Raw genomic sequence first — 72,089 nt, forward strand, 5'->3', positions numbered from 1 at the left:
AAAGACTGTAAATAGCACACTCCAGTGGAAATAGAGCCAAGGGCTGCATTATCCTGTACCATTCAGTTGTTTCGTATTCTAGGACTTGTCATACAGCTGTTTCGTCCTTCTAGGACTCGTCAGTGATGCTACATCATACAGCTGTTTCGTCCTTCTAGGACTCGTCAGTGATGCTACATCATACAGCTGTTAATGCTGATAAAGGGCATGAAAATACAAATTGTAAGAAGCTAATTCACAAAGACGGTTTCGTTGGCTCACTAACCACAGGGCAATATCTTCCTTCTTTAATTGATACCATAGCATTTCGTTCTAACATTGAGTTTCCTTCATCTCCTGAAAGTCTTAAAGTTTAGGTTATTATCATCATTCACGAGTTTTAGAACAACAGCTTTATGAAACAGTTTCATTCATTATATAGCCCTACTGTCTCCAATTTTAGATTTGTTTTAAAATGTGATAATCACTTATTGTGTTTTGTACAATCTGTTGAGTTGTCGGTGTTGATATCGATATCAATGATATTCTTTTCATTACAAGGATCGTACAAAACACACACACATGAATATCGCATTAAGATACTTATTAAAACTTATAAACAGTGGAGCCGCCTAGTAATGTATTGACCTGCCTCATATAGATGGCCTTCTCTTCTGGGAACTCTATAAAAATACTAAAGGGACTAAAGTGTTGATACGATAGAAGAAATAAGTTTTGGTTGAAATAAAATTTTAACGGAAAAGCGGACTTGCCCATGATGAAATTAATTCTTTTCAAAATTCGAATGATTCAAAACGATGGCGATTCATATGTATTTTCAGAAGCATACCATTATTCATACAAAGTAAATATAATGTTATTCTATTCCGATTTTGATTTGGTTTATTTTCTATTGAAGTTTAGTTTAGCTTGCAGCACGTTAATTCATGAGTTAAGTCGTTTCGTCTGGAGTAGATAACGAGCAATCTTTTATATTTAATCACATTCAACGTGAGTAAATAATTCTTCTCGCAGTAGGGTTGTTTTCAATACCAATGATATATAAGCCACAGACGTGCTGCCGCAAGCAGCATCATTCATCACACCAAACTCCCACTCACACTAGATATACCACCGAGCCGGTTATTGCGTGTCGCTAACATATTTGTTAGCTTGCTTAAAAATTGATAACATTAACAAGGTAACGATTTGACATAAATGTCGGATATTTTATGTTTTACACGCACATATAACATTCGAATTAAAAATGAAATGTGAAGACGAAGAATTTTATTACCGAAAAATTATTCAGTAGAAAACAAAAAAATCATACGGAAAACACATGTCGTTTTCATCATCATGCTGTGTGCAAAATGCCTTTTGTTAATTTGTATTAGCCGTATTAGTTCGCTCAAGGTTAGGGTTGTTCTGGAGTTGATGATGGTAGGTCGAGGCAAAAGGTCGATTCCTGTCAAAAGGGTTCGGACGGCCATAAGTTGAGAATGGCAAAAGGTCAAATTGGTCAAAATATAAACCGAACAGATGCTTTTAAAGGTTAAAGGTCATATCTATCAAACGAGGGAATCGATCAATAGCTGTTGATGACCGCATAATTTGTCAAGGTTTTGGTCAAAATGTGTTTAAAATTCAGATTACCGTTTTATTTTGGAAATGACTGTACTGAAACACACAACGAAGCACATGCAATACAAAAGAGTTAGATTTAGTTAAATAGTACAATAGTGGTGTAAGCGGCCTTGTCTTCTGTACATATATGTATACACTTGTTGTAACGATATATGCCCCTTCTCTCCTAGACATTTTTTTCATTCAACAAACAATCATGATTTAAACGCAATACATATTTGTAAATCAAGCAAGCAGTGTTTCATACATTTCAAAAATACCTAATATGAGGTCATAATGATTTTTCCATTTAGGGGACACAAATGAGTCATCTGAAATTGGTAACTCAAAAAATCATGCTTTTGACTTGGCATTGGTTTAATAGATAAACATACGACAATTTGTTGCCAATATTAACATACAATGGCTTCAGCAATATCTAATATGCACAAAATTGCATAGAATATTAGACATATACTGAAAAAAAATTTTGGTAATGTGATGTGCAGTTGTTATACAACAAAACAATGGAACCTAGTTCCTATAGCAGATATGACAGTATTAAGATAGCCTCTATCAAAAACAGAATTTACATTTCACTTTTTCAAAAGGAACGTTAAGCACATTTTTGTCCATGCAAGATATAGTTGTGGTATGTTGAAATGTTGGTATTTGTTTTCTTATGTAAATAACTCATTGATTGTATGTTGGAATTTATTTCTTTGGCTACTCTCTATCTGATTGTAATTTTGTTCTCTCGAAAAGTGCTGCTGGCTTGTCTGTCTTTTGTAGAAAATATAACATAATATTTCAAACGGATGATAGATGACACGGCAGCCAATTGAAAACAATGCATGTAGTGTTGAGAAAGTAAGAGAATAGATATGACCTTTCTAATGCTCTTATACAGGGTGTGTCAGGTTGACCTGTCTATGTCACTAACCCATGTTTAATTATTGTTACTTCACACCGTCAATTCTCATTGCAAAAACAACAAAGAAAATACTTTTTCATTCGTCAATTTGTGAAATTTCTTTGTTCACAGGTTGCTCTATTTCCATGAATTTTTAATTTGAATTATTTTTGTATACCAGAAAATATAACATAATATTATTTCTGGATAGTGTATTCTTATGTTAGTTTGATAAGAATGCCTGTATAATACAGATTCCTGAATCTGAGAGGTCTTGAACATAATTATAAAGAATTGTGTAAAATACTTCATTGAATGATAAGTTAAGGGCACATCCCCTTTAAGATTTTGATCACTTTAGATTTTCCTCACTCACGTCCTAGGTTTGAAAATGTAGATCCTTATCATCACCGACGAGACCTAGAAGGACGTAACAACTATTTTATTTAGTTATAATTCCAAAGAACCTGCTATATATAGGTTATATAGGTTATTTGGCCCACACCGCTTTTTTATTATATATGTTTGATATATCAAATGTGATAATAGTTAAAGACATTTAGTATTTTTCTTCCTTATTTGGCGTAACGGTGACTCATCGGTTACAATCATATTCCAAATGAGTAATCCATAGATGTCAGCAGATATCTTGTATAAATGAACAAGAATGCTGCGAATACTACCACGTTTAAGAAGCCTGATTGTGTGCACTTTAGAAAACTTACCAACTACTTCAAAAATGTATTTCATTTTTACTCGAGAATAAATTCAAATAAAAATTGACAGAACCATTTGTAAATAAAATGATAATTTGTTCAACAATGGTATTAATGATTACAAGCAGATTTTTAGATAAAAAAGTTTTACTCAATTTAAAAACAAATGGGAACATTTTGCATACCTGACCAGCAAGACCTTTTTTAGAGCAAAGATGCATTACCACCTATTGTTTGGGAATATTAGAGTACCGAAGTAACTGGAAAGGCTTACCGGATCAATGTCTTTAATATAATTGATAAAGAACCTCTGAATAAACGTTTTACTGATTTAGGAACTCTTCTGTAAAATGTATATACAACCGTTAGCATTCAAATACAATCAACTAGATGCTACATGTTTTCGAACATATCCCGCTTATCTTTACTAACATCAGCATACCTTTATACTATAAGGTCGTATAATGAATGTTATTTTAATTTCATGACAAGTGTTGCAAGGGATTTTGATTTTAAAGGGAAAAGACACAGGATTCCTCTTCTTAGACTCGAATGCATTCGAACTTTCTGACATGGAATCGGATCTGGGCGCTTAATTTTGATATATCTGATAATAATTAGGACAATTCTTTGTCTCCAAAACACCATTTTCGCAATGAATCCAACAATTTTGCGGTCATTCTTGATTGTTTCGGGGATATTTTCTACCACCAATCGAATGCTTATTTTTGAAAGTGTTGCATTTGTCTACACTATTTATTACGGAATTATATATTTGCTGTTGTATGCAGGCTGTATTAACTCTTAAACATATATTGCATTGCTCTTTTCATTGTTTCAAGCAATAGTTTGTGTTCGTCAGGGGTTCGTCAACACATTATTCGTTTCTTCTTTTGTAAGTCTTTCCTTTTGTTTACTGATATAAAAACTACTATTCAAAATACAACAGTTCTTTTGTATAAAATCAGGCAAAACCATTTATCGGAAATAAGAATATGTTTAACAAACTTACAGTCTATAGTTTAAACAGTGTAAACGTTTATTTGATAACATTAGAATGTAGGATTCATTGAAACTTTGACTCAATATCGTCAAGGGACATCAATCAAGTTTCATTAAACTATAAAAATTTGTAATTTGCCTATCACACCCAAGGAACAAAGTCAAAAATTGATAACGCGATGAGTATTTTGACAATATAAATTTAAAATGTTGTTTGTCACGAAAAGTGCTGTATAAAAGAACGGTTACACTTTCAAACGGTGTTCCGGTTCAAAGAGTTAAAATGCAAACAGATATGGTCAGTCCTATACTTTGTTCATGTTTTCAATTATATGTCAAAATGTTAATAAAAGATATTTTAAGGCTTAACGGTACATTAATTGTTTTACATTTTTTTTTTAATTTTTAAGATCAAGATATCTTAAAAATGTATCCCTGTCTGCCACCCTTTCCATGAATAACATAAAATTAGCAAAACTAGTTCATGATTTTGACATATTTTATTCCAAACTAGTTTGCTTTACTTACAATAACTTTAAGCATGCGATAGTAGGAAATGTATGGCTATTATGGTAATGACTTAAGTAGGAGAGATAAACGTGATATCACTGGTCAGGCACCTACTATCTTGTATTTTCAAAATGTTTCACAAGGATACCAAATATGGTTTTGAAACGCTTTCGCTGTTTGTACTTCTGGTTTTAGATACACTTGTTGACTTTTTCTGGGTCATTTAAATCAAATTGATGAAAAAACCTTGTCTGCCGTCTTTTTCACGTAAATGAATTAGGAAAATTATGCAAAATCATCACTTCACAAGTCAGTGGTTTGCTATTTAAAGTCATTTTCAGTCTAAATCGGTAATAAGTGGCGCTGTTATGATGCACAAATAAAAGGCCAAATTAGTTCGCATTTCCACGTGAATTTAGACATGTTACCAAAATTAAATTTTTCCGGGAAAAACCCTTCGTGAACCATCCTGTAGCTGTCCCTCGTACTAAAAGCTGTTTCTTTTGTGCAATCTTAATTAGAAATATTGCAATTTATTGTCACAGCCTACCGGGGGTGTCTGGTGAGAATAAACACATTACCGATGGCGAATCCCATAATTGGTGCATTCAATTGTATGGAACAGTAAAAAATTGACAGAATCGTTGGATTTGGCATCAATAGTGTTATGGCTAACTACCAGATATATCCTAACTTTCATAACAGTTTAGTTAACATTAACTGCATTTATTCCGGTTAAAGACATTTACATTTGGAAGCTTGCATACCAAAGGCCTTCTCATCAGATACGAAATCTGCTGACACGGTATGTAACTTGTACATTGATTACGCTGAAAGTAATACGCAGTAAACAATTAAAAAGTATACATATATTATGAAGGATGAATACTAGTGTCATTTATTGGATCTGCAAAACAATTTTATGTAAAATATCATAATATGTTGTTAACGCGGTCATTCCGAATTTAAGGCTTTTTAAAAATGAATTCTACTATAAAGGACAATCAATATTGAAAACTGTTAACTGGAGTATTTGGTATAAAGCTCGATGTATGCCAGACATAGTTACTTATAACATGTGTTATCAACAACATCACAGGAAATCTTTAGCGAAAATGAGAGAGTACTTTTAAATACGAAATAAAATAACACACAGAAAACAAAATCGGTCAAAGGTAATGTAGAGGCGCCGTATAGAGAATTAATGTTAATAGTATCAGTCCCAAGGATTACAGCAAATTAATGTCTCTGAGTACATTCACCGCAGAGTAATTTCCTCGTTATCGATCGATGCATGGTGTCTTTGTAATTCCCTTCTGTAATTGCTTCACTCCAGCTCGCTACAGTTACTGATGAAACAGGCAAATATTACCAAGGTTTTGTAAGCTAAACGATTTGGGTTACACTATTATTTCCTGTAATATTCTCAAATTGAAAGCATTCGTGAACCAAAACTTTACACCTAGCAGTGCTGCACGAAAAACACATGCAAATTCCTTAACAATTAAAGATATATAAAGTTTTAACTTATCTGATAGATGAGTGGTACAGCTAATGTATCTTGACCAAAGCTGTTAAACTTATTTTTTCGTTCCGTTAGTTTTACGTTGTCGTCACCGGTCATCGGCGTTGACCTGAATTTGACAAGCGTGTTGTTTTTACAGATTATTACAACGTCATTGCGTAGTTGAAATAACATTACTTGTATAAATATACAACCATGAGCATTAATTTATGTCATCAATGATATAATATTAGTAGGTGATTGTTTTACATGTATTATTCAACGAACCTGTAACAATTACATAATATTTACATTTGTACCTAATGCCACATATTAAATGTCATTTACAGTGTTATAAATGAAATTGAGCCTGTGACCATTACTACATAAGTCGTTATTGTGAATTTACCAACGGCAGCAGTTCAGTAGAAATGACTGTTCCCTAGAACGGATCAAGTATCGTTCTACTTAATAAAACCATAGTACGAAGAACGACATCATGGATTTTACTACCGTATGGAGCAGTGGAAGTTATCACCAAGTAAAATGCTTGTTTCTGAGGAGAGATTAAAATATTTCATCCACGTGTTTTTTTTTTTTTTTTTGTAATAAATTGCCTGTGTATACATACGTGTTTTTTTTGCTGGTTTCCAAATCGAATTCTTTCCATCCTTCCTGATTGTGTTGATTGTTCAAGTTTTTTCTTCCCTAACTGCTTTAACATTATCACGGTATACTTTTCTTAGCTAAATTGTCTTTATTTTCGTACGAGGATTGCTCTACTTACTATTTCATTATTTACTTATTGCGAGCGCAACGAGCGCTTTATGGTATTGTGTGTGATAATTCAACTACAACAACCTGCCTGTACGATCAACTTTAAACGGAAGTATGGATGGAACTTCATTACCCATAATACACTTGTCGCAGCACGCAACGAAAACTGCCGACCCGTTGAATGGATTAAAATTATTTTGACCAACAAATATCTTTTTAAGGTTCAGTGTTGAAGTGAAATCATACTAAGTCTTAAATAATTCAAATTAATTTAACAGACATATACTTTAATGGTTTGAAAAACATATAACAAACATCTCGTTGAAAAATTACAATTTTGTCCATTCAAGATGAGAGCACGTTTGTTCTCCGATGTACCTGATTTCCGAATTAACCTTCGGGAACTTTCGTCACTTTCCGTTAGACATCGTCTCTTACGAGGAAGCAGTCGAAAGGTCCCAATTTGGCGAAAAACCTGCCCCGTCTCTTAACTATACAAATTCTGCAAGATGTGGATGTTCTTTTGATAACTGTTTGAAATTTATTATGATCAAGTATTTGAATGTTTAGAAATTTTCCAGCAAGCACTTATAAGGAACAATGATAGGATAACTATTACTGGTGAGGGTTTTTTTGTTTTTTGTTTTTGTTTTAATTTGTTTTTGTTTGGGGGGGGGGGGTCCAGAAAAATGATGATAGATATCTGTAACTCTAAAAAGGACACTCTTGTGCATTTATTTTGAAGATCTTTTTTATCAATTTTTATAGTCTAGATATGGTGTCAAAGACTTTATTAATACATTTATTGTTACCATTGAAACCGATAACCATCACAAATTTCAGCTTTTCTGAGCCAATACTCTGACAAGGTAATTGCTCAAAACTTTTTACACATATTAAGCCAGTAGTATCATTTGCTATGGGGAAGTTCTCCATTTAAATACTTACCATGGCAACAGACAGGCCTAATCACAAAGTTCAGTTTTTTTTCAGACCAGTCCTCTTAAACCATTCAAGGTAGTTACCTGTTACTCAAAGCTTTGTACAGGCATTAAGCTAGTATTATAGCAGAAGATCTCAATTTCAATACTTTGTATGGAAGAATTAGAAATAAATAACAAATAGAAATTAACTTGTAATATTAACACACACACACACACACACACACACATATATGATTGTGTGACTTTCTTTTAAACAACTTGGCAAAGGGAAAATGCCACGTTTTGCGTTATCTTGTCATCTTTTATTTTGTTCTTCTTTGTCTGCCTTCATGGTGTATGATTGTATGTGCATGACTTACTTACATATGGAAACATTATTATTATGTCAACTTATTAAAATCACACTTGTTGTAAGCATGAGAAGGTTCTAACTTTAGGAGGAAATCTGTATCCCTTCAGGAAATCGAACCCCCAAAGCCTAGGTGAAAGACAGGTGTGTTACAACTGTGCCACCAAACCACCGCCTGATCACGATCATACATTGTTTTCTAAAAGAAGACGTGTTGCTGCTGCTGCTGATATATTGATACATTTGTATGTGCCAATGTTATGTTAAAATCATGCGAAATATACAACAAATTAAAAAAAAAAGACAAAAAAACACGCTTCAGTGCAGACATCGATCAGGCTGTTCAAAATATGCATCTTTTTGGACAAATTGCGCTCGCTTTTAGGCAGTGCCTATTTCATATTAGGGCTAGTGTTCCTCCCCATCTTGATCTTATAATTTCCTTTGATTATTTTTTTTTTAATTTTCTTCGTCCGCCTCCAAGGTATCAAGAACTTAGCCCTTAGGACCACTGACGAATCAAAGAACGACGAAAAAGCTGTATGATGAAGTTGTATTCTTTATCTGGCTCTATTGTATTTCGTGGGTGGAATTTACTTGAACATATTGAAACCCAATAATATCAACAAGTGATCATAATCCTGATCCAAACCCAACTTCGATAGAACTAGGCCAAACTATGAAGAGAAGAGCGATTTGCACGGAGACTCACAAAAACATACAGGGAGCATTAGTCCAGGTATTCCGTAAAAAAGTGACGTCCTTCTTATAGTTGGTGTTTTTTCTAAATTTTTAAAACATGCTTCCTGGTCTGAAACAACAAGTTGTGGTAGTGATTTTGTTGTTTTACGTTCTTCAGCTTAAACCTTCTTTATCGACAATAAATTTCAATATTACGATTTTCGTTTTGTATAGATCAGATTCGTCTGCAAGAACGAATTTGTATGCAATGAAAAACAAGTAAAAACAACTGAAGTCCCGGATGTTTTGAAACGATTCTTTATTGTTGATGATACAAGATGAGACTGTAAGTGTCTAAAATTTCTCGCTGATTTCAAATACTAGCAGATATTATCTTTTTTTTTTTGTATTTACATATAAAAATAATAACATTTTTGTAGTGCATTAATATCTATGTACATCATCACATAATTGTCGTAGAGTGTGTATCAAATTTCAAACAACGTTTTGATCTAACATCTGCAATAACGTTCAATACCTTGCCCAACATCTTTAGTTATCATTAAAAAGGACATAGGCACGATTTTAAACATTGGGATAACACTAAACAAAGTATATTTTATTTGAACATATAATCGAATTAAACATTCTTTAAAATGTCTCGCCGTTTAATAATTTCTCATTTAATAGATAGTTAAATAAATCAAACTATTATTTTTTATATAAGATTATATGATTTTCCACAGTAATATTGGTATTTTCCTGATATTCCTATGTCTAGTCACACATAGCATTTATGTCCATACTTTAGCAAATAGTTGCCAATGTTTAATAAAAAAAGAGAGAAAAAAAACTGTTGTTTTTACCAGATTATCCGATTTCATTTGACAAGATAGAATGTGTTTGGTTTATTTTGCCAAAAATGCAAACTTCAAGTCCTCTGATAAAAAATGACGTTTCCAAATCATTTACACATACCCTGCCTGTGTTATCTAGAAATGAAATTTGTTAGGAAATGAGAGATGCATATCATATATATATTGTGATAAAATTAAAGCTAAAATGTTAATTCTGAATCATCATATCAGAAGAATAGAGGAAAATAAAACAAATGAAAACCTGATTCGTAAAGAAATAGAATTTATTTTGAAGTATGTAAAATCATAGATATACTCTTTGGTAAATTTCAAATGAAAAGGTAATAAAAATGGTAGATATATTCATATGATTTCATATAACTTTTCAATTCGTGAAGAATATATCTTCACGATTTAAATATAACTTGTTTTCAGTGAATCAATATTTCTCTAAAGTTTCCTTATCGGTATCTCTTTTAAAATATATATTGAGCTTGTTCTGTTTGAGCGTATGAAGATTATAGTTCATCTTTAGATGATACAAATGAAGAAGATATGAACGACCATTGTTAGATACGGTCATACACATAGCATGCTGAGATACAATTAGAAACAATGACCGTTATACATCAAGTCATATTTATAGCCAAGCACTTTCTTTACACATAGAATGATATTTGATCAACCTGCCAAAGGAGACGATTTTATTTTAACAACGTCAAATATAACATACAACCGCATGACACCATTTATTGATTTGTTTTGATGACGTCAATTACTACCAGAATATATTACACGCAATATTGATTGTGTTTTGGGCGTTATTTAAGGAATGTAATCAACTTCATAACCGTATAAAGGGTAGGTATTGGTATTTTCGATACTTTTATGGATATCGAACTCACAAAAATATAGAATAAAGTTATTATTGTGGGTAAAGATATGCACAGAAAACTTCTTTTGAATGATTCCTTTAACATAATAGCATTGAAAATCACAACGAAATATTTGATGTAATTATAACAGACTTGGTGAAATAGGAAACTATTTCTCCCCGAACTTCGCCATATATTCCAACTGCACATTTTACCAATAAAGATGTTTGCATGCACTTCTTCGAATGAACCTGATGATATACAACTATCATGATATTTGTATTTACATAAAAGTGTGTTGTTTATTTATTTCTTTGTACTTTTTATTTAAAAAAATCAGTCTTTACGGTAACACTTGTCTATGACTTCGAGGGGGGGCTTCATAAATTGTATCTAGCTATATATCACAGATTTCTCGCCTCCTCACTGTGTTAGACGTAACTATTTAAAAGACGATTATCATTTGTTGAAAATCTTTCAGTAAAAAGCAGACACACCATATTGAAATTGCGGATCATGTAAGTTCTGAATGAGACTATTCTTTTACAAATGACAGGTATATACACAATATACAATGCGTACTCCTGTTCTTAACGTCTTCCTCTGCTGCAGTTCATCATATTGCCGTTACGTAACGAAGAAAAAATACAGACAAACGTTTGTTTTATACTCGTATTTTCCCTAATATTATTTTCTCAGTATTTGTGATATTATCACAATATATTTACTAGGTACGCTTCAGTATGTTTTGTCCATATATGAACTTTCATTTCAATACATTGTTCATATTCACTTATCTTAGATGTACACATTACACGATCTATAACTTAGTACAGGACGTCATACATGTTTACCAATGACTATTTTTACAAACAGATATATTGTTTACACAAACATGATTTCCGACAAATTTTACGTTTTCTTAAAATATTTTCTCAAAAACTTTTGAAAGTGATTACCAGCGTTCCACAATGAGTAATTCCAGATAAAATGAATGTCATTGCAAGGTGTATCAGAAAGTGACAATTATGTCGGGCAATTCTTGCATCATGTTTTCCTTTGTTTAGAGAATCGCTGGATTTTGATGTCGCTGTTTTAGGAGTTCTGTGTTGACATGTTTACATCTTGAGTTTTTCCATTTCTTCTTTTGATGGTTCTGTTAATATAAACAGGAAAGAAAATCTTAGTGTAATCGTTTGTGTCGATAAATGACGTAATGATCAACTAAAACATTATAACGTTATTTACAAATATTCGACGTTTTAGCAAAAGTTTAAACTATTCAAAGTAAATCATATAATCGGCATAGACATGAGCAATGTAGAGCTGGAAAAGTTACAAAAATGTTAACTTATCTTTTGTTTCCTAATTGACGCCCAAAATATGATTTTTGTAATACAATAATCATTGTTCTGAAAAATAAGGTTCTGAATTTTCATTTGTTTTAATTGCGTAAGCAAGAACTAATATGGCTATTTTATTGCGATTATTCCATAAGATTTGTTTTTTAATTTCGTTAAGAATACTAAAGCCTATGTTTACAACGTGAATAAAATCACGCTTATCATTACCCTTACTACACCGTTATAAAATATACAAATAAAAATCGCCTTTTATTTATAATTTCAGAGAATAGCCCGAAAAAGACGTACTCGCAATGTAAATAGGTCAGTGCCTACCTGGCTCTTCTGCTGATTTTTCTTTTTCTTGGTTTTTTTCATCTGACTCAGGCGCCGTTTCATCCTCTGTCTCGGTGCTTTTCTTTTCCTGTGGCGACTGGACTGCTTCCTGAGACTCATCTGCGCTGTCCATTATTTCTGGGATATCGTTGACAATTGGTTGTTGAATAGATGGAAGGAACTGAGTTTCAAGCATGTCTTCATATCCCATTGGTATTTCCTGTCTAGGTTGCAGTCCTTGGAGAACTTCATCAGCAACAAGGTCAGCTGCGAAAAGGTAAATAACGTGAATACAAGCTCATGATTAAGATGCATATCATCAGAACAATCGACGAGAAACAATGGTTTAATGTTTCGGGGATACGGAAATATCGCAAATAAACGAGGAAGCATTCAAGAAAGAATTAACATGGTTTAGAAATATTTTCACGGAAAGGAAAGAAGTGAAAGTAGGTTGATGAAATAGTGGGAGAGCCAAGGTTTCGCTGTTATAATGTATACTAGAAAATGATCGTCACCAGTTTAAAATTTTGTATTCTTTTATATCATCCTAAGTGATGAAATGCATATGAATCGGATTCTTCTATAATGGTAGATGGGCGAAAACTTCCTTGAGCGAAGGTATCGCGGTATCTTGGTTAAAATGTAGATAACACCTATAGATACAATATATGTCAGCTGATTCAGTGACCTGAAGTTTCTTCTTTCTAGGACTCATAAGTAGTGTTAGTAGCCTCGTATAATATTAAAAAAAAATCGATTTACTAAAATCGATATGGACCGAAACACATTTTCATATATAAATAGAGCACAGGCATTTACCTTCCGGATTTTGTTTAAAATGTAAAGCATTTTAAAGTTGTTTTGGTTATTCACAGGAAAAGGAAAGCATGTATTTATAAGCTTACCGAGAATCTGACGAACTTGTCTGAAATCATCAGGATCCTGATCTTTGGACACGACAGACATAATGTTGTTAAGCATGGCCCCGGCCTTCTGGTCGCCTGTAAAGTAGAAAGTGTTAACATTATCAAAAACTCCTGCATGCATATCATTATTGAAATATCATTAATTACACACATATCCAAAGACAAATTGGCACACAGTGAAATGAATAATTTCTGAAAACAATATGACTAGAAGACATTGTTATATAGCACGATTTGAAACCATGCCATTAACGACGATTCGATGAAGGAAAGTTGCTATATTTCAGTTGAAAATCTTCTTCAGCATTAGCTAAGAATTGATTATTATGCCTGTCGCCAAAAATGTCGGATGCTTAAACGTGCTTACTTTTTAGAGGTTAATTCATTGTTTGCTAACATTCTAATCAGACAGACAAATTGATGATATTTTGGACAACTTCATTGTAATATTCTCACAGAGAAATGCCAATTTCGAGGTGATGTCATTGTGTTTCTGATAACATAAATCATGTAACTAATCAACTACCATGTATAGGTCGTTACCTGTGACAACTGCACGTGATAACCATTCATCCATCAAATCTTCAATGAGTGTATTAAGAGTTTCTTTCTCTGAAATGACATCAGGAATGGCAACCTCATTCTGTAGTTCCTCCATATCGAGGCTTGGAATTCGGCTGTCGTCATTGTACATGTTATAGAAACTGGCTGGTATCGCGTCGTATGATGCCGGAATCTCTTCCAATGTTTCCGGGAAAAATGTCTAAGAAAAAAAATTGATGTAATAATACAGACAAAAAAAAATCAATTTGATACACATTTCCATACAATATTTTAAACGATTTATTATGATAAATATATCGTTATAACACTACTTGTACATAGAGACAATATTCATTGTTAAATTTGGATCAATAGTTCGTATTACGGATCAATTCAGAGTAGAATAATTCAACGATAAAAACATCCTTCATTAATTATTTTGATATTATATGAAGCATAATTCACAAACAATAACTAGCGTTGCGGTTTGTGGGCACAAATTACCAAACACATATTTTACACTATGAAAAAAATATGCATGAAACCTACTTCTTCAAAGGCTGACTCGGACTGTGCTTGCGCTTCGGCCTCTTCGTACAATTTGTTGTAAGCTTCTCTAACGCTATCCTTGTATTGTTCAGCCTGTTCATGTGTCATCTAAAAAGAAGAAAAGATAAGACATAATTATCTTTTTATGTAAAAACAGTCCAAATATGAACGATGACATCATACACATGACGCATAGGATGATGCTTGTGTGTTTGGGGAACATTCCAGATCGCAAGAGAGGTAAGGTCAAATGGAGATATGAAAACGGTATCAGATGATGGACCCATGATACTATAATGTCATACTATCCGGTAACATTAAACTGATATAGTGTCAACACACTGGAATGTCATCTCACCCGGTCACATTATACAGATGTAGTTATCACACTGGAATGTCACCTCACCCGGTCACATTATACTGATATATTGTCATCACACTGAAATATCATCTCAACCGGTCAAATTATACTGATATAGTGTCATCACACAGACATGTCATCTTACCCGGTCACATAATACTGATATATTGTCAACACACTGAAATACCATCTCACCCGGTCATATTATACTGATATAGTGTCATCACACTGGAATATCACCTCACCCGGTCACATTATACTGATATATTGTCATCACACAGAAATGTCTTCCTGATAAGAAATTCTGCCTTCCCATAATCAAATATATTACAGATTTAGTGCCTTATCAAACAGTGTTTGTGATAATATGGATGTATTCTAAAGACATACACATCATGAAAGCGTAAGAATGCTAAAAACAATAAAATAAAACAAACGTGGAGATTACACCAATTACATGCTAATGTTTATATCAAATTAAATCTTACAATTGCCAAGGGTTCAATGTGATACATGAACGGAAAAAATGTGCGAGGATGTGTTTTGAAGAACAACAGCATATCCAGCTGAGCTAGCAAAATCATGAATGACTAACTACAAATCCGCCCACCGGAAATAGAAAAATCAATATTGCCGAACGTGTTTGACGTCACAGCATCTTGAACAAGTCATTCTCATAATGATAATGGACAGCAAATCTATTCCTCATACACCAGCTCCGGAAATGTCGATCCTTATTTAGAATAACACTTTACTATCTTTGAGTCCATTGCCTTAAGGAGTGCGCTATTATAGTCCATTTGAGGTTACATACAAAAACTGCGGTATACCCATAACGACGGGCTTATCTTTAGAACACGTGAATAAAGACCTAGAATTACTGGCAGCTGACCTGGCCTCCGATTCATCAACACAGACAAGGATGGGCTGCTTATGTCTCATGTAGAAAGTATTGTTAGATTTGAAAGATTATCGTAAATAAACATATCATCACTTAACCAATAAGGTTTTGAAACATTCTGGAATTATTTTCTACCCGAATTTTTTATCCTCCTGAAATATTTTGTGGTATGATGTATATCTATTTGGATGATATTGTCGTTATTACTATGTGCAAATTCCTTGGTATTTTATTTGTTTACATATTTTATATATATTTGGCATCGATGATAACAGGCACAAATAACCGGACGATTTTACAAGATTCGAATATTTTCAGTTTTTACAGCGATCATTACCATTAAGCTCTATCATTCCATTTTGTTTTACATAATAGACTGTACAACGCACTATCACTTTATACTTGTTCATCCTAGAAATAATATTGTTGTTTAACTGAAAACACACAACTAAGTGCATTGAAGTTACTCACTTTGATTTTTATTTTTGATTAAATATTTTATCTCATTCTGTTCAGTTATTTTCAATAAGAGTACAATTGTTACAAAATGAATTATTTGTTCTATACAACGATATCTGAATGGTTGTCACCGCGACGAGTGCGTTGTGATAAAAGTGATCCGAAAGCGAATACTGCCGAGGGATAATTATGATCCAAAACGGGAGGACTTTGTCACGAGCGGCAGCCAATCTGCGCTAGATTAAACATTATCCTGTGATCTATTTGGTAAACGGCTCTAAATAATCTAATACGGCGAGAAATTTGAGTTGCAATCAAGATTGCAGTCATCAAATCTTGGTAGAATGTTTCCTTCACGGAGAGATAATTTCCTACGTGACGAAAATATGACACTTTTATCAAGGGTTTTTTTTTATTCATAACGTATGGAGTTTAAACGAATCCTATATCGTTTATGAAGAGTTCCAAGCAAGGGAAATAAACCATTAATCAAATTAAATGTGTTTGTTCCGCCGATGCTATCTTATAATACTTGAGCTTGTATTGGTCAGACACCTCGTACTTACGTACATTCATCGATAGATGAACTTCTATTGACTTCTGCAGTGAAGAGGTGTTTTACGTTCACAATACTATATCAGATTGCCATTCGGTTTGTTCTTTTATCTCAACGATATGTGACTAGTTCTTTTGATGCCAAACATGTTTTCAATTTGTAAAATCAATACGGTTTGTGAATGGCAGTAATTTGAAGGCTAGCGTGGGCGGCAGAATGGTAAAATGTCAATCGATTTGGATATTGTTTACATTTCCTTAACAATGTTAAACACGCTCGAATTGCGTGACCACATATGTGTGTAAATTAGATTTATTCTTAAATTCGCTTTAAGTGTACGCTCCAAAACAAATCTATCTATTTTAGTTCTTGTTTTCACCCGAATCTGACAATAGTATAAGTGGAGATATAGCTAGATTCAATACTGGTCATATAGGCTTCATTCCACAAGATTTTCTGTGAACATTATTGATGTGTTTCGCGATTCTCATAGTGGACACAAATAGGTTTGAAAAAAGTTTCTTCTTACTTGCAAACTTAATATGTGTTTGAATTATATAATCTATGACTAATCATTATATCACAACATCTAAATGATTTACTCATTCATGCGTTGTGTTTTAAAAGCATATTTCATGTTTTGTTAAAAGTACTACCGGATATTAGAGTAAGACAATTAAATATTTAATAGTTAAATATTTCTATCTCTTTTAATTTCATTTAACAAGTTGATGTTTATCTTATTAATGAAAAAAATAACAAAGAACTTTTGAAAAAAAAATCCAAACATTATCATTTCGTTTTAACCAAAATATATGGAATACCAAACAGGTCGTGACATATATAATACAAGGAAGACCTTCAAAAAGACAGTACCTCTGTTTGATACCTTTTTTAATTGCGATACGTCATTTGCGGGGGCGTTCAACCTAATCAAACTAAGCTGAATCTATGTACATGCGCTGTAGTGTGAGATATCAGTAAAGAGAAAGTTTTTTTTCACACTAGTCCCTGTTTTGTAATTATTTTATTTCAATAACCAATTGTTATTGGCACCTATAGAAACCGCCCACCTACTATATATATCGATTTTACTTCATTTATTCACTAGACCACTTAATAACATATTCTAATGTTTTATGGCTCATTAAAGATAATTGGGTCATCGTTTAACAATTCTGAACTTCAATATCTTAGACATCAAATATCCAAAATAGAACTCTAGTAGAGCATAATGGGTTTCCAATTAGTTTGTTTTTCTTTAACGAGAATTCGGTCTTATAGATTTCTGATAAATTGTAACAGACCACCGGTGTTACAGGGAGCAGTGCCGTCTTTATACTGTTCGGCTTGTAGAAGCAATCGATGACTCCATAAAGCTTTTCATAGAAGCAATAAATTGTCTGTAAAAGTATCTCTGTTCAAGGGGAATAATTACTTCCGAAGTGAGTTTGAGATCACTGGTTAACCATTTGAAAAATTCCTTTGCGATTAAATCGTCTGGTGTGGAATTAAAATAGAACACAAATGAAGCAAAGTGGCCAAAGACAACAATAGCAAAATCAGAGAATTAATTGAAAACATGTCTAGAAGCAAGGGATGAATATTTCTCGTTTTATCAGAACCCGTGGTTGTCTTTTTAAACAAGTCTTTTAATGGTGTTGTTATATGATGCTAATGAACATTAATGCAAATTTGTGGACAACTGCACATTTTCAAGTTGATGTTTTATAGATATTTATTACAACCAGGCTGTGAAGAAGTGTAAAGCAAGAGATATTGATGCAAATAAAGGTTTTCGCAGAATTATTTATTTATTTATTATCATTATTTTGTAGAATTAGTTTCAATATCGTATATTCAGAGTTTATACAGTTGTAACTAATACACACTATTGTGAAATTGGTAGAAACTGAAACAAACAAATACAACCTGGTAAGTATTTAATTTATACCAGACGATAACAACATTATTAGCATGAAATGTCAACGTAGACACCTCACACATTCATATATGTTGAAAGAAGATAATCCTCGGTACAAAGGATGTGATGAGTCATTCACCGTTAAACATTGTTTATTGGACTACATTGACCTACTGTCTACTCAAGACTGTTTTATCGTAACGCATTTTTGAAATTGTTGAGATTTGTAAAATTCTATGTTGCCTGAACTATGTTGGTCTATATAATAAACCTTGACGTACCATTTTAATCTTTTGTGATGGTATACACACTTGAGACATTTAGCATTTGTCTTTTACCTTTTAGTTTGTTTAATGTTATTTCTTTTTGGATCGCTGTGTGTTTTACCGTTTGATGGCGCTAATGAACTTTTAAGTGTTGACAGGCCGTTAAGAATGTCTTAATAATAACAATAATAACCATGGAAGATTTCCGCTGATGATGTTATCGTTCAGTTAGAGTTTATATTATGAAACATCTACCTTTTCATAAAGTCGTGATTCAAATGCGAAGCGAATAAAAAAAAATTCTATTCAGGCAATTTTTCAAGGCTTTCCGTGTTAATGATTAAGTTAAGTTCTCAGGTTCTGTTGACATGTAGATATTTTTGTTAGTTAATAAAAGTTACAACAAAACCGAAAATTAACCAGAAAAAAATACAACAATCCAGGCATAATTAAAGAAAGATTCATCATAAAAGTACCGCTTTGTTAGGTACAATGATTACCCAATTAGTTATATAGGGGGATGCAATTTGTCCAGGGTAAAGTAAAAGCTGACAACAAAATGGAAAAGGACCAGGAGAACTGAACAGTACAATGAAAGGCAACAAGCTGTGGAGTAGTACAAAGAGGTAAAAACATCTTGTATCTAGTTGCGTGTCTTTCTTACCCCTGATGAATTCTCCAGCTCCTTTAAAGCTTGGTCAAATTCCTCAAATTCCCCCGTTTCCAATAGAAACTCAGCAACTGCTTCCGGAGTAAACTTGATGATATCACTCGCTTTTGATGATATTTGCTGAAATTGAAGTACAGTGATATGATTGGTCGTAAATCATTCTATATATAGGAAGCTTAGGGTATTCCTAGGGGACAGATTTCAATTTTCATTTCACGGTACATCAGGCGGCGGAAATGAAGCGGCGTTTATTCATATAAGATAATGCTGAAGTGATATTTAAGCGGTTAAGCGACTTGCATCTTAAAGCCGCAATCATGGAAATCGTGCTGATTTTACATTTTTGCTTCCAGAAAAAAATAAGCGGATTTTGTTTTTAACAGAAGTTTTCCATTTATTTCTGTTTTGCTGAAAAGAGCAATAGATATAAGTAAAGTAAGAAAAAAAAATGGGTCATGTTTGTATTTTGACCTTGTTCCGTCGATGTTGAATTTGAATCATATTGACATATCGTTATTTGCTTGTTCTTAACGTACATCCTACGTCAGCTAAAAAGTATAACATCTTAAAACTATCAGTTAAGACAGAAGTGAGTAATGCGGTTAAGCTCATTACAATGACAATGCATTCGCTATATTTAAGTGATTAATATGTATTAGTATGAAAATGCTTAATCAACATCTGGTGACTATTGAAAGCCAATATCATTCTTCTTCACCGGAATCTAGCATTTACGAAAAATGTTTTCATTCTTGTTGTTTCAAGAATTAATAAGGATTATAAAAAACTTATATTGTTATTTGGATCGATAGCATCTTAATTATTTATTAGAAGGTATACAAGTTATCACCAGACGTTAAACAAATAATCTGCGGGCATTCATTTACACCATCATAACATGTTCAGGATATGTTCTTTAAAATTCAAACCATACCGATTTGTTAAGCAATAAAAGCATGAGTGCTTAGGTAAATTTCTGACAAGAAAACAAAAGCAAGGTGAAAAATGTAACTATTGGCAAAATAAAATAATCTCTTTCTTTGATGATATTTTTTATTACAACATATCTAATTTATTGACAAAGCTACTGTAGACTTCCCTTTATATTTTGTAATTATTTTTTAATTTGCTGTACAGCTAACCCGATCTTCCTTGCCCTTTTCACAGTCATTTGCTATATAAGTATTTACTATATTTCGATATTGTATTGGTTTTGACAGAAATACAACTGTTAAAGTGTATTGGCTTTGAATTAGGAATCTGTCTACAAAAAACTAGAAGAACAAAATAAATGATAACAAAAATAGCATCGTTGGCATGTCTTTTGCTATTTATCTCTTAAAATCACAAGCGATATATTGTTCTCTTTCATTGTCTCCTGAGGGGTGTAAAAATTGTGTATTGCATTATATAGCGTAATTGAATGTTTACAAAAGTCATCATACAGAGGAACAGAAAACAGTTCGTATTTCCCCCTAAGGATTTGTCTCGTGACTATTGTCCAATGTTATATTTAAAAAGCTTGACCAATATTCGGCTATGCAAATGTCGGAATGATGAAAAAGTATAGAGATCACCGGTCGATAGTGTATTCTTTAATCATATTGATTACGGCTGGTTCTTCGATCAGCAATGGCGCGGAATAAATCCCACGTGGGAGTAAGCGCGCGTTTGTGACGTCAGCATGTGTGCCATTTTAGAGAAATATATTGCTGAAATATGGCAAATGGCTTTTTATGTTTAAGTGAGTTCCTAAATTCTTTGTCAGTGTCACGGAATGTTGCGACATTTTTAGACATGAGTCAGACAGATTGGATTCTGAAAATGGAAATTTCTGTAATTTTTCAGCATAACTAATGAAGTTAAGTCAGAAATAGCATGTCAGGTCAATATCATAGTGGTCGGATTTACGTGGTTCCTGCTTGATGTTTTTAAAATCGAGCTTGTATTACGATCAGCGCATTTAGGCATTATTTCAAAATGCATTAATATTTTTCAATCCTAGAAGATATTCTGGTAAAAATGGCATTAATTTCTTTCCGGTTAATATGACTATTTTATCAATACGCTCTCCATGTAAACCTTTGTCAATACTGGTCTTTGGTCTAGATACCTTCTCATCAATATACCAGGGTATAATATGTCGTTTGTTTATCCTAGAAACATTATTAAACACTTTTTGAAAAAATACAAAACATTAGTACTGAAGCGTAAAGAGGCGAAGTTCTGTTGTATTAATTACAACACACTGAAACCTTACCAGTATTTTATTTGAGAAACATTTTGAAATTTAGACTTATAAATAACGGACTCTGAGACGTGTAGAGCCACCCTTGTATATATATCGTATTGTAAACTTTACTGAAATCGTTGTAGTCAGAACCACGTCATATATTCTGTTTTGTAAAAATCGTGAAACTTAGTCCACCAATTATGATCCACCCACGTGCATCGTTGCATGTGTAATTGAATAGATTTGAGATTTATATAACAGGAAAAAAGGACAAAAAATAGCATTAACCATTATCGCGTTTCAATAATACGGTGTAACCCAGCGTTAAATACTAGGATCAATAGCAAATGCAGTTATAATTGTTGCACGTGTCACATACCTATTGTCTCTTTACTTTGTACTTAACCTAGTATATCATCCGAGTCCCTTTCATCCTGATTTAGAATTAGACCAAAATGTAAAGTGAGTTTACGTGCTTTCATCTTCGGTGCATTAAATCATTTTCTCAATATTTATCAATTGGTTGATTTTAGTTTCATTGAGGAACATAGAAGACGAGCTATTTTGAATTGTTCTATGAGTTTGTAAACTCATCCTTATATGTGACTGATAGAATGATACTTTAATCAATAAAAGTCCACAAATTAATGTGTCAATTGCATGTCATTATATGTGTGTATAATGCCTCATTTCCAGGACTTGTCAATTCGTCAACTGGTTATAGTACATATTTCATGAAACGATAGTCTAGTTATAACATAGTTATTATTCAACTTTCATTTACCTTCCATTTTGTTTTAAGGACAAAATAATGACGTCCTGTCACGAGGCAAATATCAAATAGCAACGTTTTTAGACAGACTCGTCATTTTTACGGAAGTAGGAATCGACTTAGTGAGATTTTTGATATTACACAAAGGAAAGCGATAACACACATAATTGAGCGTACAGTAACATAATGCTGACAAACAAGTATATTCTTTGTTGTTTTCAGCATCTTTTTTTTATTAATTACATGCACATGTATTTTCAATGCGTTTACTTTGGCAAAATATTACCAAATTTTGGTAAATAATTACGTGGATATGATTATTTGCTTTTAGCATCCATCAACAAATCTAACAGCGTCAATTACCTGCATCATCAAATGATATTATAGTGATCTTAGTTTATAGGGATGTGATCTTCCCTCAGGCAGCCAAACACAAAAACCCCATTATCTTTACCGTTTTAGCTATTTTGTTTATGTTATTGCGTTATGTAGATTATCTTGCCTCTTGGCAAGCAAAACAATCACGTGACGACAGTAACGGCGTGAATCTGTTCTGTTATTAAGACAATTAACCTATGTTATCTTATCATAAATCTATCATCCACACTGAGGCTCAAACAGTTTCCCGTAGTCTGCTAAATTGCCACCCAGTCGGGATTTATCGATTTTCGACACTTTTTACTGGAATTATTTTCTCTGCGCGTAGGCGTCAAGTGGGTGATTAGAACGCTCGTAGAGCTAGCCGTTTATTTTCGCATGAATGGTAGATTGATGGAAACCCGTCTCGCGAGACAGAACGATGATCAAAGAGGAGACAGTAAAGAAAGATAGAAACTGAGGTGGAGGCAACGACGCGCGTGCAAAATTAACTGATTGACGAGGATTTCCCTCGATATATTGTGTTATATACCTATCACACGCCAATGAATAAACCGTTTCTTCATACACAATAGCGCACCAACTAGATAACAAATAAAAAATAATCACCATGGCAACTGTACTATAAACTAATTTCAACTTGCCTACACTGATGTCACAATGTACAATAAGTTCGTTACGTTTCTAATTCCTGGCTCCATTACTTTGTGATTGATTCTGCGTGTCTGTTTAGCCTTTTATGTTCAAGTAAGAAAACCTGCATGTTGCGAACAGGTTCCAAAATATTTAGACATACTGGTATTTAAAAAAAATAAGTATATTATCTTGAAACTGCATAGACAACAAAACAGTCTTTATTCTGTTATCGATGGAAACCGGTGCAGTGTCTTCATAAATTGTTTTTCATTAGATTGAAGAAACATTGACGCAAAATATTTAACTATGCATGAAAACCATGTTAAAAAGTATAACACGATGATAACGATTATTTTTTAAGTGAATGTCTTACCTCGCTTTCATCTGTGACGTCATTGATTTCTGTGTCGTCTCCATTGGAAACGATACTTTTATGTAATCCCGCTGCTGGCATGTCGATCTTGTCGACCGTGACTTCATGTGGACCTGATCCTGTGTTATCACTTTTTGTCGACTGTTTTAAATCTAGGACCAGCTCCTGCTTCACGGGATCTAAAACTAAAATCAAACGATACGAATGCATATTAAATGTTTAAATGACACACACATACCTCCAGACATAAACTAAAACATAAATAAATAACGTAACACTAATAATTCACGTAATATACGAATGTACAATATTGTATATACCTGAAGAATACCATATTACTCTGGGTATTAGATTGTTGAAAAATATGTTATTTTCGTCGATTAAAGAGAAGACGCGACACTCTCCCTTCCACAATATGGTCTTATCATCCGTATACGTTTTCATGAGTCTCCGTGCAAATTCTTCTTTTGGACATGCTTTGCCAAAGTTTAAGAAAATTTGATTTTGAATCAAGAAGATTCAGTTGACATGTTAGCATTGTGTTTGTTTGTTTCATAAAATATATTAACACGTCACGACGTTGTGCGAAGATAATTCATTTGATTGAGAAACATTTGAAACCATCAACGTTTGATTAAATAATGTCAAACAACGTCGTGTATTCGCAAATAAGTCTGAAGAGGTTTGTTTTCGAAATAAAATATTTGTAAAATCGACGAGATTTACAATAGTCCCCCCGACAGTGTCAAAAGTACACTTAGAGTCATTCAAAACAGCTGCCACTTTCATGATTTACTGAAACATGGTACAACTCGATCAGCCTAACACACCTTCACGTACAATATGTATACATTCAAATAATCCATGCAGTAACCTTTATTTTATTGAAGACGAGGACTTCTGAAGTAGAATTAGAAATCGCCTTGTGTCTGTGGTCCATACCATGTCCAAAATAGTTCTTGTGATGGTAGGAAGTAACGTTTTTATTAAAAGAAATATTAAATGGACGATATGATGTTTGTTGTTGTAATGATGTATTTTCCCTGTAGTTGTTATCTGAGAGTGCTTTTTTGTGTCGACTTACTTTTTTCCTCTGCTGTAGAATCACTTTTTGCTTTCCCATTAACATTTGTATAGTGGTATGTTTTCTCTTTCTGGACGGCGACATTTTTATGGCTCTTGGCTGAAACACAGAAATTTGTGTTTTTGAGACATAATAGAAAACTGAAACAGTTAACCATACATTATCTAGTTTAACTAAAGATTTTGGATATCTAAAAATATCTCCTTGAAATTTAACACAACAATGTGAACATTCTTTTCCACATCACATTTTTGTATTGCGATTTTGTGCTAAATTTATACATTGAAATGATCAAACACTGGCAGTAGAGAACAAATGTCACACTATCAGTGTTAGTATTCGCTATGTTTATCTACAATTGTTTGAAGATATAACTAAAATTAATGCCGATTGCGCATCTTTCATGACATATTGTCGCAAAAATATCAAATAACTTCTGCAGGAGTGTTGAAGAAATATCAATATTTATGTGTTGGCCTTCAAGATCCATTCTAGAGATTTTTAACACAACTGAACAACAAGGAAAATGCATGCTTAATTAAGCTAGATATAAATGAGGCACAAAAACGGAAACCTTGACCTGACGGGGTAATTAGCCATCTTAGCCTTAGTGGTATTTACACAATGACGTAGCTAAGTGTCACTTAAATACGACTAATGACAGTAAAATGCGCTATTATCGCACACCATCACTCACCGGCGAGTTCAGCTAATTCTTCTAACGCTTGTTCCTGATCGTTTACCTGTAAACAAATAATTGTTTTTTGTTTATTTGTTGCTTGTTTGTTCGGCGATACATAACCAATGTCCGGTTTATCATTAGCTCCCTAAACAAAACCATGGTTACAAGGATATTCATCAATATATGTAAAAAAAAAACCCCAAAACACCCAGTCCAATACTTACATCGAACATACAAACACGTCGATATAAATATAAAAAATACTTTCTATATATGACAATGATTTAAAGTACTTTTTTGTGTAAAATGTTATATCTTATTTGATTTTTTCACTTTTAAAAGGTTCACAATTTATAGTTGCGTTTCAAGTGGAAACCAGATAACTCTCAAATTGTAGTTTGTGATCAGACGCATTATCCTTTCACGTGGTAACAACCTTGGTTCGGTTTCATTTTACTAGTACTGATGTAATACATAGCATACTTATCATTGCGACACGAAGTCGTTAAACTATGGTATTACTCTAATGTACGAAACGACTCAATACAAAAAAAAAAAAATAAGCGAACCAGTTATTTACAAGAATTAAATTTTTTTTTATAAAAAACATTATGATATTTGCGTCAATACGGCCGGTGACAATTACAATATGAACGATTTGTAAGTCAATTAATTGTTGTTAGTAGGTTAAAGTGATTGATTGGATATGTATATTACAAATACGTCAAGATAGGAAACATGGCAATCATATTTTGTTGATCGCAATCAACAGGACAAAATTGTAGAAAACATTTCAGATAAGTACAGTTGTTACAGAATTGAAATATATCTGACTGAAGAATACGAAAGAGGACACGCAGATGTAATATCACACATGATAAAAGATATTCAAAATTCGATTTAAACTCCCTCAGATAAGTACAGTTGATACAGAATTGAAATATATCTGACTGAAGAATACAAAAGAGGACACGGAAATGTAATATCACACATGATAAAAGATATTCAAAATTCGATTTAAACACCCTGAGACTTCATATTGGATCTTTGTTACAATGCATCACATCTTAGCAGAATGTATAAAGGACATAGATCATTGAACAAAGCATTGGATTATGTTTGCAATGAGTGGTACATAATGTGACCATATTAGTCTTCTCATTATTTCTGCAGCAAATGACAAACAGACTTTTAATTTTGGAGAGGACCCACATCAGCCTTTTATAATTTAATAATAAACAGGAATGCCCCGAACTTCCGCAGATATACCCTCATAACATCGGAACTGTTCTTAACAGTACCGGCATGTGTGAAATTATTCAACTTTAAACATATGAGCCCGTAAAGAAGTAATGTAAAACGATGCCACACTGTGGACGTCTCGATGAGGGTGGTACAGCTCTGTCAAAATGTGAGTTCCTTTACGTTTTGTTTTCAAAGATGCTCAGTATAAATACTATTCTATCAATACATTTGTTCAAGATAGACAATAAGATAGGTTATTTTTACTTGTGCGTCTTTTAGAGAAATTTTCTTATAATTCCACAAAGTACAAAAAAGTCTTTTAAAGGATCTCAACCTTAAGGAGTATCTTGAGATTCTGAGTTGTGAACCTTGTACAATTCTGTCAGGAAAAAAACATAATTTTCATTCATAAACGATCTCGTTGAAGAATTTGTTTGATATCATGAAAACAGTCAATATATAGTAAAAGCTGTTTTTATAAAGTGTTACATTACAAGTCTGATTACAGATATCTCGATTCATGGCATATTTTCCTGTCGATGAAGGATCGCAACAGATTATACTAATCGTCGATACGTTGCCGAGGTATTCATTGTTACGTCATTTGTTAGAGTAACGTCATCAATTTGTGCAACAATGACGTATTTTTCCACACATATTAATGACGTAACATGAATTCATTCTCTCTTCCGTTTGATATTGAAACAAATTCATATTATTCTTTATCTAGAAGATGGACACAACACAATCATACTGTCGACTAAAACTAACGATTGAACGACAATGTAAGGACCAATCCCGTCATACATACCCGTGTTGATGGTGCTTCTGACTTCTTGTCTTCTGAAAAATTACAAAAGACAAACATTACAACGTGTGTTAAACAGAAACAAAACATTCTTAAAAAAACAAAATGGCAGCAATAGAAAATTGATAACATAAACAAAATACTGAAACGAGAAAAATAATTTGTTACGTTTTCAATTAATCTAGAATTTCACAACCGTAACTTTGAAATTGAAATTTGTCTTTAAGACTATTAAATTAATTTCAATTAGTTCTGATATTATATGACCTCTACGCGACATAAGATGGAGTTCGTGTTTCCAATTGCTCTCAGAATAGATAGACTAAGTTTATATTATATTTTCAACCATGAAACATGGAGAAACATCAAATTGACGCTGTTTTTTTATTTTCCGACATGATAGAACACAGATCTCATAATGATCTCGGCGAACAAAAATGTCATATACTAAACCGCGTTCAGATAAAAATGTAACGTATCGAATATTTAATGCATTAACAAAATATATTTTACACGTTTGGATAATATTTCGGTTTCTTCAGAAGTGTTCAGCTCCAGTGATATTTATAGATAATCATTATTATGAGATTTACTATTACTAAAGACGTTGTTTGTCGTAATTGTGTAATATTATATATGAGTGTTTGTATAACATACAAAAACAGAACGAGAGCATACGATAAGTTTTGACTGTGAGTACAGCAGATAGATATGAAATAATTCCCGCCATTCAGTTTCATACTACTATCTTAACATATAATATATCGGTAAAATATCCATTTCCTTTTCAAACCGTGAGAAAATTAACATGTTTTGAAATTTCCCGTTTTCACCTTCAAAGAGTTACCATTAAACGATCATATATCTACAATAACTTCAATAAACACTTTATTTAACAGCCGTTTATTTAGAAAATTCTGAGTTAAATTTCGTCATTGAAGTCAAAACTATATTGAAACCATTATCATCAGTAATCAAAAACAGACAAATGTCTACTCCTATATCGGTATATTGTCCTTCGTTGTTGATTTGGATATTTAAGTAAATTACCTTCTCCCTTCCTATTTTCCAGGAAAAAAATCTTTGTGTCAAATAACACAGCGACAATATTCTCTTTGATTTTTCCTTTGAGCATCGTAGTTGTTCGCAGATCAGACAATTTACCGGTATATTCACCCTAGGAATGCTCCAGGGAATCCTTTGACGAGATACCACTTTGTAAACTATGTGAGTTATGACTCCCATGCCGCATGTTCATTGGGATTTGGTCACCGTGAAAGTTTAAATTACAATTAACGTTCCAAAGAGAAGAGCCGAGAGTACTCGGTTTCATGGAAGTAGGACAAACACACAAGAGCAGTTTGCTTTTATTTTTTTATCCGCCGCGTTGGCGCTTTAGTTCCGTTACATATCAAAGTCTTTACTTCATTAAAACATAATTGAATACTCGGCCTTTTTAAAAAGAACAGAGCAAGGAATCTTGATTATGATAAAACCCTAAAACCATAATCAATAGAGACACCGCTCAGAATGTACACGTGTAAAATTATTAGATATATGGAAATTACAGTTTTGTTTTTAAATTTTGAGAATTATGCTCTCCTATATTTATATATATCATGATTTTGACTTTTAGGTTTTCTTCAGTCGTATCTTAAGCTTCGCAATTTAGCTTTGAGCACCACAGACGGGTCCTAGAAGAACGAAACAGCTGTAAAATGTAGTTTAATTTATTGTTTGTCTCTACTTATCTAATCCTGAATTTGTAATAATAGGTTCAAATGTGTGTTTTTGTACAATTTTATATGCAACAGCAAGATTTTCAAATATTCGAGTTATTCTATTGTGAAAATCTCTATAACCTTCACGACCGCTGGTTAATTAACAGGGTTCTGCTGGGTCTGTAGGAGATGTTTCTTTTGATGTTAATCCCATTCCGAGCTAGTGATCGATCCTATAATTCGTCCCTTTGATATGACATTTCAGTGCCTGCTATAAATAGGTAATGACGGTGAGCAGAGCGTAAGTACCAATATTCACCGATATAGGTTTGTCTCCCGCCTTACCGAGATAAAACGTAGTTGGATGTGTGTAGGATGAAAACATTATTTTCATTTATGAACTAAATAGAGTCATCTAAATGTACAACAAAATAGATAATATTTCTCGTTTTGTTTTAAATGCTGTTCAAACTTTATTAAGTGTATAACTTACATACGACTCTGGGTCTAGCAACGTTATGATATACAAAATTGTTTTAAACGAATTTCTTTTTCGTAAAGATGTTCTCGACTATAAACAAATGTGCATAGAACTTTCTTTTATCATGGTTGTTTGTGACAAAGCCTTCATTTTAGGTCACTAATATAATTGTATAACTGGTACATTGGATTCTAAATGACAGGATTAGTCGGACCTTTGTTTTCTTTGTTACTTGTGAAATGTCATAGATAATGGCGTTATAAGTGCTTAAATTATATAAAATATTTCGCCGATATTGGCTAATATATTGACGCTCTAAAATCGCCAAATGTACACTTTTACGTCGATGTGACACAATTAATAGTAAGCTTTATTTCACTGTTATACGGGCATAACACCAAAACGGAAACTGCCCAAGTGCACTTCATTACTATATAACAAAATTAAAGATTATCCTATAACTCTATCACAGATTGCAATATTCATTATAAAACTATCATAAAGTTATTTCTTTTTTTTTCCATTAGCCAATCATATCTCATGTTACAAAATGACGTCGATTTTTGTTTGTTTTGGGCCGATAACCAATGAAAATGCTTGTTGCATGGATGGATTTATTATACATTAATATGCAACATTGTAAATATTTTTGGTAGGGAAGTAATTATAGTCCTACAGATTGTAAACGTTTATCTCGTTTTTTACAGAGTGACCGAAATAACTATACCACGTGACGAGCTGGCTATTCGATCGCTGACGGACAAGACACAGATTATATGTGAAGCCATTTCAATTAACTAAAGTTGATCCGAACGAAGAAGCCTTATTTAGAAACCAATTACCAGGCTGCGTCCACGATTCATGAAGTTAAGGTTTATTTGTGTAAGCGGCCTAACTAGGAGGGGTAATTTCTAACTACATAAGCGACAAGAATGAATGACTAGGAGGGGTAATTTCTAACTACATAAGCGACAAGAATGAATGACGTTTCCAGAGATATTGCCTATAGATAATTGAATCTTGTTTACGTCCGTGTCTTGTTTTTATTCGATGGAGATACATTACAGAAACTGGTGGGTCGTATAAATACAATGGCGGGTAATCCTTCTGTTCACTGCCCAAGGTAAATTACAGGACAAAAATCAATAGACTGGATTAAATTGTCGTCGTGGGTTAATGTTTACCGCGCCTCAGGATCAATCATCTTTATACGATATTAAATATTTTCCCGCGAAGGTTTTTTTGTTCTTTGAATCGACATAATCTTGAAATTGAAATGTTCACCTCTATATCAAATGTACAAAGCATTTATATCATCAAATTTAGAAGATAAATTAAGTCCCACGAAGACGACAGCTATCAAAAATATCTATAAAATATTTTCAAAAATCCTTTTTTAATTGGAAAAAAAATGAGTTTTACAGTAGTACCTTACTGTAGTCGAAAAAAATAATCAAAAAACGAACTGGCCTAAGATTTAAAGTAAAACGTACAAACGTGACGGTTACCGACGGCATAGCATTTTAAAAAAAATAACCAGTATAGAATAGATAAAGATGCAGTAAAGATATACGCGTTTTTAATTCCATTTCACTAACTTTGTAAATGATTGTACGTGTAAATATGTAAAAAAATATTAATATTTCATTAATCAGAAAAGCAAAACGAAGACTTTATCAAATGTTTTGATTAAGTACCTAATCACAGTGTCTTATTCACCCCTGAGAATAGAAAATATATATCCCCATGAAAGTCTACAATGTAAATGGCTATATAACCCACACTGACCTTAGATAATACTACGAGCTGAGAATCTTTATCATTGTTTTGTGTCCACAACATTATAGAGGAATTCATTATCAAATTCCAAATCATGATTTAATCTAATGTATGGAGTTCACGATACCACTTCAAAAAAAAAGTTATTGTTTTACTGTCTGCTGTTTTTATCTATCTGTTAACAATTCTGTCGTTAATTATTTTTGTATTGTCCTATAAAACGTTATAAATATCACAAGAAGCACGAATAGCTCCTGGGACATTTATTGGTCGGAGGATCAGCGGGATCTCATTCCGAAGGGTAAGATTATTAAGTTTCCACACGTTTTACTCGTTATATATGTCTCCCGTTATTAACCTTTTTCGTGTTGTTGACAAGTAAAGACTAGATACTATGAGTGTGACATCATAGTGACGATTGAGAATTTTCTCCGTCTCGATCGACAATGCAATCTCTCTTAAAGAAACACATATTATCATATCTTAAATATTTGATTAATAACTTGAAAAAAACACAATCAAAAAGCAAATATTTTTTCCAACCTAACAAAACTGTGTTGGTCGTGTGGAGGTACTTCCGCACCAGACGACCCTGGATTGTACTAGAGCTAACAGTAATGAAAGGTAATGTGTACATTTACATGAAACATTTAAATAAACGTGAAGTGTTGTAAATTTCCATTACGTATCTGAAACCTAATGTATATAGTGACGCGAAATTCTCTGGTTGTGAAATTATATGGTTAGACGAGACAGCCAAACAGAACGGAACATAATCTAGATTGGACATCCAGCAATGAATACGATGCTACCATGAAAGCGCTCGAGGAATTTTCTTGAACAGCGCACCCGTCTGCCCTCTTCTCTTAAAGAGGAAGTGGACATCAATATTGAATATGTAATGTAGCTCGCCCTGTCTGGGATAGATCTATTTCAAACCCTCAGGGTAACATACCATATCGAGCTGCTGTCTTTCTGTCAGTAAAAAGCAATCGGGGATTCATTGGTGCGTTATCAACATGAAACTATTGAGTTTCTTCTGGTGTAGTTTGTTTCTGGGGATGATACGATTCCACACTGTATGCAATATTCCTGTTGTTATGTTAATAAAACATTCCTTTCAGTGAAATAGGTAGAGGAGAACAATCATTGTGTACAAATTAATTGCTTTGCATTTCAAAGTGCTGTTGCTGCAGCTTATTATTATCTTCCATCAGCGTTGCCATGGGGCGTTCGTCTCCGTCTTTGCGGTACCTGCATGTCTTACCGTTAATTTTTATACAGAAAGTAATTACATAAGGTCAGAAATGACGTAATAACACGTACTTATTTGGAACTAGGAATTCTAATTAGTCGTGATCGATATACTTAGTGTACCGCGAGTTTTCTTTAAATAGTGTGTTATATTTGAATAGAACATGACTTGGATTACCAGGGATGGATTTTATGTGATAGACAACAGTCCTGTTATAGTTTCATCATGTCACAAACAGGATGTTCTTTTAAACATCAAAGGTTACACATAAAGATAGCAAAATTGACAGAGCATGGGCATCTGTGTAAAGGTCAATTTGAAATTTAAAAAAAAGTTTGGCGCTTATTCACATCACGTTTTAAAATAAGGAACATGTTGGTAGGTTCAACATTCAGTCCACGAATTCTGAACATATATTAACGACAAATTTTGAATAAAATCGATATATCATTTCGCGATAAGTCTTTCAGTAAACTTACTTCGCAGAAAGGAATTGAATATCATTGTACGTAGGAGATTGACATAAAAATGTTGTTAATATTTGTTTTACGTCTGTTATGTACCAAAGAATGACTGGAGGTAAGAAAATCGATGACGATCCATCATCAACAATATGAGGCTGTGATTGAGTGATAAATCTCAGGTAAACAACCACTAATCTTGTTTGATAGGCGAATATTAAGGAGACTGAAGCGTTGATACAGTGATAATCAATTAATTCATCTTCACAGAACCAGGTCTCGATATTCAAAGCCTTGTCAGCTTACAGGATTCTTTATCTAAATATGAAATGATAATATTCAGTTTTAAATTGCATTATACTTCTCATGGCTTATTCTGAACTTAAATTTATTTTACATTTGTGTAAGACATTGAGTCTGACATGAACACGTGATATTTTATGCCACAAACTTATTTAAATGATACCGTCACAGTTGCGGCTATGATGACCAAGCTTTAACGTGTAGACTAGAAATCAATTGCTATACTATAGAACGGACCTGCCCATTTGGTTGTTTATTGTCTATTATTTCCTACTAAGTGTATCTCACATAAACAACACAGCGGAAACATCAATATGTAAATATGATATATTGGCATTCTGAGAAACTACAAAGAAAAATGGGTGGAAATTATTTCAGAAATCTATAGACAATTTTCATTTCGCACTATCAATCTTAGTTACGTTCGTAGAAAATCTCGAATTTTTACTAGATGTGTTAATACATCACAATTTTTAGGTACACGTTAGTAATTTTGCGATCTGGACACGTGAGTTTTCGTATGATCTAATTCTATTCATCTTTTGTTGGTTTCTTTAAAACTATGTTTAACGTTTTCATCGTAACACCATTATAGAGTAAAAACTAAGAATGTCAAAACGTGAATACGATTGTACGATTTTACACATTTAAAAGTTGTACAAGTTAAACATAAAGCGTGATATGTATTGAAATTGTACAATTTATCCAAAATTAATGTTGAATCAATACATTTAAACTTTAGTGTTGAAAATCTTTTAGTATGATGGTAAATTACTGTTAAGTCTTAAAACAAATTCCTAAAGTAACAAAGACTACACGCGATCCGGTCCGTCGTCCGAGTCGCGACTTAAAGTGGATGTCATATCATCTTTATGTCCCATTCATTATCACTCTTCTCGATGGGACAACCATAATTCCGCACTTTAGCACATTCGGGTGCCACGTTGTAGATAGCGTAGGAGTATTACCAATTCCTCAGTCTATTGATTGTATGTATTACTGACCACAGACACGTCACTCCTAGTCACTCACTTGCGTCATATATCTGTCTAGGGACAAATAATTCAGTATTAATTTATCACTGATCGCACTTTCACGTTAAATGTCAACTTTCCTGAGATAGGAAACTTCTAAGGGGACACAAATGGCTCTGAATTTGAAGGCTCTAAAAATGTACTGGAATATATATTTATCTGCATGGTTAATCACCCGTTAAAATAATGTCATGTAAGTACCTCAGTGAACAGTTTATGGGAGGTCCTTTGCATGGCAAATACAGCAATTGCGGAAATATGTTCAGCTCTTTGAAATAACCATGGAATCACAGACCAAATACAACAGGTGATATGAGTATACAGGATGAGATTAATGAGTATGTGCTAGACATAATGCTATTTCTGTTATTTTCACGGTTCTGTCAGTGCTGTGAACATGTCATCAAGTTATTCCGCGATATTTCACCCGGGGCTAATTTCGTATCTGTATTTAGCCATAAGACAAGTTATAGACACTGGATTCCATGTGTAAATGGTGCTCAGTATGTTACTAATCTCATAGAAAATATACGGCACAGGTAAATTGTTTACTACTTCCCGAGACTGGATTTCACGATTATTAATACAAACGGAAATAAGACTTCAACGTAAATAAAAGATTTCATAGGAGCAAATAATTGTATGATTCCGTAACAACTGTTGTATTGTTGTTTCTGCCAGATAGAAGCCATTGATGTAATTCTGTCATTCGCTTTTATTATTTATGTTTTGACGTGTTTTTAATATCTCTTATATTTGTCCTTGTGACATTTTATACCAGACACTTTCTTTAATATGGTATCTTTGTTAATTAATTGTTTATAAAATTATTATTCCCCCCCTGTTTCCTCCAGCTTTTGCCGTTTTACCTTACTTCAGATGTCCGGTAGTCTATTTTTTACTTCCCGTGTTTCTTCTAAAAGTTAACTTTTCCGTCTTTGTTATTTTCCTTTTCAGAGATACGTTCGCTCACGTTCTATATTATGTTAATATCCTTCTTTAATCTTCCTGTCTCTTTCTTCACATTTTTCAGTCAGACAAATTAGGCTAGTGTCCTTTCATCTATTTAAGCATGAGAATACTTCCGACAACTTTCCGAAGAAATCAGTCCAGACGTTATGTAAGAGATTCCGAGGACAATGCGAATCCACTGATTAAACCATCTAGCGCGTGGTATACGTTATTAAAAGACGAGTAATTCTTGTTACTTTCAGTATCCTCAGCTCAACAAATTAGGTGCGGCGGTTTCTTACGTGTTGTCGGCTTGGATCGAATAACTGAGGGTTTTTTTTTCGGGTGAATTTATCAATCACTAATAAAACGCGTCATTGCCGAGTCTGTTATGTAACAGATGAATGCAAAAATTACTTTCCACATTTTTTTTTACATCACTCGGGAGACATGTCGCGACAACAAAAAAAAATCATCTCTAAATACTGCGGAAAAAGCCAAGGAATCGCAGGATAACTTTGAAACAATACCTTATCTTTACGTGATAAAAAATATTCACCCTTCATGTGAATGTGTAAATGTGTTACATGAGAGTGTTTAAATGTGTTACATGAGAGAGTGTGTAAATGTGTTACATGAGAGTGTGTAAATGTGTTACATGAGAGAGTGTGTAAATGTGTTACATGAGAGAGTGTAAATGTGTTACATGAGAGAGTGTGTAAATGTGTTACATGAGAGTGTGTAAATGTGTTACATGAGAGTGTGTAAATGTGTTAAATGAAAGAGTGTGTAAATGTGTTAAATGAGAGAGTGTAAATGTGTTACATGAGAGAGTGTGTAAATGTGTTACATGAGTGTGTAAATGTGTTACATGAGAGTGTGTAAATGTGTTACATGAGAGTGTGTTCAGATGTTATATGAGATTGTGTAAATGTGTTACATGAGAGTGTGTAAATGTGTTACATGAGAGTGTGTAAATGTGTTACATGAGAGTGTGTAAATGTGTTACATGAGTGTGTAAATGTGTTACATGAGAGAGTGTAAATGTGTTACATGAGTGTGTAAACGTATTGCATGAGAGTGTGTAAATGTGTTAAATGAGATTGTGTATATGTGTTACATGAGATTGTGTAAATGTGTTACATGAGTGTGTAAATGTGTTACATGAGAGTGTGTATATGTGTTACATGAGTATGTAAATGTGGTACATGAGTGTGTAAATTTGTTTCCTGAGTGTGTGCATATGTGAATTAGAGTGTGTGCATGTGTTATATAAGAGTGTGCACAGGTGCTACTTGAAAAATGATATTTATCTATGATCACACTGCTATTTTGGAACACATTTACATATTAATTACTGTGAACTTATATTCATCATAACTATTTGATGTCTTTAAGTTTAAAAAAAAAACAAGAAAACAGCACACTAAATCCATCATTATGAAAAGACAGTAAACAGAGCTTTAAGCTGGAAAAAACTGAAGTCAATTAGACATTCGGAAAAAAGATTATAGCTAATTACATAAAACTAACGCTGGAAACTAAAGCTCAAAACCGTCGTAAATATTTAAAAAATATGAATTATTTGTTTACTTTATCTTCATAGTATACAGCATCCCATAACAGAATCTATGTTAGAAATCTTAATTCATCATCTGCTACAATACACTCAGCAGTGCTAAACACGAAACTAAACGCTGGAAAGAAATATATCATTTTGGTTATAGAAGGAAAAACCAGTACCATATGTTAAATGCTATTGTTGAAAAAGATGCGAATTAAATTTCAATGCGATTAGATTCTCTGAAAGCGCAATGTCACAAATTGCATAGCTGGACAAATTGTGTTCTTTTTTCATATAAAAATTGGGATACAACGTCACTTCAGGGGGTACATCTCCATATTATACTGGCTATTCCAACAAAAATATTAAAAAAAAAAAAAAAAAAAAAACCAGTTGGACAATTAGCAAATGCATAACCGAAAAAATGTGTACCATTTTTGCATAAAAGGTGGATGGGACGTCAACGTCATTTCAGGGGCCACTTCTCATATTATGCTTGCCATTCCCACAGAATTTTAAAAAAGATCCGTCATACACATATGGAATGCATAGCCGAACAAAATTCGTCTATGGACGGACGTACGGACAATCTGATCCCAGTTTACCCCTTAACTTGATTGCAGGAGGATATAATTAATTAATATTAGGTTGTATCAGTTCACATACGTAAGGTATCATTTTCTTGGTGACCGAGACAAAGATATATGTATGACGCCTCTCACCATAAACTATCCTTATTCATGTTACAAACCCGGCGGTATCGCCAATGGTTCACAAAATATACTTCAAACAAAATTTATGTGAGATTGAAAATATTTTTCCGAATTATGTATTATGGAACATTTTAGATAAACAGATACATGTATTGAGAAATTGTCAGTACTGTGTAAAAAAAATAGTTGATCTCTTAAAGTAAGCGTAACCTTAAAACAAGAAATCATGATATTGTGATATAAAGTCTAGTTACATGACACGAAGATGGAACATCACGACACACTAAGGACAACTATGGAGAAGATGCTTGAATGTCAATGACGTACCATCAATACAGAGAGAGTATATTTCAGATGTTACACATAGGGTTTTTCAGTTCACATATGGTATATAAAATCATATACAACACGTCCCCCGCTTTTTGACAGAGAAAATCCTTGCTAAATTTCCTTTTATTTACATGTGAATTTTTGTTGTATATTGCAAGGATGCTTTCCAAACAAAATAACTTTAGTATTCGTTAAAAGTGAATCCAAGCACCCGGTAATGAAAGTATGGTAAAATACAGTAAACATGTGCACTACTAAATAAATTTCATCAAATACGAATTTATGTTAAAAACACAATTTTGTGCAAGGGATCGAACCGCGGTCCTCTGATTTACCAGAAATCAAAAGCAAAAATATATGCGCTGGAAAAAATACCCACAAAAATTAAGCATATTGTAAATATACAACTTACCTTTAACTGGTGACGTTTTGATTGGTCCTGCGAGCACCCCTAAAACACACACCAGCAGGACCGTACACACCACTTCAGTATTGTAGTACATGCTGACCACGAAGTTGAACAGGAAACTTCTGTCAAATGTATCAGGAAACCGCGACAGGAATCTTGTTTAGCTAACAGATGGGAAGTATAAGCTGTTAAGGCTTTTTACTTGTATCCTCAGTAGCGACCTGACAAGTTTTCTTCAAATGTCAAAATTGTTCCTTAATTGTACAGTAGTTGTCTAATGTTGTTGCGCTGGTTTTCTTTATCAAGTTGTTCTTGTCTTTGTTTTGTCGCAGCTAACTTGACCAGCTGACCACTGTCGCGGGCGTCCGCTCTGTTTCTAGCTCTGAGTGTTTCTGCCGAGTGATGCTCCAGCTCACGCTTGCCAGCTTGAAATTGCGTGGGAAGGGAACGACAAAAATCGATTCCTTTGCCTTACCGTACAACACTGCTATCTCAGCGATCAGTCAGCAGTCGGATCCTATACATTTATATCTTATGACGTCACAACTAATTTTGCATTGTGTTACCATAGCAACGTGCCCATATTTTATATTGATTTGTTGACACTCGACTGAGTGATGAAGTCGTTGTCATCTTACATTGCTCTAGCTCCTAACAACAATGACCAACCATGATAGTGTTTTATACCGTTTGAGAGGCGTGAACTGTTTTGTGCCAGATTGCCGCAAAAGTTTGAGTGGTCATTATCAGAATCAGGGTCACTCGATCTCTTGAAAGTGTCGTGTTGAAGCCGTTCCGGAGAATAATATTGACATTGATGAGGATTAACACGCTATGAACTCAGAAACAGGTTCTTTGGCTTCACACAATATCTTTTTTGTCATGAAGAATACCAAATCGAAATTATTGAACCCGATCAAATTAATTTCCTTACCAAAGAGTTCGATCTGACTTTATGAAGCTGGACTTTTGTCAGATGTTAACCCGTATATTGGGTGACACTTCCGGATAATGAATGATTGATTTGTCATTGACGTCAATGTGATATCGACACCAGGTGAATCGCAATTAGGCCAAAGGCAGCTTTAATACCATTTCAATTGGCATGCAAAGTTCTAAACATGAAAACTCCTCCAATGGATATAATGTGATAGCAATCACACATTGACAATCATATTTATTTTTTTTCGGATTGAATTGAGAACAATGTAATTTTATCGTGGGTCGTAAGCTACCAGATCTTTGCAGATGGCAATTGTTTTATTTAGATAAAGACGCATGTTTGCCCACCTTGTAGGAAGAGTTTCTACTTATTTCAGGTCATGTGACTAACAATTAACTATTTTCTATGACGGGGTAACAAAAGCTACTAAAGTCTTACAGGGCTACAAAGCTACACTGGTCTGACAGGGTAACAAAGCTACACCAGTCTGACAGGGTAACAAAGCTACACTGGTCTGACAGGGTAACAAAGGTACACTAGTCTGACAGGGTAACAAAGCTACACCAGTCTGACAGGGTAACAAAGGTACACCAGTCTGACAGGGTAACAAAGCTACACCAGTCTGACAGGGTAACAAAGGTACACTAGTCTGACAGGGTAACAAAGCTACACTAGTCTGACAGGGTAACAAAGCTACACCAGTCTGACAGGGTAACAAAGCTACACTGGTCTGACAGGGTAACAAAGCTACACCAGTCTGACAGGACTACAAAGCTACACTGGTCTGACAGGGTAACAAAGGTACACTAGTCTGACAGGGTAACAAAGCTACACCAGTCTGACAGGGTAACAAAGGTACACCAGTCTGACAGGGTAACAAAGCTACACCAGTCTGACAGGGTAACAAAGCTACACAAGTCTGACAGGGTAACAAAGCTACACTAGTCTGACAGGGTAACAAAGCTACACCAGTCTGACAGGGTAACAAAGCTACACAAGTCTGACAGGGTAACAAAGCTACACCAGTCTGACAGGGTAACAAAGCTACACTAGTCTGACAGGGTAACAAAGCTACACCAGTCTGACAGGGTAACAACGCTACACTAGTCTGACAGGGTAACAAAGCTACACCAGTCTGACAGGGTAACAAAGCTACACCAGTCTGACAGGGTAACAACGCTACACTAGTCTGACAGGGTAACAAAGCTACACCAGTCTGACAGGGTAACAAAGGTACACTAGTCTGACAGGGTAACAAAGCTACACCAGTCTGACAGGGTAACAAAGGTACACTAGTCTGACAGGGTAACAAAGCTACACCAGTCTGACAGGGTAACAACGCTACACTAGTCTGACAGGGTAACAAAGCTACACTGGTCTGACAGGGTAACAAAGCTACACCAGTCTGACAGGGTAACAAAGGTACACTAGTCTGACAGGGTAACAAAGCTACACCAGTCTGACAGGGTAACAACGCTACACTAGTCTGACAGGGTAACAAAGGTACACTAGTCTGACAGGGTAACAAAGCTACACAAGTCTGACAGGGTAACAAAGCTACATAAGGCTGACAGGGTAACAAAGCTACACCAGTCTGACAGTGTAACAAAACTACACTAGTCTCACAGAGTAACAACGCTACACCAGTCTGACAGGGTAACAAAGCTACACCAGTCTGACAGGATAACAACACTACACCAGTCTGACAGTGTAACAAAACTACACTAGTCTTACAGGGTAACAACGCTACACCAGTCTGACAGGATAGCAATGCTACTCCAGTCTGACAGGGTAACAAATCTACACCAGTCTTAAAGGGTAACAAAGCTACACCAGTCTGACAGGGTAACAAAGCTACACTAGTCTGACAGGGTAACAAAACTACACCAGTCTGACAGGGTAACAAAGCTACACCAGTCTGACAGGGTAACAAAGCTACACCAGTCTGACAGGGTAACAAAGCTACACCAGTCTGACAGGGTAACAAAGCTACACCAGTCTGACAGGGTAGCAAAGCTACACAAGTCTGACAGATTAACAAAGCTACACAAGTCTGACAGGGTAATAATGCTACACAAGTCTGACAGGGTAACAACACTACACCAGTCTGACAGAGTAACAACACTACACCAGTCTGACAGGGTAACAAAGCTACACCAGTCTGACAGGGTAACAACAGTACACTAGTCTGACAGGGTAACAAAGCTACACAAGTCTGACAGAGTAACAAAGCTACACTAATCTGACAGGGTAACAAAGCTACACCAGTCTGACAGGGTAACAAAGCTACACCAGTCTGACAGGGTAACAAAGCTACACCAGTCTGACAGGGTAACAAAGCTACACCAGTCTGACAGGGTAACAACGCTACACAAGTCTGACAGGGTAACAAAGCTACACCAGTCTGACAGGGTAACAACACTACACCAGTCTGACAGGGTAACAACACTACACCAGTCTGACAGGGTAACAAAGCTACACAAGTCTGACAGCGTAACAAAGCTACACCAGTCTGACAGGGTAACAACACGACACCAGTCTGACAGGGTAACAAAGCTACACTTATCTGACAGAGTAACAAAGCTACACTAATCTGACAGGGTAACAAAGCTACACCAGTCTGACAGGGTAACAAAGCTACACCAGTCTGACAGGGTAACAAATCTACACCAGTCTGACAGGGTAACAAAGCTACACCAGTCTGACAGGGTAACAACACTACACCAGTCTGACAGGGTAACAAATCTACACCAGTCTGACAGGGTAACAAAGCTACACTAGTCTGACAGGGTAACAAAGCTACACTAATCTGACAGGATAACAAAGCTACACTTATCTGACAGAGGACCGAAGCTGCACTTATCTGACAGGGTAACAAAGCTACACTAATCTGACAGGGTAACAAAGCTACACTTATCTGACAGAGGACCGAAGCTACACTAATCTGACAGGGTAACAACGCTACACTAATCTGACAGGGTAACAAAGCTATACCAGTCTGACAGGGTAACAAAGCTACGCTAATCTGACAGAGGACCGAAGCTGCACAAGATTGAATTTTACTTACATTTCATTTGTTATTTTCTTTTTCAAAATATGGGATAATGATAAAATCAAAATCAAACTTTCGCTGGTGTTTTGCTGTTTTTGCTGCTACTATATTATGCGGTTGTTTGCTTTTGTTGACAACTGTTGCTTTAGTTTGCTGCTCTTTTGCTTTTGTACACTGATGGCATTTGCATGCAAAAACTGTTTTTTGCTGTTTTTATTGACAAAATTTAAGCATTTTAGAATTTTTATTAATAATGTTTACATTTTCAACTGACAAAAATATTCCTGATTGCTCAAAGATGTTAACATCTTACATTTCTTATTTGCAAAACCTTACTTTTAAAAAACATTTTTGCCCTCAAAATGTGTAATTGGAACTTACTAAGTATTCAGTGATATTCTCATGATGGCTACGGGTTATCTGGGTTGCTTACAATTGTCTGAAAACTCAGATAACTGTAATGAGCCCGTATTAAACAGGGTATCATCGATGGCCAATCGCCTCATTGTTGTCCGCTGCGATTTCAGGTCTGATAGAAAATGGCTTTGTTGATAACTGTTTGCATCGAAATATTTACTAAGTGTTGTTGTATAGGGTTATGTGTCTACATTATATACTGTTCGTCTTAAAGCTTAATAAAAGCGTCGTGAAAAGATGGGAAGGGGATGTGGTGGTAATCTAAACGGGTCGTTCTACTCTCCACTTCTGTTTTCGTCTATGTAAATGACAATCCAGTGTTCACCTTGTCTCGTAACCGGAACAGATTTCAGACTTACGAACATGGCGACGTTAATGCACGAGGCAGTCTGATGCTAGCATAGACACCTTTAAATATAGGTTAAGTATTATTAAGATGATTTCTCCTCATTTTTGATAATTTGAATGAATTAAGGCCTGTCGATTTCTACGATGTTGTCGAATTCGGTATACACGATGACGTTGGTGGTCTAGGTGAAGGCTTCACAGAATTGCCGGAGACACGTGCGTCAGGTCAAATAAAAAATAAGTATAGCCGTTGCCGTATTCATCCCTCGGGATGTTATTACCGTCGTTGTGGAAAATTTTGCCGGTACTACTGGATAAAGCCATGAAAAACTCGGCTGTAAAGGCTTTTCTGGAACATGTTTGCCAGCCATGTTCAAGACGGCGTAATTGATTCCGAAATGTTTGAAATTGGTAACTACGCCGCTATAGGCATCGCTGTCTACGTGCCCACGACCAATCTATTGGGCATTTGTCCTATAAACAGATTGTCTTTTACGAAGTCAATGCTCCCTCTCGAAGCTCAAGAGAGTTTAAATGTAAGCTCTATAAGCATACAGTTATTAGGTGAAACGAGTTCTTAGTTAAGTCTCATGCTGACATCCGAAAAAGGCTATGTAACCCTTTAATTTGTAGCTGCTACGATGTCGTCGTTAGTCGTGTTGGAACCCTCGTTCTTTACTATTTGTGCTTATAGGAAGGTATTTCCCAAGTGAAGATAGTGTTCAATGGTTCCGGAAATGTTAAATTCGTAAATTCCACCATATTTTAGTGCAGATACCGATCCTATCTGATGCCAATAGCTGTCTTCTACATTAGTTCGAGTTGTAGGTGCGTCACACAGATTTGATTATGATTTCGCACATTCGCATGTAAATAAGAGTGAACTAAAGACATTTTTCTAAATTTATATCAAATTTGCTCCAAGTCGTTGGTGAAGCAAATTATTAAGAAAACTCCCTTGAAAATGATGCATGCATATAGCTTTTTGGGGAGGATCGGAATATCCCTTTGTCGTGTTTTCATTCTTTTCCCCGGAAGTCCGAGACTTTGCAAGGCTTTGCGTTTGAGTCGACGTTTTGCTTCGGAAACTCATTTTCTAGTCAACGTTTTACTATTTTAACCGCTCAACAAAACTACTAAATTCATGCCAATCTCAATGCTTGTTTACCCAAAACCTTAACACCAGACTTTAATACGGGCGCCACGGCTTCCATTCCCCATCCTACCAGAGGTGCGGCCGATTTGTATATACCATTAAAGACATCACATAATCCGTGTCCTCGCTGTATTCGAACTCATGTAAAAAGTCAGCTCCACCTCCGGTTTGTTTTAAGTAATATCTATCGAATAGATTTCCATCGCTAATGTCTGTTATCTACATTTCTTCGATACCTTTTTGTCTCATAGCCACAAGAACGTATTTCTGTATCTTTCCAAAATTTATTTCCTTATATAGAATGTTTTCACGTTGAGTATGCCTAACGACCGCCTTCGGAAATATTACGTGACCACAACTTTCCTCCGCTCGAGTGGAATGGGTTTGCCCGTATCGTCTCTTAGCATCACGTTAATTTCTTGAAATTGTCTTTGATGGAGAACTACGTAATGAATGGGTTGAAATTCCTTGCTGAAGACGCGTCCTGGTTTGTCTTCTATGGAAACTATTCTTATCAGCGGGACTCTCGTGTCGCTTACCAATTGAGGTACTACTAACGGACAATACACGTTGATGGAATAGAATCTCTGTCTGACGTCTGTCATGTAATTCCCTGTATATTTTCCTGCTCAAAATCTCCTTTTCTCGAAACCTAACAATTTCACTAATCTTTCGCTCACGACGATACATCAGCCAGCTCCCCACATATATTCCAATAGGTTTTTCAATGTCGGACCATAACTTGCTTTCACGTACAATTTCGCCGATGATCTGGGATCGAACTGCACATAAGCGACGTTTTCACAACCGCCGAAGGTCATTTCTAACCTCAATTCGCCTTCGTTGACGTTAAACCGAGAATGAGGATATCAAATTTCGGCTTAACCGTTTCCAAAGAAACTCTGATGTCTAGGGGTTGCGATAATCGGGTAGTTTGAGCGGTCAATGTATCATCGGGAAAATATTCCATTGAACTGGTACTAGGTAAAACATCGTGTTTCTTTGTGATGGAGGGATTAGGTAATACATAGCCGATACTGCTGATCAATACAACAATGTACAAAGACCCCTGTTGATTGCCAACACTTAAATTATAGATACTACAATCAAATTATAAAGAATGACGATTTGACGAAAGAAAATTATTTCTTCTCTCGGTAATTTCATACCAATTAATAGCCACTCTGTATCTACACTAAATGTGTTGTCCATGGACTCAATCAACTTATTTTTAAACTGTCTTCCGATATATATATATAAATATTGGTCCTTTTGACAAGCTTTTCGTTTGATATGTTAATCTGAAGGCTTATATCTAGTCTAGCTTTCCAAAGTTTCTGATATTGGTCGGCGGAAATTTGACATTTGCAACCTGGGAGTTTCGAATGAAATAGTAGTACGGTTACCAGTTTCGTCATCATCATCGTCGTCATCATCATATTTCCATTCCATCACATCATTGTCGATATTTTCTAATCTTCGTTGTATAGTTGGAGATTCCATCTGGTGAGATGTCGGGAGTCTTTGCTATGTAACAGGAATTACCGGAGTATCTTGCAACGGAGTGGAAACTACGTTTTCTCATATTTTCTAAATACGATGTATCACTTATCCAATTCTGAGGAATGTTTACATCTCGGAGAGACGTTCGGAAAGTGCTCGTACCCTTGGGATTGACGTGCTTCAGATAACTGTGACCCAAAGCACTTCCGACTAAGTCTACCTGGTTCGAACCCGGAATCACCGATTGACCATTGTAAATCCCACTTTTTGTTCCAACTGATGACGTCTTTCTATCGATTGATCAACATTCCCGTTTTGAACGTGAAGTTTTCGGTACACTCTTTAAGATGATGTCTTGAATGGAGTCCTTTGATTTTCCCGTTGTTTCTGCGTTGCCCTTCGATACACCCACCGAGTGGACGTTATCCATCAATATAGGTTAATCCCTGTCTTGTCTGTATTGCTAGTATCTTGATATGTACTTCTGTAAAATCTGACTGTATAACGCCATTTTATGGTCTAACGGAAGATCGTCACGATTTATGATGTTTGACATATTGCCGTCTATTTCGTGCATGGATTTCACGACCGAGTCCACCTTCGGTTTAGGTCTCACTCGTCCCACTATATCCCTGTATTACCATATTCTCTGGAACAGTAATGATAACACTAAGGGTGCCAGTACCTGAATGAACCCCCCTCCCCCCCCCCTTACAGACGATGCGGACTAATTTACGAAGACCGACTTCGTTTTTTTATGTTGTTTCGTCAACGGCAAGCAACCTCGTAAAATGTTTTGAATGCACTCACAGATACAATCAATTAGACCTTTGTCGGCCATTTTGAGGATGGCTTTACACGTTGCAGGTTTAGCTCAATATAAAAACTGCAAGTCTCCACAGTGTTTTTCGAGAAACGATGACATGTTTCGAATTGTTTCGATAGACGGCTACCTTATATAGACTTTGTAGGGATGATACACCTTTTGATGTTGTCCGGGAATTATATCGGTACACAATCTGTGGTCAGGGTGAGTATCTAGTTTCAGGTCTATTAGCAAATAGCCGTGGGGTCTACACGTTGCTTCGTCGTAAGTTTGTCGCAAAACAGTGCTTCGGAAACTGCTGAGACAGACGTCTCATTTGCGACCGTCTCCAGGTTTTTTTTAATACACACGATATAATGGGCGTTAAGACTGATGTTTCTATGTTCTTTATTTTAGAAAAATAAATCTTGTACGATGTACATCACACAAGTTGAGTCTTCCTTGTAAATAACGACGTCACGCTTGCATCCACTTCCGTTATCAGATCGAGCGCTTGAGCGAAGCGTCCAAACGATCTAGATAAGGTAAACCTTTGTGGAAGTCGACACCTTCTATCCATGGTAACAAGATGAATTACGGATACGGGTGGCAATATGTGTTACGTTGTTGATTTAAAAAAGGACATTGTTTTTCTTCGATTGGCATACCTTTTCCGGTGAAATGTCAAGGAGATGCGTATTGTCGTTTGTATGGTTTTAATAAGGCATATAACATGTCTTAGAATATTTCAACTTGAAAGATTGAAAAGAAATCGTACAAACGTGATCGTTAGGTATGATGTAAATATGGTGTCTTTATCTTCATTTACTTTCTGCAATTCTTGACCATAAAAAGACCCCCCCCTGTATTTGCTCGTTGTCGAAATCTTTGAATTTATACACGGGCATATTTTCTCGGTAATGTGAGAAACTTCAGTCCAATTCTGTTGCCATCCACGACGAAACTGACGTTTCTTATAACTCAATCTCACCTGATCTCCTTCTCGTAAATTTGTACCTTCTCTTCAATGGTTTCTCATCCTTTTTCTGATAGAAATGAGGTGTTGGATGTCCTTGGGGACGAAATTGTGCAGCCTCGAATGTTTTCTACTGTTGTAGCTTCGAACGAGATACGGTAACACATCCGTGAACATGTTTGTCTGATTCGAGTGGAAGTATATTTACATAATATTTTTAATTGGCCTATGACGCCCATGATTTAGAATAGCTTTTAAACGAGTCGTTCAGAAACTCCTTTCTTGGTCCAATCTGACGAGTTCTGGTTTTCTCTCAGCAAATACGTCTTTGAAAGCGATGTTGGCTTTCTTATTTTTAAGAGGCTTTATCCAAGCATACCGGGAAATATGATCGATGACAACACGTGAAAAACACACAACATCGTTATACTTCGTAGGCATCGTAGACACAGAATTCGACAAAATAGTAGAAATGACGCATATTTCCTCAAGACGGTTCATATCTATAGTTGTCCTTCGCACCCGGGCTTAATTTTTCTCAAAAAATTGTAAACACCCCGGGGGTCCGTAGTCATTATCCTAATATCACTGAATACTGGAAAAGTTCAAATTACACATTATGAGGGAAACTATATTTTTAAAAAGTGAAGTTTTGCAAATAAGAAATATAAGATGTTAATATTTTTGTAAGTCAAAAACTAAATAATTATATGTCTTTGTCAGTACAAAATTTAAAACAGTAATATTTTGTGAATAAAAACTGTAAAATGGTCAAATTTTGTCAACTCGGTTTTGCATGCAAATATCAGCAGTAAACAACAGCAAAACAGCAGCAAACATCAGCGAACAACAGCAAAACAGCAGCAAACAACAGCAAAACTCTCAGTCGAATTACATACTTCATTATAGCTAAAAACATCAATGACGTCGTTAAAATCAACCCGTCAGTCGAATTACATACTTTGCTATAGTTTAAAACATCAATGACGTCGTTAAAACCAACCCGTCAGTCGAATTACATACTTTGCTATAGTTTAAAACATCAATGACGTCGTTAAAACTAATCCGTCAGTCAATTGTGTACCTGTAACCGAGCAAGCAGAAAGGTGGAGACAATTATTGTCAGGGGCGATAATTCGGTGAGTGATCACGTCACATCTCAACGCGTTGAATACATGTGTCTTAGGGACCGTAGGTTTAGGGAGTTACTAAAGAAGAAACGTCATCATAGATTCGTTGTAACATCCTTATTTAAATGAATATCATCTATTATGTGACGTCACTATACATATGAAATCATGAAGTTATAATAAGATCGTAATGTGATGCTTAGGGTATATACATTTTGTATCATACATTTTTAATGAAAAAATAGCTAAAAGTTGATCAAAACAAAATCTGTGTCAAAAAAAAAAAAAAAAAAAACGCGGGAAACATAAGCATATTCGTTCACGTCCGATAGTAATAATGTAATATATGCCCTGAAAAGGTATCTATCTAGATCTGCTATTCTCTGCTGGAAATTTCTTCCAAACTGGAACAAAAAAGGAGGTATAAAAATCACCATGAACCCGCTTCGAGAAATTAAAAAGACTGCAACCGTCACGTCACCTGCCAACAAACAGAGAATTCGTCAAATTTTAATGAAGTGAATCAAATACATTGTTCTGATTGGTCAAAATTAAAAACATGTAATACATGTTTGATCATTTGATAAACTATATAAAAAAATAGATATACCTTATGTCATCGACAAAATATAAAGGTCTTCATTTACAAGATTATAAGAGTGATATGTTTCTACACCAGGCTTGCTATGTAACCGTCTAAATGTCCAACGTCTGATTCAGAAGACAGAGGAAAATCCGAAAAAAATTCATTAGATGTCCGCTAACTGATGATCCATGCTTAGGACATATACGATTGTAAAGTGTCCTCTGGGTTCCTGTTGTGCTGGCTTGGCAACATATCATCAAAACAAGATTGGCAGATAATTCTGGAATGTATTGAAGCAAATTTAACACACATGCAGTAACAAAACAGGAAAACTACACCTCTGGGTCGTGCAGCCGCCGCTGACTCGGCTTATTAGGAATTACCAATGACACCTATGCGGCTACAACACCAACGCTCCCGGCATAACCCCGGCGTACTCGGCGCTGCGCCAACTCCCCCTCACTGTTATTTTCCATAAAGCGGTTCTCAATATGGCCAGAACTTCCTCGTCGGCAGCGCCAGCGTGGTTGTAATGTAACTATGTGTTAGGTAATTCATTTATCTTATATTGTTTGTTGACCAATCAGACATAATTAACAACACGAAGAAAAAAACAAACAGTTTATTTGTTTGATTTGAGCTTTACGCCCTCGCAGCAGCGCATGCCATTTAACAACGACGTCCACGGGTGACAGATCCACTGACAAACGCATACATAGTGTAATCACACTGAAATGACATAATATTAGCAACGTATCACTTACCAGTTCTATGTATACGTTTCATTGTTGGACGACAAGCAGAAGGCACGTGGTATATAATGACATCTGTATGTCAAGAATTGTAAAATGTAAACCTATAGCTTTCTTTAGATATCTGTAGATACTCTTCGGGGAAATCATGACGAAGTGTCAGGAGAGATAATTTAGCTACAGAAACAGCTGTCTGATACAGACAAAAAGGTATATATACCTACATACACGTATAATTGTCAGTAATTGGTTTAACCTGGTAGTGAAAGTGTTGAAAGATAATTAAATTATATAAATCACACAGACTTAACAAAATATGTAATACATATACCTCCGTATAGAAAATAATGAACTTTCGATTTACATAGACATTAGTGATCCAAATTTAAATTACTAGTGTTTTGTTTTTTTATCATTGGATCGATTGGTAAACTCTCGTTACACATATTCACAGCGTTGGTGATTTTATAAAAGGTGTGAAAATGTCCCGTCATCTGGCAGATTTACTCATTGACATAGTGTGTATTCGGATGTAACTGGATAATAAGTGAAAAACACCTTATCATAAAAAGTGATTTTGTTTCTTTTTCAAAATTCATTTCCTGAGTATTGAAGAAAACTGATGAATCCATATTTTTGTATTGCACTTTTGCATGATGCATGATACTATATCAATGTTCCAGGTGCATCAAGTCGGGTGGTATAAAGATTTGAAAAATGTTTGAAGCGCATTCATTTCCTGGCTATAATGGGAACAGACATACTTCCCTCCAGGGACATCGGGGAAGGCCCTTGTGAATGGTACTTTAGGCATATGCATTTACTGTCTTTTGCGCGAGTTACCCTGATCATCAATACGAACTCGAGACAATCTACAGTATATGAAATGATACCGAAATGTCTGTATCCGTTGAGATTAGGCCACAGTTCGTATCTAACCACAGGGTCGTCTGTAAAATCTCTACCAAAAGAACATAGACGTCACAAACACAGATCTGCTGCCCTATTGTAACAATTAGGTTCTTTATCTATTTCTTTGTCTGCTTCTCTCTTCAGTGACTTCAGTGATTTCTAATGTTTGTGTCCTAATTGACATCCGATCTAATATGACCATGAATGATGCGATGACACGAAACCTCATAAAAATACTGAAGGTGATCCTCATGGTTATTAGAAACAGTGACATTTAGTAATTAAGGAGACTGCTGATTTTACTCAAAATATATAGACCGATGCTGGCGTAATTTAAAGTTTTTGGGCGGAAATAGTTGGATTCATCACAACTTCCTTGTAAGGCTTACCATGTAAATCTAAACAGGCGGTTCTGATCCAGCTAACAGAAAAAGGGGTAGGATACGGCAAGGCTGAGGTGAGGGAAGGTTTTCTTTAATCCCTTAACTCACAGAAATTTTAAACGAAACTGAAGAAAATCTGTCATTTTGCTTCAACATGAATTTCCACCCTTTTCCTTTCTACGTTTAGGTAAGCAACCCCTATTTATTTAGAAATATGAGAATACAGGTTTTATAAATATTTTTGATAAATATTTTTAGTATTGGGACCACTGGAGTAGGAACCTAGGGACATGTATAACGATTTACCCTTTTACGGTTATTGCCATCATGCCCAAATGTTATATAAGAAAAGGTTTGTATAACAAAATTAGTAGTTATGTCAATCACCAGTATATATAATAAGAATCTGCATTGTTAAGGTTTCAGCGCAAATTAATTTCTTTTTACATTTTAAAGTTACCATGGCAACCAAAATTTGATTTTTTTTTGTTTTTGGAAAAATGTGAATTTCTGTTTATAAACAATTTAACTCGTGAAGCCTTGAATGAAAAGTATCTTATACACATTTTGTAAGTTCTGATCTGCTGAGAAAGTGTTGTTTTAAATGCAATTGCAGGCATTATTGAATATATATTTTTAGATGCAATCATGATATAGACAGTGACCATATTGTTCATCAGATAGGATAAACTGCATGTAGTAGAAGTAAAAAAATAATTTTTCCACATGTTTATTCTGTATGTGTTATAGTTGTCGTGATGGCCAATGAGTTCACACTAAGTTGGTCATTTGAATGTCTGGACACTTCCCCTTGTGGGGTGTCATTTTCTGGGTTGATACAAAAAAGGTATAAAGGATAATAAGAGACACTAGTAAAATTACTCAAAACAATACTCAAAATGAGCTTACTGTAGTATCTAATAAAATGAAAAATATATCTGTACATTTCTATCATGACAGTTTGTCTTCCAGAGCAATAATTTCATTGCTAAAACCATGATGGTGTTTCCAGAATCAGTTACTTGTACCAGATTGAAGCGTTTTAATTGTGGCATCTACCAGAATTCAAAAATAACAAAACATAATTAAGATGAAATCATTTTAATTTTGCATAATGCTCCATACAAATAAATGGTGAGGAGATAGATAAGTGACGAATTTGCTGGCTCTGATGGCACTTGCTTAAAGGTTCAAGTATCATCACACTGCTGTGCTACAGTAGTCCTGTGTTTATTCCTGAAATTAGTGATTACACAATGTTAATATTAGCATCCTTTTGTACATTTATGAACATGTTTCCTTTATTGTTATAAACGTTTTGTCTTCAGAATTGTAGCTAAATCTGTTCAGGATGTGTACATGTACATTGATGTATTTGTGGTCTGGTGAATGTATTGTGATCATCTGAGGCTGGTGTTTAAAATCACAGCTTAATTGCTTATATGGCTCCTCATCATCTTATATAACTTGACCAGAATCCATATTTTTTCACTAAGTGTCTTTGCTATTTCAAATATCATTTTCTAAATAATTTGGCAACTAAAACAAACAAGTTGTAGATTATTGCTGTCAGATTTTAAGAAAAAAATTGTACAAGGATCAAACATCAAGGACGGTATCACTAGGGATCTTAATAAGACAGGAACAACTTTATTCAGGTTATATTATACATCTTTAATCACCTTGCATTCATATCTCCTGACTCCCAACTGAAATTGGCACTATTATTATCGTAATTGCACAGGTGGTTACTCCGGCATACGACAACTTCCTGTGGTGTTTGTTCACATACAATGATTGATTTTGAAAACTCGTGATTTCTTTCATTTGGTATTTTCAGAATGGACAAAGATCGATTTTGACTGAGACATATGAAAATAGCATTTAGTGAGTAGTTTTAATTAATATCATTTGCATTGGCCGAAGTTGTGTAGTATAGGATGACACGTGGCTCTTTGAATAGTATCGGATTCATTTTATTTGTCAAATCAAAATATTTGAATGTGATGGAACTTGCATAAAAATTTGGATTTTAGGTATCAAATATCTTGTTCGTTTTTAAAATATATGTAGAATATAAATCGGACCGGCGAATAGACATTTACGTCCACTGTGCCTACGATGTCATCAATCAAAGATGATCGGAAAAAATGCCTTGAAATATTTTTCAAAACAAAATTTACTATGAACGAAAGTCGTTCAGCATTTTCTCCAGTTTTATGAGATGTAATAAGTAGATCAATACTTCCACAAGTAAGGGAGATCGGACTGTCTTCCCAACACTGACGTCACATTGCGTAGAAACGCGTAGTTGGCAATTAAGGGGTTAAAAGAGGTGGTATGATTGCTCAACCGATCTGTACACTGCTTCACAGTGTTCCAAGATAACAACGAAAAAGCTGCCTAAAGCAACATTCTCACACACGTCGCGCCACAGAATATTTTCTCCCTACATAACGGCGTCCTGCAATCGCCATAGGAGCTATTGGTTTCAATCAGAACCAGACCTGGAGGTGAAGACAGTAAAGAAAAAGGCAATGGAGTCTCAAGTTAAAACAATGTCCTGTCAACCATTCAGAAGTATGACGCATAGAAATATATTCAAATCAACCCGTATGAGTCTGTACAAGATAAATAAGAACGCATTTTTTCTCAACCTATTGGTGATTTGTGTTGATCAGAAAATGTAATTAAAATTATATATTAAAAATAATGCAGGAGTATGAGAGTCAATATATTAAATTATATATTGTAAATCCCTGTCCCCCAGTTTGGTACGGAGTATTAACTTGGCTGATAAAAACTGGGTATGAACATAAGTTTGGTGTTGTGGGTACATGCTGCCGTAATGATATTTCAATAGGAACGCAGTATAAAAGCTCCCAAGAGAGACATTAAAATACGCGAACACCGCTTTCATATGACAGTGTTTGTTGGATTTCGAAAACAAAAGATGAACGATTTTCGAAGTAACTCTGCCACGGAAAAAACTGTTGCACTTTGTAAATTTAAGGGTTTGTGGCGTCTTCACCACCTTGTGTGTATGTACGGCAAATAGATACATATCCATCACAAAATTGTCTCGTTTCTATTTCTCCTTCAAATTTTCGCTACTCGCTCGATATAGCTGGTACCTTGCGTGACAAAAAAGGCGTTGTTACGTGTATATGATAGGTTTAGGCGTATCCCAATCAGCTCTCAGAAAAAAACGTGGTAAAGTATTTAAGGTCAAAATATAGAATTTTGCGCTGCAAACATGAATATAAATTTGAACGTTCGATTTTGTATTAATTTGCGGTTAAATTGGCCACTCTACACATTGAGATTTGCAATAAAAATCACACAATGATGGTACGTAATTTGAGCAGATGATAAACCTTACTCCATCTACTAATCCTAGGTCTCCTATGTATGAATATTCACAGGAACAATAAGGCCTTTTTGCCTTTTTTTTACTTTTTGGCTTTCAATTTGGGGCTGTGGCAGAGCTGAGCATTTTCATGTCAAATTCCAACTTCAATATCTGTAAAATGTTTGAACATAATTAATAAAGAATGGGACAACATACAAACGAATTGGGACTTACAGTATATAGCGTGTGGATTAGACAACAATATCTGTAGTCAGTACAGGTGTACCAATAGTAACTTTACGTGGTGAGATTTCATCCTCTAATAATCATACTTACACTATGTAGAAATACCCACATTATACATCGGACGTGACCTAATGATATACTGATGGCTCAAAAGATGATGATAAGGATGCTGCGGCCATGGTTACACAAAATGAAACCAATGGATGCCGGCTACCGAACAACGCCTCAATTTTCTCGGAAGCTCGAGCTATCTACCTCGCAATGAAATATATTCAAAGAAACATAGTAATGAGATCTGTTATCCATTCAGACTCTTTCTGTTCTACAAAGTCTTAGCAATAGAATTATCGAAAATATTTTCATTCGTAATACCTTAATACTATATCATGAACTTGCCTTTAACTTTCGTATTGTTTTTTGCTGGGTTCCTGGGAACATGGGAATACCAGGCAACGAAAAAGCAGATCGTGCCGCAAATGAATCTTTATCTCTACCACCTGTTGTTTTTAAATGTCATTTTATCGATTTTAAACTATTTATAAAACAAATTTTAAAAGCTCGGTGGCAAGAGGAATGGAATACATATACCAATAACAAATTGCACTCCGTAAAACATGTTATCGGTGAATGGTTTCCAGGCTATAGAGACAATCTCTACGTGTCTAAAAACCCTTTTTGAAACTGTTGAGATTTGTAAAATTCTACATTACCTGAAAGATGTTGGTCTATAAAATAGACTATGACGTACCATTATAATATTTTGTGTTAATGTACCCATTTACGATTTTTAGCATTTATATTTCAGAATGCAATAATAGTAATAATACAAAGACTGACAATATGACATACGTGTAACTTTGTGTGTCAGGTCCAGATACAAAAATTACTGACTTTGCTTATTTCTTAAATATCGGTCGCTGACTGTCGTAAGTCCTCCGTAAGCAGTACCTCCTGTAATTCTTCACGGTATTGATATAAATAGTCGTATGAACCTATCATCTCCATGTTTAATGAACATGATTAAAATATATGCACAAAATGTATTTTAAAGCGTGGAAGGTTATAGGTAATCATCTCAGCTTGCGAAAATCAATATTCTAAGAAACATTGCGCTTGTTTCTCTGAGCCATGAATAATTTGGCCAATGACCGTCGCGTTTATAGTGCTGTCTCAATGAAATTCATAACCTGGATAGTGTAGTTTGTCATCCTCCCAACGCCAAGTCAAAAACATTATTTTGCCAAGTGAGGTGTTAGTAAGGAACGCGGGACAAAGGGAGAGAAAAAAAGAGCTTTCTAATCTAGACTTCTTAAATGATTTATTCTTACCTTCCTTCCTCTATACTCCAGCGTGTTACATTAACACACAAGAGTCTGTGACATACTTGTGACGTTGGAGACCACAACACGTTAATTCCTTTAAAAAGGATTTTCGCATTGATTTCATTTAAGAAAACGTATCGCTAAAATCAGTCAAACAATGCAAGAGACTGGAATGATTTAGAATTAACAATGATAAAACCGATATGTCGAAATGAAGTTAACTGAGACACCTACTAATTTGTATTTAATCTTGAAGAATAAAGTCACCATTTGTTGACAGATGGATATGTTCCACAATGACATTTATTATGTGTATCAATTTATATAGCATGTGTCAAGACAAGAAGTGTGTGCTATACAGAAGCAACTGATGAACTACAGCAAATCATAGCCGTTCACGTGAGCTTCAGCGCCAACGGTAACCATACCCACGTGATGTTAAACAATCGATCGCATCTGTATTAGGTAAGTTAAACATCCACAACCCAGGTGTAAGAATAACACGTGGCTTTGCTGAGTGATTGACTTAAGAATCTTATACTGTTGAACGTGATTCGTGCTGTGTGACACAAATTGATATCTATAACAATGTTCGTCTATTTCTACTTGTTTTTGTACAAGCCCTAACTCGAATTACCCCTATGTTGTCCTTCGAGAGCGTTCGTCGAAGCGACATATGTAAATGGTTTTGACCGTCACAAAGAAATCTATGATTGGCACTTGGTTCTTATTACTCGCCATTAAGCTATTTACAAGCATTGAGACAAGTAAGTCCGTTGTCGTTATCAGGTGACCAGACACGACGTTAAGCTATCGTATCCATCCACATTCAAGTGTAATATGACTGAGTCAACGTTCATGCGAGGCCATGAACACAGTTTTAGAATTTTTCACCGTCTTAAAGACGTCACGCTTACCAAACTACCTTAACTCGTTTAGAAAATGCCACTTCCAAATGCAATGATGTATTGTCTGTAATCGCTTGTGTGTGTAATATGTCCATTGCATGGTACAGTGACCAGTAAATGACATTTCAGCGTGATTGCAATAATACAACGCCCGTCTATTTTCATATAGTCTCAGCTCATGGAAAAATGTAAAAACCACCCCTCCTCTTAAACCCCAAAGATGTTCCTATTGCACATACAGAGGAGTTTATAAACACCGGAATATGCCAGGACCATTGATATTGCCATATAATCCCATTGTTGTTGCTAGTGTCCATTAAACGCTACAGGAGAGTTTTAAATGGGAGAATAATTTTAATATTTGTCCATGAAATAATACGTCCAGAAATGGCAGGCAGGATTGACTTTAACTCCAAAGGATATCAAGTGATAGGTAGAGAGTGATTATAACGCTACATATGTGCTGTACCAGGTACAGGTGTGTTGGAGATGGAAATGGACGATTATTCGTGCATCAACCAAGGCCATACAAAGGCGGGTTGTCTAGGGAAACATCACAAGCCAGGTCATACGAAAAAGGGTAATCAGGGAGACACAGACGAAAAAACACAAAAGACTGGAAAAATGGAAACACTACATCAATTTCAGTGTCATCATTATAGCTTAATTTAAAACGAAGCAGAGAATCGTCAATACTAATATTGGATCGGTGGTAGCCTCAATTCCGGACGAAGCCTGAAAATATCACGCTAATTATATGCCATACGTTAATATTACGTCTTATAATGTGCATTTTACGCCCGTTGGCGTTATAACTATTATACATTTTAACAATATTAAACTCTATTTCAGTATTTCGCCCTCTAATGTTTTGGCTTGTCAATATTCCTTGTAAGATAAATATGACACTCAGCGTGTCTTAACATTATGTCCACTATCAGTATAATGGGCTCTGTTAATATCAGACTTCAGGCAAACTTATGCTCTAGGTGAATATTACCTTTTCTTGGCGGATTTACTCGTGACAGGAAATCATAATGCTAACTATTGTTCTGTTCGTTTTTATTTAAGTCCGATTTTTTTTTTCAGAATCGACAAAATTTAAATCCATCTTTATGTTGTCAAGCTTCATCTTCCCAAAACCTCCTCCAGTGACCTTCCTGGCCAACCTACTAACGCACTTGTCTCAATCTCATTATCTTTGGCAGTCCCGACAACACCAATGTTCCCTACGGCATGTAATACAGTGACATTCAGCCAGTGTAGTCGCTAATTAGGTAAACACACGTGAGAGGCTGATATCCCTATTTAGCACTGGGATTTGTCCAATATTCCAAAAGGTCGACAATCTCTGTTAGTATTATTAGTGGTCGTCGTTCTGCAGCACCGACATCGTGTCGTCAAGCTTATCACTAATGATACTGTATGTGTTTTCATATATATACGACTGTAAATAACCACGTTTTAACTGATAAAGAACGCTATATCATATAAAGATAACTGTTTTCTGCTTTCAGTATATTATTTGTCTTGTTTATACATTGTTCTGTTTCTTCATCATCAAGTTTGAATGACATCTGCTATTACAGCAATGGTCCGCCCGCGTATGAATACAAGTGACTAGGATGTTAAATATAAACCGTGATGTGAACTTTTAATTTAAAAACCCAAAATAGCAAAGCTAAAATAAAACAAAAAAAGACAATTTTGATAAATGGGTGAATTCTACATTTGACGATGATTTAACTTTACAGGATCGTATTAGTTTGATGGAGGATAATTTGAGATGAATTTCCGAAATAAAAAATAACAGGTTTGACTTCTCCTTTTTTGCATCCAAAAAACGATTTTTTTCAATATCTCGAAACAAAATGGGATATATAGCGCTCCATGTTAGCTTAAAAGGCTAACTGTAGAACTCTAGGCCAGAAAACGGAAGCTGGAAACGTATCATTCATACAATGCTTCTCAGAGTTGTTTCGGTAACATCGCATAATGAATAAATTTAAAAGCATATTTGTTGATTATTATCACTTCCACCCTAGCAGTAAAGACCACGTGATTCTGATAAAAAAACTATATTTGTAACATTACCGTGTAAAATTATCAATCAATATTTATAAAAGAAATCCATCTCTGTACCTAAATCTTTATTTCAGTTAACCATCCGGCTTTCTTGACACAAAGAAACAATCGAACCATTTACCTAAAGAGAAAATCTGGTGTATAAAGACATCAAAACGCTTCCCTGGAGGCAGATACTTAAAACATTGCCTGATCGTAAGCCATACATGTTTCGTGGCGACGAAGTAGGCCCCTATCCGCATTAAAGATTAAACGAGCGAAGAACTCATGATGTACCTGAATTGAAGAGTATAAAATGTTTCAGAATGTGTTGACAATAACTGCAATAATTCAGTATGAACGTATATTATATGGTGAGTACCATCTCGTTGACATTTCATGAACTATTACAAAATAATCATAATTCTAACTCGATTTCAATAAATCTAGGAAAATATAAGAACAAAAGAAAGATTTACAAGGTGTTCTTGAATCGTAAGCGTCTTCTGCTTCTTCAACGGCATCTGCTTCAACTATCTTGTCACGTTCGTCAAACAGAATACGGTATACAGGCAAATAACGAACATCAAAAAGAACATCTTCATACCGCTCAAAGTAATAGTAATAATTGTTACTTGCTCGAAAATCGTGATAATGGGGGGAGAAAATCGAATCAACTACGACAGGTAAAATCTATAGGTTGGAGATGGAGACACGTTGCCATCCAGAAATGGACAATTCACCAGAGGGAAACTGCAATCATACGGATTAGTGGAAAAATAGTCCATGCTGGTTTCGTTGTAGGAAACGATCAAGATAAGCGGCTGATATAAAAGAGTCTGCCGTGTCCTTTATTTCCAACTCTGGTGGGTATATCCGATGGACGTGTCCAATAAATTTCTTGTCAAATACAGAAAGAAAGTCTTCAGTATAAATGAACATGGCATTAAATGATTCCGCATGGTCTTCGTGATTTTTTCTTTAGCTCCTCGCTCCAATAAATTCAGCCTCTTCTGATGATAGAAACAAGACAGCCAAGATATTACCACACTTAGTTCCCACAGGTATGCCAATAGTCTTTAAAGATCTTAAAAGATCTTACAATCAAAATCGACGAAGATGTTGTCCATCTGTACCTTCATCCTTTTGCGATTTCGTGCGAGTATTTTAGCTGAATTCTATTGAGTTTGCTAGTGGGTTTCCTCTTTAACAAATCTGTAACTTATTTCAAAATGGAGATGATACTAGTAGCCCCTATTGCAGTTGAAACGTCAAATGTTAAAGGACGGCCTCCCTATGTGTGCAAGGCGAATGTTATAAGGAACTTGTTAGATGTTGATGTAAGCCTCCTTATGATATGATACCGACATCAGGACACATAATACTAACCTAACAAAAAACAAAGCAGTTGTTAAACTACCACATTGACCAGCTTTAAACATAAAGTAACAATTGTATTTGACCAGGGAACAGACTCTAAAGCCTACCCCACAAGGACAAAGATTCAACTAAAAGGCAAAAATTGAACAGTGTCAGGGGAAATATCAGAAAAAAAATCCTTGACCAGAAAGGAGAGCCAGACTACATCGACTGTTATTCACCAACACAATTACACTTTATTATTTTTTTTCAAAATACGTAATGATGACAAAAAATCTTAACTTTGTTGCTGTTTTGCTATTGTTTGCTGCTGTCTGCTGCTGTGCTTGAAAAAAATTTAAAAACGAATTGTGTAAGTGAAAAATGTAAATTTCCCAAAAGGAAAATGTGACAATTTCAAGAAATGTAATAATTTTATGGTTTGTTTTTTGTAAAATGGAAAACAGTAATATCTTGTTGGTAAAAATTGTAAAAATGGTAACATTTTGTCAATAAAAACAGCAAAAACAGCTGGAAACAACAGCAAAACAGCAGCAAAAGAGCAGAAAACAGCAGGAAATAGCAGTCAAACTCAACCCGTTTGTCGAATTCAAACCGTCGGTCGAATTACGTACTTTACTATAGCTAAAACATCAATGACGTCATCAAAACCAACCCGTCAGTCGAATTACGTACTTTACTATAGCTAAAACATCAATGACGTCATCAAAACCAACCCGTCAGTCGAATTACGTACTTCACTATAGCTAAAAACATTAATGACGTCGTCAAAACCAACCCGTCAATCGAATTACATAGGAGGGCGCACCTGAAACTCGGGAAACAGAACATGGGAGACAGTTCGTAACAGGGGGCGATAACTCTGTGTGTGATGACAATGATACTGAGGGGCCAGTTGCGAAGGAAATCCAAGGTGGCGGACTCCCTAGCAACCCCCTGTAATAGAAATGACCCTGTCTGTTGCGCGGATGTTAAAAACTAAACAAACGACGCCATACTTAAGTGTAGAACCTGTTTAAAGTGTGTGGAGAATGGACGCTGTATCGTGTATAGACAGCAAACACATTTATCTGACAAAGTCTCGTCTTCAACCCGACAAAACCGATGGTTTAGTAAGATTCCATACTTTATGAATGTCGACCTGACATTTCAAACAGCTAGGGCCACTATCAACCTTGATGATTGTCACGCAACGAGCTCAGGAGAAACGTTTACTTGTACAGCCATTAATTATTAAACTACAACCGATAGTTTTATTGGAGTGCCCAGAATACCTTTTTTACGGTGAATGTGTTTTCTTATCTCCCGATATGATGTACTGAAGAGTTCCTGTCACTGGAGATAACACCGAACGTCAGAAGATTGACGGTATTGGATCTATTTGTAGAAATCTTTTTTAGGAATGTTTAAATCAGGAATCAGGTGATGGATGGCGACAAGACATTTAACACCGCGGTGGAGCAAAGGCAATTTAGCCCTGATGTCAAATCTGAATCAACAATTAAGTCAGAAACAGAGCCAAAAATGGAATTTCGCATAGATCATAAGTCTATTTAATAATGTTTATGAAACAAAAAAGACGAAAAAGACAAAAATAAAAAAAAACTGCCTGATATCAAAATAAAAACAAAAACAAAACAAAAAACAAAAAATCTGAGATTCTCAAATTTTATCCCATGTGAAAAGCATCAGATTTGTGGTTTTGGGTATGTAGCATTGGTTTACACGACCTTCATTGCAAAAGGACCTTCCGGAATTATTGTACATAAAATACCAGTGACTCATTTTCACTATGGTGCTCGTTTTGTCGACACATTTCATAGAAAAGAACTGTTAGCGTTGAATAGATAACACGGTAACAATTGTACAGTTATGTGTTTATCAACCACGGCAAACATTGAATTTGGGTGAAATCGATACCAACTGACCACATGATCAAACGTGATTTGTGCACGACGGTTACAGCACGTGCAGATATTTATCAAGTTCGTATGTGTTTTTATTTCTAAAGGATTGTTATCGTTTTCGTTTGTGTAATCACACAACATCACAATTCTTTTGGGAAAGGTCCATCAATATGAACCAGTTGTTATCACTTTAAATCCTGTAGTAATTCTAACACGTGACTACACTTAATTCGTCCTAGCTATTCGGTATTCAACGCGGTGTCTTATTGCCATCACTATCGGTCCGTACTATCATCACAAAATGGTATTTTTTTCTGATACATTCTTTTTTTATGCCGAGGGTAAACCATGTGACAACATCCCCAGTCTGAACAGCTTAGATATCTCAATGCATTAGTACTAACCATAAATAATATAACAGTCACGTGACCTGTGGTAAACTACAGAGCAATACTTATAAATTATACATCCACGTAAAGATAAAAACGCTTATCAACAATCTTGCTTGGTTCTTATACCTACATATACGTATTTGTTTATATATAAACAATGAAACGTGTCTAAATTATGTTCTGTGTGTTATACAGCACTATTGTACATTAATTCCGCGGGACTGCTTTTTCGCGGGTTCGAAATGGTGTTCAAGTATATCTGCATAACAGGTATTTTTGAAATCATCATCACTGCAAAAAAGATCACGATATTTAATTTCAGGGCATCTTTATTACCCGCGAATAGCAGCAACACCTTTAGATTGTGCGCCCCATTTTTCTTGAGAACCGACAATACAGACCGCTGTATTCGCTGAAATTGTACCCTGTTTTCATTGCTTGAGGCTAATCATTAATATCCATACACACAGACTATTTAGCCAGTTTTCTATAAATAATGTGGTCAGTGGATTTTTATATAAGTGTTCGGGTTATGCCATTTTATGGTGTATGCACTGTAAAGATTGTATTTGCTGTTTTGAATCTATTTGTTGTTTTGATAAGGTTTCACAACAATGGGTCACCCGCGGAGAAGAGGATATTAAAGGTTAAAAACGTGTCTTCAGTAAATATGTCATTATATCACAGGTCAGATAACGAAAGCTAATTGAGACGTGAGATCATGCCTGTGTATATCACTAAATTGTTGCTAATAGATGTAAATGACTAACACAGCATGTTACTTATACAACAACAAGGTAAACATTGACAGGATAATGACTTCGTTGTACTATTGGTGTAGAGGTACTAGGCTTATTAAAGTTTTTAAATGCTGTATTTGTACTGATTTATGACTGAGCAGTGATATAATTATTTTGAAGAAAACATTATAACAACCCGAAAAGAAACCTCATCAATGTTAATTACAATATTTACATGTCAACATGATCATAATTTAAACATAAATTCCAGAAATTTATGACATGTTAGAAACAATAAAACATACACACGGAGTCCCATGAAAAGTACAAAGAAAAGATGAAGTCAAAAACACAGCATGGACACAAATTTGAGACTTTAAAAAAATCATTTCCGTTTCATATGTTTTTTCAATTTTCTGTAGGGTTTTATTTTGACAAAGTAAATTTCAGAATCTGTAACATTGATATAAATCCTATATCAGTTTAAGCACTTTAATTTGAAGATTTGGAGGTAGCTCTTTCAAAAGTATTAAGTAGTCACTAGACCCATCCTTCAATGATGATAGTTGTTGACAGGACGTTAAGTAATACAAAGTGAAACTGATACAGATTCTGTTTAGTTCATTTGTAGTCTGTTTTAGTTATGTGTATATGTCTTGCCCTCGTTCGTCGATTGAAGAAACTAAAGTTTTTGTCTTTTTTGAGTTTCTGGACTGTTGAAGACGTCGTCGTTTTAATGCAACGTATGATAATCATTTTATGTCCGTATAACACCCGGGATCATTAAGTCCTAACGACGGATTTCTCGAGAGAAAATCCTCAGACGTCAAACATACAAAGACCGGGTAACCAGACTTAATATCGAGATCAGATCCCAACCGTTAATGGAAACATTAAATCATTAATAATATTACACACAGTACCAGAAAATACCAGAAAATAAAAAACCTCGGAAACAGAAACTAAAGCACACACATAACCAGTATCAGTAAATGTAATACACACAGTACTAGGAAATACAGCACTCACAGCACACACAGTACTAGGAAATACGGCACACACAGTACTAGGAAATACGGCACACACAGTACTAGGAAATACAGCAAACACAGTACTAGGAAATACAGCACACACAGTACTAGGAAATACGGCACACACAGTATTAGGAAATACAGCACACACAGTATTAGGAAATACGGCACACACAGTACTAGGAAATACGGCACACACAGTACTAGGAAATACAGCACACACAGTACTAGGAAATACGGCACACACAGTACTAGGAAATACGGCACTCACAGTATTAGGAAATACGGCACACACAGTATTAGGAAATACGGCACTCACAGTATTAGGAAATACGGCACACACAGTACTAGGAAATACGGCACACACAGTATTAGGAAATACAGCACACATAGTACTAGGAAATACAGCACACACAGCACACAGAGTACTAGGAAATACGGCACACACAGTATTAGGAAATACAGCAAACATAGTACTAGGAAATACAGCACACACAGTACTAGGAAATACAACACATATAGTAGTAGGAAATACAGCACACAGTGTACTTGGAAATACGGGACACACTGTACTAGGATATACATCACAAACACTACTAGGAAATACAGCACACACAGTACTAGGGAATACAGCATACACAACACCAGGAAATACAGCACACATAGTACTAGGAAATACAGCACACACAGTACTAGGAAATACAGCACACACAGTACTAGGAAATACAGCACACACAGCACACACAGTACTAGGAAATACGGGACACACAGTACTAGGATATACATCACAAACACTACTAGGAAATACAGCACACACAGTACTAGGAAATACAGCACACACAGTACTAGGAAATACAGCACACACAGTACTAGGAAATACAGCACACAGAACTAGGAAATACAGTACACACAGTACTAGGAAATACAGCACACAGAACTAGGAAATACAGCACACACAGTACTAGGAAATACAGCACACACAGTACTAGGAAATACAGCACACACAGTACTAGGAAATACAGCACACAGTACTAGGGAATACAGCACACAGAACTAGGGAATACAGCACACAGAACTAGGAAATACAGCACACATAGTACTAGGAAATACAGCACACACAGTACTAGGAAATACAACACATATAGTAGTAGGAAATACAGCACACAGTGTACTTGGAAATACGGGACACACAGTACTAGGATATACATCACAAACACTACTAGGAAATACAGCACACACAGTACTAGGAAATACAGCACACACAGTACTAGGAAATACAGCACACAGAACTAGGAAATACAGCACACACAGTACTAGGAAATACAGCACACAGAACTAGGAAATACAGCACACACAGTACTAGGAAATACAGCAAACACAGTACTAGGAAATACAGCACACACAGTACTAGGAAATACAGCACACAGTACTAGGATATTCATCACAAACACTACTAGGAAATACAGCACACACAGTACTAGGAAATACAGCACACAGAACTAGGAAATACAGCACACATAGTACTAGGAAATACAGCACACACAGTAGTAGGAAATACAACACATATAGTAGTAGGAAATACAGCACACATAGTACTAGGAAATACAGCACACACAGTACTAGGAAATACAACACATATAGTAGTAGGAAATACAGCACACACAGTACTTGGAAATACGGGACACACAGTACTAGGATATACATCACAAACACTACTAGGAAATACAGCACACACAGTACTAGGAAATACAGCACACACAGTACTAGGAAATACAGCACACAGAACTAGGAAATACAGCACACACAGTACTAGGAAATACAGCACACAGTACTAGGATATTCATCACAAACACTACTAGGAAATACAGAAAAGATCACAAGATAATTCATTTCAGAGTATCTTTATTAACCGCGAATAGCAGCAACAGGTTTAGATAGTGCACCCCATTTTTCTTGAGAACCGACAATACAGACCGCTGTATTCGCTGAAATTGTACCCTGTTTTCATTGCTTGAGGCTAACCATTAATATCCATGCACACAGACTATTTAGCCAGTTTTCTATATATAATGTGGCCAGAGGATTTTTATGTAAGTGTTCGGGTTATGCCATTTTATTGTGTATGCACTGTAAAGATTGTATTTGCTGTTTTATATCTATTTGTTGTTTTGATAAGGTTTCACAACAATGGGTCACCCGCGGAGAAGAGGATATTAAAGGTTAAAAACGTGTCTTCAGTAAATATGTCTTTATATCGCACGTTAGATAACGAAAGCTAATTGAGACGTGAGACCATGCCTGTGTATACTGCACTAAATTGTTGCTAATAGATGTAAATGACTAACACAGCATGTTACTTATACAACAACAAGGTAAACATTGACAGGATAATGACTTCGTTGTACTATTGGTGTAGAGGTACTAGGCTTATTAAAGTTTTTAAATGCTGTATTTGTACTGATTTATGACTGAGCAGTGATATAATTATTTTGAAGAAAACATTATAACAACCCGAAAAGAAACCTCATCAGTGTTAATTACAATATTTACATGTCAACATGATCATAATTTAAACATAAATCCCAGAAATCTGACATGTTAGAAACAAAAAAACATACACACGGAGATGAAGTCAAAAACACAGCGTAGACACAAATTTGAGACTTTAAAAAAATCATTTCCGTTTGATATGTTTTTTTTCAATTTTCTGTAGGGTTTTATTTTGACAAAGTAAATTTCAGAATCTGTAACATTGATATAAATCCTGTTTAAACATGTACACACAGTACTAGGAAAAACATCACACACAGTACTAGGAAATACAGCACACACAGTATTAGGAAATACAGCACACACAGTACTAGGAAATACAGCACACACAGTACTAGTAAATACAGCACACACAGTACTAGGAAATACATCGCACACAGTACCAGGAAATACAGCACACATAGTACTAGGAAATACAGCATACATTACTAGGAAATACAGCACACACAGTACTAGGAAATACAGCACACACAGTACTAGGAAATACAGCACACAGTACTAGGAAATACGGCACACACAGTACTAGGAAATACAGCACACACAGTACTAGGAAATACAGCATACATTACTAGGAAATACAGCACACACAGTACTAGGAAATACAGCACACACAGTACTAGGAAATACAGCACACACAGTACTAGGAAATACAGCACACACAGTACTAGGAAATACAGCACACAATACTAGGAAATACAGCACACAATACTAGGAAATACAGCACACACTGTACTAGAAAATACAGCACACACAGTACTAGGAAATACAATACACACAGTACTAGGAAATACAGCACACAATACTAGGAAATACAGCACACAATACTAGGAAATACAGCACACACAGTACTAGAAAATACAGCACACACAGTACTAGGAAATACAGCACACACAGTACTAGGAAATACAATACACACAGTACTAGGAAATACAGCAAACAATACTAGGAAATACAGCACACACGGTACTAGTAAATACAATACACACCGTACTAGGAAATACAGCACACACAGTACTAGGAAATACAGCACACAGTACTAGGGAATACAGCACACACAGTACTAGGAAATACAGCACACACAGTACTAGGAAATACAGCACACACAGTACTAGGAAATACAGCACACACAGTACTAGGAAATACAGCATACATTACTAGGAAATACAGCACACAATACTAGGAAATACAGCACACACAGTACTAGGAAATACAATACACACAGTACTAGGAAATACAGCACACAATACTAGGAAATACAGCACACACAGTACTAGGAAATACAGCACACACAGTACTAGGAAATACAATACACACAATACTAGGAAATACAGCACACACAGTACTTAGAAATACAACACACATAGTAATAGAAAATACAGCACACACAGTACTAGGAAATACAGCACACAGTACTAGGAAATACAGCACACACAGTACTAAGAAATACAGAACACATAGTACTATAAAATACAGCACACACAGTACTAGGAAATACAGCGCACACAGTACTAGGAAATACAGCACACACAGTACTTGGAAATACAGCACACACAGTACTAAGAAATACAGCACACATAGTACTAGGAAATACAGCATACACAGTACTAAGAAATACAACACACATAGTACTAGGAAATACAGCACACATAGTACTATAAAATACAGCACACACAGTACTAAGAAATACAGCACACACAGTACTAAGAAATACAGCACACACAGTACTGGGAAAGACAGTACCAGGAAATATAACACACACAGTTCTGGGAAAGACAGTACCAGGAAATATAACACACACAGTACTGGGAAAGACAGCACCAGGAAATATAACACACACAGTACTGGGAAAGACAGCACCAGGAAATATAACACACACAGTACTGGGAAAGACAGCACCAGGAAATATAACACACACAGTACTGGGAAAGACAGCACCAGGAAATATAACACACACAGTACCTTGAAATTAATTTGTTCCGTGAACACCATAAATTTGTTCAGCTTTGATAATAAAATACAATTCATTTCAACAAAATACATATAATCCGCGCACTTGTCATGTTCTTGTCAAAATCTTCTACACAAGAACTGATAGTAACTATGTCATTAAATTGCCCAATTAGTCGCTTATCTCGTCAATTTTAACACTAGGCCTTGTATAAAATACTATAATGCGTGCAATGACATATTACCTCACATAAAGATGTGACAACGTGATACATCATGCGTGTAAGGGACACGAATATACTTGAAGCGTGTGCGAGACCCGATCAGGTTGACCTTTAAATAATTGGACGGGCTGCCCGGTGAAGTGCGATGCCAGCTAATAAATCAGAATCTCCTGGAAGCTTGTGGGCGTGATCAATAATCTATTTCCTGTTGTCAAGATGCTATATACTCTAAGTTGAATTTGTCTCGGCGACGTCAGATGTTGGTATATGACAATTAGTATAACATTCATAGTTCCAATTAACTTATTTCATTATTGTGCCAATCATTCATCAATAGGCTATTTCTGAACATGCCTGTAGCAGGACATGATTCCCTACCGTGACATTTCGTATCGTTCACTTTCACAGTGCGTATGTATGGTGGAAGTGTCTACAGTAAGGAAAAATTGTCACCGATCAAACTCAATCGGGAATTTATAAATCTGCTGTAATGCTTTAAGTACCATTATGTAGAGGAACAATAATATAATAATGTATTTATCTACTGTGAGATTCGATTTTTTGTTGTGTCGGGTGGCGCAGTGGTAACGCACTCGCCGTTCACCTAGCCGTCCGGGGTTCGATTCCCGGAATGGATGTGAAAAGGTATGGGGTCACCTGCCCGACCACGTGGGTTTTCCCCGGGTACTCCGGTTTCCTCCCACAATAAGACCACTCGCGCGCTTACATCCTCGCCAACAAGAGTGATTAGTATAAGTTTGTTTAGCAATTGTTGTAAAATAAATACTGTATCTCCTTATTGTAAACAAGTGTTAATTGCCATTTGCATGTGGTAAACTTTGGTTTCTTAGGGTATGAAAGGACCCACCATAAGAAATTCGACTAGAAACCATCAGCACTCCTGGCTATTTTACTAACGGTAACTATCCTATGTCATATACATTTTTATTCTGTGATTATGAAAAATATCATGAAAATATCAACATGTCAAGATAATCATAATCCAAACTCAGATTCAGTAAGTTCAGGGCAAAATATAAACAAAGATTTACATGGAAACATCTATTCTGCCTCTACAAATTCTACGGCACGGAATTGAAACCTATCCCACACTTTTAAATGGGTTTAACATCCTTACAACACCGAGGATCTTACGAAGACATGTGTCAAGAGGGAAATAAAAGGTAAAAAAAGAGAGAAAGAAAGAGAAAGACTGAAGAGGAAAGATATCTTTATATAATCAATTACCGGTATGTGTTTGAGTAGAACACATTTCCCGAGCGGCTGATCAAAACAGATAATAAGATAAGGAATGGAAAGGGCTGTGTGATGGCTTAGTTGTTAAATACATGAAGGCAGTGACAAAACAAGGAAACAACGTGGAAAGACATGCGCAGTGAGATCAACTTTCAGCATCAACATCAGTGATATACTGAGGATCAAACATAGCACCATACTTGTTGGAACTACATCAGCATATTTAATAAAAAGGGACAACGAAAAGACAGAGGTAGCTAGGATTACAGCATTATGACACGTGATGTGCTGAGGATTGGGTGTCCTTCACATTGTTAAACATCCAATAAACGGCCATTTTAGGTCGGCCTTCCGGGTTATGTAATGTGAGTGCATGTAATGTGAGTGTATGTAATGTGAGTGTATGTGTTGGGTGTATGTAATGTGAGTGTATGTGTTGAGTGTATGTAATATGAGTGTATGTAATGTGAGTGTATGTGTTGAGTGTATGCAATATGAGTGTATGTAATGTGAGTGTATGTAATGTGAGTGTATGTGTTGAGTGTATGTAATGTGAGTGTATGTGTTGAGTGTATGTAATGTGAGTGTATGTGTTGAGTGTATGTAATGTGAGTGTATGTGTTGTGTGTATGTAATGTGAGTGTATGTGTTGTGTGTATGTAATATGAGTGTATGTAATGTGAGTGTATGTGTTGAGTGTATGTAATGTGAGTGTATGTGATGAGTGTATGTAATGTGAGTGTATGTAATGTGAGTGTATGTGTTGAGTGTATGTGTTGAGTGTATGTAATGTGAGTGTATGTAATGTGAGTGTATGTGTTGAGTGTATGTGTTGTGTGTGTGTAATGTGAGTGTGTGTAATATGAGTGTATGTAAAGTGAGTGTATGTAATGTGAGTGTATGTAATGTGAGTGTATGTGGTTGAGTGTATGTAATGTGAGTGTATGTAATGTGAGTGTATGTAATGTGATCGTATATAATGTGAGTGTATGTAATGTGAGTGTATGTAATATGAGTGTATGTA

General features: G+C 35.2%; 1 pseudogene; it reads right to left on the reverse strand.

The window, feature by feature from the left end:
• Nucleotides 1–12,412: 12,412 nt before the first annotated feature.
• On the reverse strand, nucleotides 12,413–46,201 carry LOC132554817 (uncharacterized; annotated as a pseudogene).
• Nucleotides 46,202–72,089: the final 25,888 nt, after the last annotated feature.

This window comes from Ylistrum balloti, unplaced genomic scaffold (assembly GCF_031769215.1).
Source record: "Ylistrum balloti isolate Yb309-2 unplaced genomic scaffold, AGI_CSIRO_Ybal_v1 Utg370446, whole genome shotgun sequence".
Classification (NCBI taxonomy): domain Eukaryota; kingdom Metazoa; phylum Mollusca; class Bivalvia; order Pectinida; family Pectinidae; genus Ylistrum; species Ylistrum balloti.